Below are 58,260 nucleotides of genomic sequence, written 5' to 3'. Positions count from 1 at the left end.
GGAGTCCCAAATTGGATTGGCGGACAGAGATTTACATGCCAAAGGTCAAAGTGATGATACAGTTAGACGCCATGAAGTTGCGACACAAGAGGCGCGGTAATTGAAAAGCCCGAAAATTTATGACAAAGCATGGGCATGCCACAAATCACAATTTTGTGTGTCTTCAAGTGTACACGCACACTGCTCTATTGAATCATGGCGGTAACCATCTGCACCAGCATACATCACCAACTTTATGTCGTAAATATTAAAAAAAAACCAACAAAACAAAACAAAAAATGAGCGACAAAACTTAGTATCCCCGGGGATTCATGTCTTCATCTTCTATATCAAGATGTCTTCAAGAGTTCACACAATTGAATTAAAGCTGAATGCATTAGTTGAACCATGGATAGTAAAGGAAAACAAATAAATAGTTGTTTAACGAAACCAAAAATAACTAAGCTTACAGCGGGTGAACACATTGTCTGAATTGCCCGGCGAACGCGACTCATCGGAAATTCCCGGCCACGCTTTAGGGACTGGTCAGTTTTTTCGGCCGGGGGGGGCGGTGAATTCATGAGGGGGGGGGTCACCCTGTTTTCTATTTTGGCGATAGGGGGGTCACCATGTTTTTGAAATGCCCAATATGGGGGGGGGGGGGTTCAGTGTGTTTTGAATTTCGACATGGCTCATACTTGCGAAAAATACATTGTGCCAGCCACAAATTTCATCATTCAGTTGTATTTTTCGGTGCGCCCTTTGGGCGCGTAACTTTCATAATAATAAGACATATTTTTTAGAGCCCCGTCCTGGTGCAAAACTTTAATATATCAGACATACCGGTATATGTATCTGAGATACCTTTATGTTTAAAATTAAAAAGGTATCTGTTCAAACCATGGAAAGTGACGGAAAACAGTTGTCTAGCGACCAACTGAAAATGAAATGTAACTCTAAACGTATGACTTGTCAGCGACTCTGACGCCAGTCACTGGAAAGTCCGGGATCCAGCTTTGCGTACAATGGCGGTCACGTGACAGCATTGAAACGTATTTGTCAACACTGCAGTGTATAAATAGGCCAGAGGAAACGGATTTTATTCTACTTCCGCGTTCAGTCGAAGGCAAAGCGCGGACGTTGATTGATCACTCCAGTTCGCTCAGGCTCCACTACCCTGAGTAACGACCCAAATATTGCCTTCTCGCTACCCCTAAAGCAACACAGTCGTGCTGAATTCACTTCCACGGGATGGACGCCGGCAGGATGAGAGCCGTGATGGGCGTGTTGGTCACTCTGCTCACGACGATAGCGATCAGCAGCAGAGTGAACGCTGTGTGGACCAGCCCTAATCCAGGATTCAAGGCAAGAATCACACAAGCCGGATTCAAATTCCGTAAGTGTGCTACTTATACAGGTTTTAGACTATGAGCCTCCCAGATGATTGTAGGAAATGAGCATGAGCGGCCGTTCGGTCAAACACACGAACAGTCCATATTCTATTCATTTTATGCAGCTTTCTGATCAGCGAAGGTCAGTCGTTTTTACCTCGGACACATATACACGTACAGTTGTCGCACAGACGGTCTCGATTCTACCACAGTCTCTTCGTCTATGCGCCCCATAGACGTGTGTACATATGCCTCTTCTTCTCGGGCATATGTACACACGTCTATGTGGCGCATAGACGCAGAGCGGAATAGACCACAGGTGACTGTGCTTCTACTGTCTAGTATGCACAGTTGTAGCAAACGTCGTCGTTCACACGTATTGTCTACAACTCTTCCATCTGTTTGCAAGCAAGGTCCTCTGTACACATACATGTCTCACTTTGTCTATATAGGCCCTATGTAATGGTGCCAAAGCATATAATTTGGTTGTTTTGCAGTCAATGATGTCGGGGTTAAGCTCCTCACTGAAGATATCCAAGGACAGACTATACCGGACATCAGCGGCACAGCCAAGATATCTATAGGCAAGGTTGACTACACTGTGTCAAGGTTAGCTATGTACTTTCGTATACCAGAGGAAAGAAGTGGTTATCACCTTGAGCATAGTCTTGGTGTAGAGCTAGCTTAATCAACTCCTCCGTGGAAAGTTAAGGTAGTCTGCGCCTCGAATGTGAAAGCCTTTGCTCAAACTTTGCTGAATGAAACTTTCAACCAGTACCATTCTCTTACCAAATCAACAATAAAAATCCGGGGAGGGGGTCACCGTGTAAAGTTTGGAACTAGCGAAACAAATTACCCAACATTTTGCGATATTTGAAATTCAAAATGGCCGCCATTCCTGTGTTAACTCTATGGGGGAAAATTAAATTTTGGATTTTCGAAAAACTAAGAAGGTGAAAGTTTTTTTTCTCAAAAGCTTTTAAATGTGCCCCCACAAGTGGTTGATCAGAAAAGAACTGTAGAAATTTGAGAGTCCGACTATCTGTCCCCGAGGCGCGTTCTACCTTAATACATCTCCCAAAACCATAGCTTATATACTGTTTGTTGTTCTCTTACGAAATGTCAAAATCTTTCGAGGGTTGATATAGTATGTTTGTTCTGTTTGTTCTGTCAGTCGGTAAAATCAACACCATCGTTGTTGGTAAAGTAGTCGGCAATCTTGTATTGGAGACTGCAACCTTCATCATTAGCGCAAAAAATTATAACCCGATCAAAGTAGGCGAGTTCATCATGTTTCTGAACTCGGGGGTTTTCGTAACGGAGTATACAAAGCTGCGTATCCTTTAATTTCGCCTTGTCGTGAAACGATACGTCCAGTACTGTGCCATCTATATCGTTGCCATTTTCATCATTGTCTATTGTCCATTATTTTCAGTAGATCTCATGATTTGCTGTCGGCCTAACAAGCATAGTCCCTTCCTCAGAACATACTCGTACAATGACGGCCATTATTTTACTCACTTGTCCCCAACTCATTCTAAGATTCAAGAGCATCCAACTTTCGACCACGTGACTCTCGAAAGCATTGTATGGCCTCTTCAACAGCAAATTTGTTACCAGGTCACACTGCTGTACACGCATTTACATGTAGAATGTACGTATGTACTATGCAGCTGTGGCATAAGAGATAAGGGGACTTTCAAATACGTAACAGCGTTTCTGCAGAGGTTATTCGGTGAAATGCGGAAGTCGATTTTTAGAGTACACAAGTTTTTCGCAACTTCCTTATTTCGAAAGTCGAACTCTGCGAAAGTCGACCAAAGATACTAAGGTAGAATGCGCCTTGGGGACAGATCGGACTCTTAAGATTTACAATTCTTTTCTGATCTACCACTTGTTGGGGTTCATTTTAAAGCTCTTGGAGTGAGAAACATTTGCACAGTCTTAGTTTTCCGAAAATTGAAAATTTGTTTTCCCAATAGAATTGACACAGTGGCGGCGGCCATATTGAATTTCAAATATCGGTTAATGTCAGGTAATCCGTTTCTACAGTACCAACTTAAAAATTTGCACAGTGACCCCTGATTTTCATACTCGATTTGCTAAGAGAATTCTTGAAAGTTTCATTGAGGAAAGTCTTTGTAAACATTTTAAGTATTTGACTTTCGAGGTGCATACTATCTCTAAAATATCGGACTTCTTTCCTCAAAATTTCCATAACTGTAACTTGTTCTGGTACACAGTACAGGTGCATGATGGTTATGTGTCATTGTACACCACAATGTTTGTAACCATTGTCACGATAACACAGTAATTTCTTTTCATAATCCTCTATTTGCTGAAAATGACAACATAAAGATCTGTTCATTAATGTTTTTAGTAGTTTACGTTAAAATGGGTGCCCGTGTACACTGTCTAAATGATATTATTACCTTGCCGCGATGCACGATTGCTCGGCACCTACATGTATTGAGGTTGTCCTTTTTTTGGGGGGGGGGGTTTAGATTTTGAACATAGCATTACGACGTGCACGTGGTATGGCTCGTCATGAATACACATTTAGCACAAGTTGTCCATATGAAGTGAATACAATCAATTTCTTCTCAGATGCATTTTGGACAAAAAGAAATTTATAGCACAATCATACACAGTCGTAGCTATTTGATGCATAATTTACTTGATTTATTTGTTTTACATGAAGACTTCGACTATACGGAGCCCTGTTGAGAAAAAAAACCACTTAAATCATAGACAACATACTTGATAAATAAGAACTCGATAAACTACTTCCCCTTCTTTCATGAATTCACACGAACTATGTCTTGCCTATCGACAGCATGAGGATAACTGGATTCAATGTACCGAGGACTTCCTTAGCAACAGATCCTGGTGTTGGGCTTCAGTTTGTCGCCAGTGGTGGCAGTATTTCCCTGCATGGCGACTGGAGATACAAATACAAGAAGGGCTTGTAAGTGTGTCTTAGTATTGACATTGGCTACACGGAAAAGAAGTCACGCATCGTAGTGTGTAGTCGTCGGAATAATGCATAGTTCTCCTTTTGTGCATTACATGGCCGACATCGTATGTGTTGGTTGTGGTATCTCTTGCGTGTATCAACTAATAACACGTTCACGGTGTTCACAATCCTGAGGTGCGTCCTAGTCGATCTATAACAGCAACATTTTGGAAGACATTTTGAAGGAATCCCAGCAGACACAACCGAATTGACAAAACCGAATGCGAGAATTAGAGCCACGGTCAATTTCGGGGCTCTTCACTCTCGATGCAAGCAGAATCATTTGAAAGTTGTCTAAAGTTTCGTGTGATTCGTTTTCAGCATCAAAATAAGCGACCACGGAAGCTTCGACGCATCTGCTAGCAATCTGAATTTGAACTTGGCCGTGAAGCTGGGTGAGTATTTTACGAATGGTAGGCGTGGGAGAGAGCGACATAAAATGTTACAACAGGAAGTCACCAGTATAATAAATATGAACAGTGGACAGAAAAAACAGTGGACTCTTTTTGGTCGTAGAAAGTTCGTTTGTCGTTAACCACTAAGCTTAATGACGCGTGTGTTGGCATCTACAGTTAAAACGCGAGTCAAAACTCCACAATTATAATCTGAAAGCGAAAGGGAAAATATTATTAACACCAGCAAGTGTTTTAAGAGATCGAAATACAGAAGTAATACTTGAAAAAAATATGTTCTTTCGTGTCCGTACAGGAAAAGACAGTAAAGGACGTCCAACAATAGCACCGGCTAAATGTTACGGTGATATTGGTTCGTTGAAAATCACATTGCACGGAGGCGCTAGGTGAGTATATGATGATGATGATGATGATGATGATGATGATGATGATGATGACGATGATGATGATGATGATGATGATCATCATCATCATCATCATCATCATCGCCATATGAGAACATTTATCCTATCATTTTCGAAACAGCGCCCATCGAAACTGTCCCGTTTTCGATTTTAAGCACGTGCGCAAAGTCACCTCATTTTCGTCAGGGACTGCGATCAAGCAAAGTGGTTTGTTGTGGCAAAGTCTCGGGTGACACTGTCACAAGCTACTCAGTATTTGTTGATTCACTTGTGAATCGTTATCACAAAACGGCCAATAACTTCTTCCACAGTGCCTTCCCTACCCTTGCGCCGTACTGAAACGTCTCTCTGAGGATTTGAGCCACAAAACTATTGAAGTTGGCCACAAACTGTACACTGAGCACGCCGCCAACGGGGTTCCTTTCGTGTTTTTCCTCCACAAACCGTAAGCGTAATTCAATGGTGCTTCCTGATCTTAACGTTTGTCCATATTTGCAAAGCATTTTCTCGATGAAGATACGTTCTTAGTTTATGTTCATGAGGCTGTGATCTTTCAAAATGCTGACGGTTCAAACTTTGCTTGCGTCGATGGGACACACATATTTCTATGATTTCTCTTCCGAGAAAGGAGTATGAAGGTTTGATCAGTGACAGAAACATCAACAAATTCTTCATTCTCGTTCTTACAGTTGGTTGTACAATTTATTCTCAAGCTCGATCGAAAACGCACTGCGAGACAGTTTGAACGGCAAGGTAAGAAAAGAAGAAACTAAAGACAAAATAACACATCAAGTCTATTGCTCATTGTATGATATTTGTATGAAATTTCTTCAATAAAACTTTCAATCATTCGCTTACCAAATCAAGTATGAAAATCAGGGGTCATAGTGCAAATTTTGGTACTACCTAATATTTACTAATTTTTGAAATTCAAAACGGCCGCCACCCCGTGTTAATTCTGTGGGGAAAAGGAAATTTTCCGATTTTCGAAAGACTAAGACGATGAAAAGTTTTCTTACTCCAAGAGCTTTAATACGAGCCCAAGTGGTAAGTGGTAGATCAGAAAAGATTTGTAAAAATGTGGGTCTCATATCTGTCCCCGAGGCGCATTCTACGACCTTAAACAGTAATGCACATTTTGAATCGGTGGAGTTTTACCTTTAGACTACGATCGCTTCCCTTTGATTGGATAAACTTTCAGTATGGAAAATAATGTGGAGATACCGAGGAAGGAAACACACAGATATTGCTCATATATGAACGGTAAACTCATACAACATTCCAATGTTAAGTGTGCGGCGAATGAGTTTCAAGTCATGACCGTGATAGCCCTGTAAATTGTGAACGTATATCGCCAAAACAAGACAAAAATAATTCTGAAACATTAAACGTTCATTGTGACCCTGGCTTTCAGTAAGGTTGATGAATAAATTGATAAATTGCATCTAATTATTCGTGCAGCAGAGTGGCGCAGCGGAAGCGTGCTGGGCCCATAACCCAGAGGTCCATGGATCGAAACCGTGCTCTGCTATTTGGTTTCATTTTTGGCTTCACGATCTCAGGTCCAAGCAACGAAATCGGGCTAGATTTTCGCGATGTGGAATCAAGCAAGCCATTTACCAAGCAGACGACACCCTAAATTCGGCTTGATGAAACAAAGAATCGTATTTCCCTGTTGTCGTCCATTACTAGACTTTTTAAGTAAACAAATAACTGTTTAAGTTTTACAAATGATGTAAATGCTCCGATATTTTTTTTACAAACTTCACTTGTTTCTTTTTTTTCACGTTTTAGATTTGTGACATGGTGAACCAAGAAATTAACACACGTGCAGCTCAAGCGTTGGCCTCCATGAAAAGTAAGAAATTAAGGCCATATTTGGTGGTCTATAAACGTCGACTTCTGCTTCATGATGACAAAACATTAACCTTATATTCCGTGGTTCAGGCAAAATGCACGCCAGGTCAATTTTGGCACACCCTCGAAATCATACAGTTCTTTCTTGTTCACCAGCTTGAGTGGACTCTTTCCAAGATCTGCCGAGAAAATGGAGTTTCCCGCCTGTTGTTCTTACCGAAGCAGAAAATTATGTTTTCAGAATACAGTACTAACAAACGTAACAAATACTGAAATATTTTTGATTCTCTAACATAGGACTCAGAAGAGTTACGTGCTATTTTCATTCTCAGCCATGAAGGGAGATATTTTAAAGTATTTTGGCAAAGTTAATGAGAAAAATGAAGTTCCTAACCCTTTCATTACCGTAGTTGGACCAAGGGAGATTTGAATGCATGAAATCAATTTCAAGTCTTACAAGACATTTCGTGATCGTCTAATACATATGCTTTCCTATCAAAAACCAGATGATACAATTCAAACGGTTTTTTTTCCTTTATCTGTTCAGTCATCACACCGGTTGGACCATACACAGAGCTGGATTACTCACTGGTAGCCGACCCCCTCTTCGATAAGATATACATGGAAACTTCACACAAGGTATTCCAAAAGTGACACGTGTTCGTTCACAACTCAAAGTCGCCATCCTTAGCATATATGTGTGCTGATTTGCTCATCGTTTCAAACTCAGTCCCTCTGTTTTTCAAAACAACGGGCGCTGTAACTGTTTATATTTAGTGTACCAGTATTTTCCTCTCGCCAAGTGCCATATGTGAAAGTTTTAATACTCTATACTTATCGAGGTTTCTGAAATTCAAATGGTTCCCCGCATTTTGTTTAAGATCTGGGAAAATAATCGGCATGTAAATTTCGTGATTGCGAGGAATTCGCTTTTCTCGTGTTAAATACCGCTGTGGTTTAACCGGGCTCAATCGTGCGATTTCAGCTTCAAATAAATCTTAAATAATTTGGCAGGTTAATACTTGAAAACATTAGGACAAAGTCTTCGAACACATGAAAGTGCATATCCCAACATTTTAATATACTTCATTTAATTTGTCCGCACCAGGGAGAGTTTTATCCAACCGGCAAACACGACAGAGAGGCGCCGTATAAAGTGCCCGCAATCCCAGTTCAAACTCAACCAGTAAGATGGTTTACATGTGGGTTACCGATTACGTCGTCAACACGGCGGGTTACGTCTTCCAGGAAATAGGAAAACTGACATACAACATAACAGACGATATGGTAAGTTTTTAACTGATTTACCATTAAGGAATTTGGTGATCGACCTCAGGACATGCATACACCCACCTCGAGACATTGTTAGAATATCAGCCGATCGATCAATTTAAACTTTGTGAATAACACAGGTGTTACAATGTTTGTTTCATTTGTTTGCCACTGTTCATTGCAGGTGAAGTTAGGGCCTACTGTATGATCTACCAATCTATAGTAGAAGATCAAATCTTAAATATTGATGCACGCGAGATCCAATTCTTCCAAACCATAGTCCGGTATCCATCTCCTCAGCATGTTTACATGAACTGTTTAATCATAGACATTAGAGGCGATACTGCTGCCTGTGATTAACCCTTTCACCACCATGGTTTGTCCCAAATCCATTGTTTTCTATGGTAAAGTTGGACCTGTATACAGGGAACTGCATGGGTGAAAGGGTTTAAACTGAACAGGCGAGGAGGCAATGTAGAAGAGTTTATGGACAATACCAGACACACAATACTGAAAGCACAGTGTCTTAGAGTGCGGAGATGTTCAACAGCTATATACTGACTCATTCTCGCAAACTCCATTGTGCGTGGCTCCAGTATCACTGTTGAATGAATATTCCATAGGCCTAACAATTGCGAAAGGTTTAACAGCATTACAATACTCTTTCCTTTGTTCAGGTCCCAGCTGAAAGCCAGTTTCGTCTGAACACGAGTAGTATCGGCGGTCTCATTCCACAGGTATGATGTAAAATAATCATTTCTATTTTTCTCAGAGTTCTGTCATTTTTGTGGCATGCTTGGTTTGAAAGGTGCCACAACATCATGTTTGCATTATTGCATGCATTGACTTTCTAGGGAGTTATGGGAATGTAACCTCCACAGTGATCCATGAAAACTATATGGACCATAAATGATTCACTGTCCCCAGCCAGTTAAAGTTTACCAAACATAAAAGATGTTTTTCTGTCGCTATCCTCCAGTGGGATGAACGTTCACACTCAAATCCATTGCCTGTCCCTTCTTGGACGGTGTTGCTTAGAAACTAATTGAAATGATGAAGTGATCACGATTTCATTTTCGAGAGATTGCCAGCGATAAGTCAGAATTGTATTGACATGGTATCCTTCGTCTATTTGCGCGTTCGACTTTTGGATTCACCTGACTGGATGGTTGGTTTGTCCAAAGTACACAAAGAATACCATTATATGATTTAAGAAGATAAAGTGTTCAGATTATTTGTAAAGTTTCTAAGTCTTAAAATTTAATTTCACATAAATGTAACGCTTGATAATTTTCATTTCTTTTCAAAGTTTTGACAAGACTTTAGTTTTTTGCCAATATTGACGGAGTAGGACAATTTACCTACCTGAATCATTGTTCATTAGATTGTAATACGACTCATAGTTCAGTTCTCAATAAGCATCGGCAATATCCAAATGTACATTTTATGCAATTTTGGCACAATAGCTAAAGAAGATGTACCCCAACATGTTGATGGAACTGATTATAAACAGCACCAAGGCGCCAAACGTAACCGTTGGCAAGGACGCGGTAGATGGCATGCTGTTGGGTGACGTCATCGCTTACGTCGTCCTACCCAACGCTACACGCCAATATGTATTCACACTGGGTGTGGTGAGTACCACATTTACTTATGTTGATATATGTATATATATATATATATATATATATATATATATATATATATATATATATATATATATATATATATATATATCTCTCTCTCTCTCTCTCTCTCTCTATGTGTGTGTGTGTTTGTGTGTGTGTGTGTGTGTGTGTGTGTGTATAATATTGTTATTGTTACAGTATTATCCAATTATCCAAGATAATGTAAGAATGTAGAAAAGAAGAACAAATTAGTCTGTATGGATGGATGGATGGATGGATGGATGGATGATCACTGTACAATATGATTTGTACGACTTGTCTTTCAAGTTTTGATGCTGCATTTGATGGCTTGTTACTCCTCGTAAAGTATTTCCTAGCCATGGATTGTTATAGCAAAGACTTCAAATTTCATCAACCTTACTTAATCGGTTTATCTTCATTCCATCAACAAGGTCGCCAAGGGCTCGGGAACTGTCGGCTTTGCTGACCCGAACATTACTGGCAAGGTTACATCCATGAGGTGAGTTGGCTGATGTAACGGCAGCTTTTAGTCGTCTTGGCAACGTCACCGAGACCTTCCCCTCTCTCTATCTCACACCTCCACAAAATATGGCGGATATTAAGCTGTACTTAAGACGATGAAAATAATATATGATGTCGTTATCTGATTGTTTTAACTTATACTTTCATTCCTGAGATTTTGTGTTGTCTCAATTTACGACAAATTGTGGAGTCCAGTTTGAGATAGCTTCATTTAGGGAAACATGTTATTGTCTGTATTCGCAGGCGTCCAGTGCCTTTATAATTGTACAAGTTCTTCCCGCTACAAGTCGAGACGACACAGAGTTCGCTTGACTTGCATTTTTGGCCACTGTGGGAAGAAAGCGATAAATTTAGCATAGTCTTCTTGGCTCTTTCGAAAAGTAAACTAAACGGCCTCTTTTACATTCTTTTTTCAGCGCTGACTTGACACTGACGAAAACTGCCATTGGTCCGTTTAGTGTAAGTTATAGTTTTAGAGGAAATATTATTTTAAAGTCGTTTACCTTCAAGTATTTTTCTATTGAACAATTCGCACCACTGGCGTTGTCAAATACGGAATGCTGTACAATTTGAAAATCAGGCAGGAACCATAATGCCTCCATCAAAGAAGGCATTCTTTACCCGCGTGCAGTTGTGAACAGTGCCTATCCTGACCAACAATTCGATCACCACTCGCTCACCACTGGGCCTGTCTTACTCTTTCATTTTGTGGTTTCAATTTCAGCTTATCCTCATACAGCCAGCAGTGGATATCTTCATCGACGCTGGAGTGATACCATATCTCAATGGTAGGACTGACATACTTACTCTCTCTCTCTCTCTCTCTCTCTCTCTCTCTCTCTCTCTCTCTCTCTCTCTCTCTCTCTCTCTCTCTCTCTCTCTCTCTCTCCCAAGTAAATATATTGCATCGAAGCATTTAAATGATTTTATCATTTAATTTTCTAATGTTATACCCAAATTCAGTTAGAAAAATGAAGTCAAAATGCCAAAATAACAATTTTGGACTTCCAATGTTTTTCTTTCAGACAAAGGAAAGAAGGGTTTCCCATTACCCTCGATAGAGGGCGTCGAGTTCATCAATCCCGAGATCGTCTTGAAGAAGGTCAGTAGTTACTATACACTGATTTTTCCATGTATAACTTTGTACATCTGCTGGATTGGCTTGTAAAAGTTCAATCGACGAAGGGCCATACACAATTATGTCCATATTTTTTCGCACGGCGTCACTCGCAGACAAAATATTTCCGCATCACATATTCTTATCGCAACAATTAATTTATGTAATTGCGTTTGTTTTCTTCCAGAACGTGATCCAAGTAGGCACAGATTTGAAGTATGTGCCGTAGAAGGGGGAAAGAAAAAAACAAGATCTTTTGAAGCTTGAATTAGAGCAATTCGAGTTTGTCATTTACAATTGCTATCACGAGCACGGGTTTTGAGTCATGGCACCAAAACCTCCCACCAGTCCGCGCACACACAAAACACAACATAGCGTAGTGGATAGGCGATTATTATGGTGTAAGATGAAAGGTGGTATATTTCTTATTTCACAGCACCTATTTTGCTAATGATGATAGGCTTGTTACTTAGGTTGACAGCTTTCACAAGTAAACAGAGCTCGCCCTCTAGAGCTAGAATCGATACACAGAGCACCCGTGTTTTTTACATTGACTAGTTACAGATGTAATGGTTCCTAATGAAATACATCAGGACTGTATCGTCTAGTTAAATCTTTTTGATAAACACTCCGAAAAAAATGAGTCGTCAACAGGTATAAGTGCTTTTTGATACTTTCAGATTAGTGAGTAGTCTGCAACGGTATAGCGTTTGCTCGGATTTTGCTTCCTGGAGGTAGAAAAGTTAAACAACGTTAACGCTTTTGGATGTTCATTGATTCGTAAATTTTATCCAGTACAATTTTTCAGTCGAAATGGGCAATAGTTTATGAATGAACACGTTTGCGTGTGAAAAATGCAAACCAGTCAGGAGTTCACAAGTCCTTGACCAATTTTTTTTGAGTGACACGATTGTTTGATTTGGATTATTGTAAAGCCTATGACGGTATATGTGTGTAAATTTTAGACTAGAGCTTAGACATTTTATATTTCTTAGGGAGGTATATTGCTTGCGGGTCAATAATAAAATGTTTTATTATTGAATGAAGGGTTTCTGTCGTCTTGTGATATTATACTGTGTGCTTGGTGGAGTTATTCTTGAAGTCATGTATCCCAGGTATAATAGTTGCGCGTATCCGTCTGTTGTCTTTGGTACTCCATGATAAACTGCATGTCTCGCCAGCTCACACACCGTGCACATGTATGATGTAGAAAATGGGCGACACCAGTACTAGTACAGATATTTTTGATCGCCCTGAAATTACAAAAACCAATGATTACACATTCCGGGGTTTCTATGAGGATCGCAAAAGTCCCACTCTTTAAGTTATTCATCTGTAACAAATTAATTCAGTCGATCATAAGCTGTGTCTGACAACATACTGGATATCAGCTTTTCAACAAGCCAGGGTGGGGGAGAGGGGCGTAAAGAGAAATATTTTATGCAAAGAAATATACTTATAACTCACTAAATTTATCGCATATTTTGATGTGTATAACGTTTCGACTTAACTTTAAATTATTTGATGGGACGCATCAAGTTTAGCGTTATAAAATCGACCAACCCACCTAAAAGCCGATCAACAGTAAGGTAGTCAATTTTGTATGTTGTTGTCGATGATTCTGCTATAATACGTGTAAAAATACTTATCACATATACAAGCAAAGTTTGTCATCTGTTGACAAAAATACTGGATTTATCCCCTGGCTGTTCTACGTCACGACAACCCACGTTTATATCATCAAGTTTGATGAGTTTTAACTTTTTTGCCCTCCAATGTAAACACTCTTAAACGACATGGTGACCCGTATTTCTCCCAAGATCAAACTTGTGTCTGACGCAAAAATTTCGTAAAATCGGTCAAAATACATCAAATCGGCATATATCACTCATGTCAGAGAAAGGCTTTTAATTACCAACCGATTACATTATGGAGAGAGAGAGAGAGAGAGAGAGAGAGAGAGAGAGAGAGAGAGAGAGAGAGAGAGAGAGAGAGAGAGAGAGAGAGAGAGAGAGAGAGAGAGAGAAGGGGCAGACAGGCAGACATACGCTCATTAGTAACTCAGACAACCAGAGATAGATGCAAAACACAGGATGAGAAAGAGATTATAAGATAAATTGAAAATGAAAGAGTATAACAATATCGTTCAAAGGGTAATACAAATAATCCTTACTGTTGGTGAAGAGATTGCTGCTACAATAGAGTTACACATTGTATGAAACCTTACCACCTAATTATCATAAAGGTGCATTGCAATGACTGGAGGATCTTGGCGGCGGGCTCGCTAGTCGTGTCTGTGCGTGTGTAAACATTTGAAGCCACCAACCCAGTGATTTCGTGTAAATTACACAGTTACGGTGACGTTAGCACATGCCGAAGGGATTCTTCAATATCGCTGACAGACTTTTAATTGAAGTCTGTACCATAAATATGGGAGCTTAGAACATCCCCGGGGTAAATGGAGCCAGGGGAGTTGAGGTAATTAAACTCATCTGAAAACGTGGAGTCGTTCAGGTCACCACAAAATCAAATCTATAGTTTTTACATAGTTTCGAAGCCAACGACAACCAAGAGGCGTTGGTCTGTATTTGCAATATAATACAATTTACAAGAGCATGTCTGCTTTAGGGATAGGCCATGATGGACATTACATCGAAGCACATGGCAGGCTATCACTCGAACACGTACATGTTACACAAAGTCACTCTCTTAATAATTAGAAACACTGAATTAACAAGAGCCATTTCAAGAAACAGAATGTGAAAGTACTGAACCATAAACATGTGTCAGGATCCTCATAATGGTGCGGCCTACACAAATACACTACCTATGCATTATACAATCCAATAGCAAAATGGCACTTCTCTAATTAAGAAGCAAAAGTTCTACGTTTTTCCCAAGGATGATTATTATGTCATACAAGAAAATACCTTGTGGTGAGGTTCATATTTTTGTCGCTCAAACCCGTTTCCGATGGTTATTACATGTTCCATGTACGTGTATAGGCTCTGCTGTCGACTTTTTAATGAGGCAAACTATAATTCAGTGTCCGACGGGAAAAGAATGGGACTTTAGCTGTTATGTAAAACTCAACTGTTTCCATTTTTCATCATTCCGCAGTTATTGATAGTAACATCAAAACTTGTTAGTTGCTGCTTATCACTGTTCTCCATGTTTGCCAGTTGTCGAGCAAATTTTATTTTCTATTGACCCAGAAACAAATGAAGTTTGTAGACTCAAAAGTGAGTATCAGGGTAAAAATCACTAAAATGGCACTTTCAGTGCAGCGGCAAAGAATGTCTCGAAGTTTCTCCAGATTTCATAGAAAAATTTTAATATTTTTGACAGGAAAAATATTCACAACTTGAAATGAATTTCTGATTTACTTTCGACATTCTCGATTTGAGCATGCTCTGTTCATTTGTACTGAATTTTATGCAAGGCGTCGTTAGAGCTCGTTGATTGGTTTAGAGGTGATTACAATAATATTGCGAAAGGGTAATGATTGACAACCAGGGACGATTGCAGCTAATGAACAGTAGAGTGGTTGTGATATAACAAAGCTGAGGTTGCCAAGGCTTGTTGATGAGTGAAGCAAAAGAGCTGTTTTGATTGGATAACTTTATAAGTGGCAGATATAAAAATTAATTCGGGTCTGACCTTTTGAAGACTTTGCCAGCATTGAGAAAGTATTGAATCATCCTTCTTTAATAATACGAATAGTATGTTCTGAGCAATTACCTTGGAAACGGCAACAAAAGTACAATGGTTTTCCCCAGTTAGTTTGCATTCCATCGCCTAGGAGTTGGTACCGTGCACTAGTTCATTTGCATAGAGTTGTCCGCTTATACCGTTTGGTCGTAATATTGATAACGTGGTGGCCTTTGAAATCATGCCGTGAAAACTGTAAAGATCTACAGAACAATAGCTACTTTTCGAGCCTCGTCCAGGCCATCATATAAGCAGCCGTTCCAATAATTTGCATACAGTAGTCTGCGCAATTCATTTTCAGGTAGAATGCTGCTTGGCGACAGATATTCGGACTCTGAATTTTCCCAATACCACTTGTTAAGGCTCATTTTAAAGCTCTTGGAATAAGTGAAATGTAAATGTAAGAGAAATTGCTCTTTTTCGAGCTTCGTCGCCGCACACATATAAGCAACCGTTCCATTGATCTCTATACAGAAGTCTGCGCAATTCATTTTAACGTAATGCGCCTTAGGGGCAGATACATGTATTTGGACTCTCAAATTTTCAAATGCCTTTCTGATCTACATTTGTGAAGGCTCATTTTGAAGGTCTTGGAAAAAATTTCCACTGTCTTATTTCTTCATGAAAATCAAACATTCTATTTTCCCCCGTAGAGTGAACACACAGATGACGGTCATTTTGAATTTCAAATACTGTATCGGTTAATATAATTTGTTTCTCTGGTACCAACATTTGAACTTTGACCCCTGATTTTTATTCGAGATTTTGGAAGAGAATGATTGAAAGTTTGTTTGAGGAAAGTTTGAGCAAGAGTTTTGTCTTTCATTGCCTTTATAGTGATATTGATGACACGATCCATTTTGAAAATCACGTCATGATGTTTAAAGGATCTGTAAAGCGATTGGTCCGTAAGAATACTTCGCTGTGGGGGTAATAGTATGGGCCAGTAAGAATGTGGCTACCAAGAGTCGATATCAGTGGAATTTTAGCATTAAACCCCCCATCAATTGTATCTTATGTAGAAATGCTTACCAAAGTGTGACCACAGAAAGTTTTTCAAACAGCGACAAAAATAGTAGATTTTAAAAACTAACACGATTGGAACTAATTTGGGATAATTGGATTTTCATATTTTTCAAATTTCTCAAACGTGTTAGGTGCCATATAGCTGAATGTTGCAATATTGCAAATTACTCATAAAAGCAAGCGTGTAATATAAAAAGAAAAGCAGATGAGATTACGTTTGTAGATTAAATCGACATTAATTCACCATCCAATTATCCCAAATTAGTTCCAATCGTGTTCAACTAAATAATTTTCAACTTGCAAGTCATATATGACCGCCGCCAGCAAGTGAGTACAGAGAAACACAGTGTGAACAATCGACCGAATCCAATGACAAGGATTGCCGGAACCAGAATTGTATCTCGCCCTAACTCTAAGGTGTAGTTTATCAGTTTATTTTGCACGGTACAGGTTTTCAAATCTACGTATACATGTCATTACAAAAGTATTTACCAATCTCCAAGATTTCGTTCATGATGTAAATCAACTGATATCGAACGGATTCCATTGTTTTCATGATTAATTTGTAATATTGCAACATTCAGCTATATGGCACCTAACACGTTTGAGAAATTTGAAAAATATGAAATCCATTATTCTCTGTTCTCTTCCCTCATCAAGGCAAAACCACCGTTTATACCTAGATTAACCCACCTATCCAAAGGTTAAAAACCTCGAAAACGACATATTTAGATATGTGTAAATTCGTCTACCAATGAGAGAATAATCTCTGTATATTCATAATGACTACTTTTTGTATATTACTTCCCTTTCCTGTTGGTGTCTTTCTCTTGTGATTGATATGGCTTTCATTTCAATTATCTGTATCGTCTGGCATTTTAGCCAGTGACCTAGAAATACAATACATGCTTCTGATAACACTGCATGGTCAACCATCCGATTTTCATCTAGTCAACTTCGTTCAAAGTTCTACTCCATGTAGCAATAGATACACACCTATGCCCATCGTTCCCACTCCTGTACCACTGCTCTCACCTTGTATGGTGTCATCCATTAAACACGTCAGCCACCAAGCAAGGCTAGTTTTGGAAAGAAAACATCGGGACTTTGCCGGTTCGACAGAGACTGTTAACGTCTCCTTCTCTCTTTGTTATGCTCTACTGAACATTAAATGGAGTTCTGCGCAATGTAAAGTTATTCGAATGATTGATCGATTGATTGATCGATCGATTGAGTGAGTCATTGATTTGGGGAATTAATGTTTGATTGATTGACAAAATACGCCAGGACTGAAGAATACTGGACCCATGCTAGACCATTGTACAATTAAACAATATCTTAAGGATACTAGTGTATGTATGTATGTATGTATGTATGTATGTATGTATGTATGTATGTATGTATGCATATATATATATGCGTCCTATAACAAGAACAGTAGTTTTTTCGATCATGTAGGGCGTAATAGCCTTAATCTGGCGAGAAAACGCCTTTTACACTCTAAGCGATATTACAGCGAAACTCTTTAATAGGGATGGGTGCAAAATTTGAAGCGAGACCTCAGAAAAGAATTATGGTTTTTTTTTTATCGGGCGATAGTGACACAAAGTATGTAAATAAAAACAAAGTAAATGCAAAAGCTGGCAATTTGCAGGGGCTTGGATGGTTATGTCTGATTGGCAGATAGGCATTATTTACATGTTTGAAATTACGGCTATTCTCTACCTGATTGGCTGTTCAGAAATAATTCAATAAGAACAACGAGTGTCAGCTATCCTTTTGGCTAAAATCTTCTTGATCCTACAAATTAGCCCAGCTAAAGACTGTTGAAAAGTGGTTCGGGGGTGGAAAGCATTTTTTACGTCAAGTGTTATGTACAACACTAACTATAGTGTAGACCGCTATTGTTGTTGATTTCATCCGGAACATTCAAAGTTCTTGACACATTACTGTACAAACTGTTGAAAAGCAGAGGTGGGCGAATCAAACTGTTGAAAAGCAGATGTGGGCGAACTGCTTATCTCGTATAAGTGACCGCTATCTCTTCCTGAGAAAAATCTTTAATTTTACAATCCCAAGGTGTTCAGGGGGCGTGTTTTGTTGATCACTCGCAGGGTGATCACTGAACAGGAGGTACAGCGACGATTTCACGTACAATCAATATCATAATCGCCATGACTCAATCTAGCCCCATGGTTTACAGAAAAAGGAAATAATTATTCTGAAGGATACGAAATTTGCAACCTCAACTAGAACCGAGTCGGCTCAAAACACATAAGGGAAGACAAGTCACAAACTCACTCGACAAATAACGTCAGCAATTCTGGTCATATACAGAATAGGTAAAAACAACCTTAGGCGTTCATCAAGCCTAAGTCACTTCGGCTCAGTGTTGTTTGTGTGCGCTTGGTCGGCATGCCAGGAACTTGTAATTACACTGGCCTTTCGTTTTTTTCCGACATGAGTCGGTGAAATAAGTTGATCCCTCGATTCATTAAGCTATGGTTACCTTAAGAGGAGATCAATTTTGAGAAATTCCAGACTGCAGTTGTTGATCGGCGATATTGTTTCTGGTATTTCGTAGGAGAAAAAAATGTTTTCTGATATCGATATGTCTTAATGACCATCATTGTGCGAATTCCAGACGTTCCGACCTTTATGAAACTGCCCATCCTCAATAAGGTGCCGTCAATCGAGTTGACACGAATCACAAAAAGTGCAGGGATAGCGATCATATTTGTGATCTTACACAACCAAATAGTTTAGCTTCATACAAAATAGACACTTCAGATTTTTATTTTCTTCCACTTGAAGAACTAAACCCCAATAAAGTATATACATGTATTTCCTAAAGGCTCCGATATAGGGAAATCAAAATCGCGCACAGTACACAATCATTATTTGCACGATAGTCACGTGACAAGCGTTTTGCTGAACGTTTCAAAATCTGTTTTTCCTCCCTTTAGCGAACACGCTGCAAGATTTCCGGTTGAAATTTGTGCATTAACAAGCCTTAGCAATACCCTTTAACTCCGTGTCTGGGATTTTCGTTATGTGTCTTTGTTTTTTTGTTATGTAATATTAAAGGTGTTAGGCTAAGGTGCTTTTCAGGGAATTGTAATTGTCTCGCCATATAATTTGAATGGAGACTCGGAGAAAAATTCACAGACACAGATTTGATTGCTAAGGTTTGTCTATGCATAAATTTCAACCAGAAATCTTGGAGCGTGTTCGCTAAAGGGAGGAAAAAACCGATTTTAGAAGGTTCAGCAAAACGCTTGTCACGTGGCTATTATGCAAATAATGACTGTGTACTGTGCCCGGCCTGATTGCCCAATATCAGGGCTTTCAGAAAATACACACTGAAGTCAGGTGTGGGACTTCTATAACTGAGAAAAAATAAAAATCTAGAAGAGTCTGTGTTGTATGGAGCTACCTAATTCTTTTTTTGTAAAAACACACACACACCTACCCCCCCCCACTTTTGGAGAAAAATCATAGGATTGTACCGTTTGCTACGTTTCAGATATGAACCAGTCTTTTTACACTTTACACTCTTTCCTCCGGCAGACGTTTTACTCTCCCTAGGATCTTGTCTCTCAAATTTTGTGGATCTAATAAGATAATGCTTATTCGTACAAACACACGATAAATCCATAATCTGTTTCGTTTTGGTTCGAAGTAGAAGAAATCAACGAAGATCCTGTATAACTCAATGAAGACTTAAGTTTACAGAATGACCTGTGCGGAGGTTTATATCAATTACAAACTTATTAAGTTCAATAAAGAGGTGTGACAGTGCATGTAGCGTATTGCCAGAAAAAATATACAACATTTACTGTAAAACTCATTGTTCTTCGCACTTCGTCTGCGTGTATTAGCGGGTAGTCTATACACAGCGTACATTGACAGACAAGTCAGACGGGGGAAAGGGTGAATTTATTCTGCAGAAACTGTCAAGTCCCGTCTTCGATGGATCAAACTTTCGTTTCGCAAAACCATTCACGATGCATGTAGATATAAATTTTGTGCTAGACATTATCAATTTATGATGGATAATACGAGGATCTGGATATGAAATGTATATAAACCTCCTCAGCGTATAAACCGTCGATGATGCCACAGTATTTATTAGAGGTGTTGTCGGTTTTCAGTGCTACATTAAACTCTCAAAAGTAAGTGTTAGATTCAGAACGCACAACAAGAACTAAAGTCGTGGTCCGCTGCCTTCCAGAGGGCGGACATGATCCGTAATAGTGACTTGCCACATCTTTCCGTTGAATGACACGGCCTCTCTCAAACCCAGAGCTATTTAGGTATTATGTTGGCTTCCTATAGCAGTACGGTGAGTACCCTCCTTGACTGCTGAATGCCACGTGCACTGTATCGCCCTCGGAGCATCACGCACCACACACTCACAATAAATAACACCACGCATTGGACTGAAACTTTACAGAAATAAAGAAATCTTTCTTGCATCTGGTTTATTTTTACCCATAAGGAAGGACTTAAGCGGTAAGAAGGAAAGTGGAGGAAAATAGGTAAAATAATTGCGTTATTTTCTCAAAGAAGTGAGCTGTTATGGTGCGAAAACTTATACTGAAATGTTCTGTATTGCCCATAAAATGAGAGTTGAGGAGCAAGGTTTCAAAATGAATTCCCCTCGTCACTCAATACTACAGCGTACCCATTATATCGGCACCGGGAGAAGCAAAGAGAAAAAACATGGCGATCTACGTCTACTTTTTTTATAAGCGGTTGTCATAGCGATGAAAGACAGCGGAGGCAAGTCACGTGACACACGGCGAGATTCTGCCGTGAACGTGCATCATAACTACATCTAAAAAAATCAGTTTGACTCCAAGAAAAGTTGTTAGGTTCAGTTCTCTCTTAGAAGGAAAACAGGTTTTGCTCTTTCGATGCGTTTTTGGTTGTTTTTTTGTGATACAAGGGAGTATAAAAGAAAAGTGTGGTGTCTTCATGGCGTCTTGCTGTTTCCTCGATGTCACAGCGAAGGTGGAAGTAGAACCGTCGAGGTCCGCGAAACCGTGGCTGCTTCGTGTACATCGGACGCCGTTAGATGGTTGTTTTAGTCGCAATACTTGTCATTCTTGCGGCTGAGGAAGAATGAAATAAAAATTATGTCAGTATAGGACTCCCAATAATATGCAATTGTTGGACAAGCATTTGGTCACGACACCCAGGAACGTAATGCTTCTGCATTAACAAGCTCAAACAATCTGAAATTGTGATCTCCTTATGATGACCTCCACAAATTTCACGTTTTCAACTGAGTTATGTGTTTAAATAAGCAGACTTTACGTTATTGAATGTCGACAGCTCACCCGTCTCATCGAATGAGAAAGCAGCTCAGTGGATTGAGAAAATAGAAGGAAATTACACAGTACGCAGTATGCGGTGATTGAAATGTACATAGTCGATGGAACCGGGAGTGTGTACGTCGTATGGCGTGTAATCCATGCCAAAATTAACACCTTACATTTGAGCCAACCTACATGCAACTCTCACGAAGGTACATGCAACTCTCACGAAACTGCATGCGATTCACAAAGCTACACGCAACTCTCGCGAACGTGCATGCAACTCACGAGGCTACATGCAACTCACGAAGCTACATGCAACTCACGAACTTGCATTTTGAGCCAACTACATGCAACTCTCACGAAGCTGCATGCGACTCACCAAGCTACATGCAACTCTCACGAACGTGCATGCAACTCACCAAGCTACATGCAACTCTAACGAACGTGCATGCAACTCACGAACTTGCATGCAACTCACGAAGCTACATGCAACTCGCGAACCTGCATGCAACTCGCTCGAACCTCATGCAACTCTCTTGAAATGCATTCGCTTTGCGCTGCGACTTATTTGAATCGGACTCCCTAGATTACCTTTGAAGCTCAACTCATTTTGCTTGAAGCTCGTTTTTGAGCTGAACGCATTCGTGTCGGGGGACAGTCCGTGTGAAGGGGGGACTTTGTTGGGGTAAACCAATTTTAAATAGGGTCTGCTGCATGCTGCCTTCGATTTAATAAAGGCACTTCTGGGTTGAGAAAACCATACGTGAATTGGAGTACACTATGTCGGTTAACGTGTGTGAATGAGGTTCTATCGTATTTTATTTGACTCTCATTTTACTTCAAGTAGACTGTGCCACAATGTGGTTTACAATAAACCAACCCATCATTAAAGTGACTAACTTTGCTCCGACAACACGGAAGCTTATGAGACGTCACAACGCGTCATACCAACGTCATATGACGTATTCAGATGTGTTCTGCCAGTGAGCCAGGGGATCTGAAAAAAATGACCCGACATATAGTATATGCAGTGCAACAAGTGACTTGAGTTGCCCGTCGCATTGCCTCGTTTGTACGATGTCATCGTGTCACTCGATTACCATGGACGAAAACAACAATTGTCTGCGCAGCGTAAAAATCTCCGTGCTGTGTGAATTTATCTCTGCGCTCATGGAAATTCTCCGCGCTGTGTAAAAATCTCGGTGCTCTTAAAAAATCTCCGCTGTGTAAAATAAATCGTGGCGGTGTGTAAAAATCTCGGCGCTGTTGAAAACTCTCCGCACTGTGTAAAAATCTCCGCGCTGTTTGAAAATCTTGGTGCCTTTTAAAATTTCTCTCTACTGTTTAAAATTTCTCCGCAGGCTGTTTTAAATCTCCCTGCTGGGAGACAATTCTCCGCACCGTTTCAAATTTCTCTCTACTGTTTGTTCTCTGCGCTATTCACTTCCGTGACTATTCAATAAGGAAAATGGGGGCAACTTCACACAGCGTATGCGTACAGCTGGCGATGTTTTACGGGTCGAGTATTAGCCTGCTAAATACGTAGTCCTTACAATCGCCTTGTCAGACGTAGACAAAACAAATTGAAATCATAAAAGTCGACAGGAAATGGCCCAAGGATATATCCTTTACAATCGAATTAATGTAAGAGAACAATTTACAAAAACACTGAACATTTGCAATGTGCAGATTGCCGTAAAGGATGGTTACCTATGTACACTATGATGAGTGATTCCTGGAGATTCCAACATCACCGACAGCTTCAGATTTTATAATTACTTTCTGGGAGGTCGTTCACAATTATTTGTCCAGCGGAGGCTTTTCATAATTTTGTTTACCGCCTGTTTTTTTATTCAAGGGTTCTATCAGAAGGGATAAATGATGAAATTCGCTAAACTTAGGTTTCCCTTTTATGGGGGCTTTTGGCACATACCTTTATCATGTACGTATGGCAATTATAGGTAGTGGCAGCCCTAAAAAAACCTATTGAGGCGGATCTGAAAAAAAAATACCATGCTGTGGGCTCCTTTCAAAAATGGTTCACCCCAACCAAGCCCCCCCCCCAAAAAAAAACATGGATTATCCCCCGACACGAATGCGGTCAGCTCAAAAAGCAAGACGAATGCAGAGTCATCAAATGAGTTGAGCTTCAAAGGTAATCTAGGGAGTCTGATTCAAACGAGTCGCGGCGCAAAGCGAATGCATTTCACCAGTTGCATTGAGTTTCGTGAGAGTTGCATGCAGGTTCGCGAGTTGCATGTAGCTTCGTGAGTTGCATGCAAGTTCGTGAGTTGCATGCACGTTCGTTAGAGTTGCATGTAGCTTGGTGAGTTGCATGCACGTTCGTGAGAGTTGCATGTAGCTTGGTGAGTCGCATGCAGCTTCGTGAGAGTTGCATGTAGGTTGGCTCAAAATGCAAGTTCGTGAGTTGCATGTAGCTTCGTGAGTTGCATGTAGCCTCGTGAGTTGCATGCACGTTCGCGAGAGTTGCGTGTAGCTTTGTGAATCGCATGCAGTTTCGTGAGAGTTGCATGTACCTTCGTGAGAGTTGCATGTAGGTTGGCTCAAAATGTAAGGTGTTAATTTTGGCATGGATTACACGCCATATACGTCGATTTGCTAAGCGGAACCGACGCGTAAGGCAAGTACTGGTGTGTTCATGAGAAGGCGGCACTTGGAACATTTTATTACATACTCCTAAGCTTCAAAAATTTCATTGAGTCTGGACATCGACACATTCGTTACTGGGTATTTTACATCGCTTAATCATCATAATATTTGCAAAACAAGAAGGACTCGTTTGTTGAGCAGTGTGTAAATCCAAACGGCTCTCAGCTACGGCCATCCAATGATTTTGTAAAGCTCTCTTGATTGCGATAGGTACAAAAAATGATTTGGTGACAATTTTGTTGAAATTCGTGTGAACTCATCCTATTTGTACGAGAGGAAAACAAAAGGACGGATATTAACACTTTAGGTTACAATATTACTGCGAAATTCTTTCAAGTGGCCACTACAGAGGGCGTTTTAATGTCTATTTATTCACCCTTCATGTACTTCTGTAGGAATAAGTCGAAGGAGTGAGTCAGGTTGTGTTATTTGAGAAGGCTCGGATTAGTATGGAACTACCTGTTGAGTGTAGAGTCTCCGGTTTGAGCGAGAAAGAAGTTTATACTGACTCATAGTTGTGGATGTCATTTCTTGAATACTCCCGAGTTACAAATGTCTCATTATGAACTGAATTAAAAAGCCCTTGACATCAACACCGGGGGGTGTCGGGATTAATGATTGAAAATAATAGGCTACCATTTATGAAATTGCACACGGAGGAAGTTCGAGGAAGTTGATCAGCCCTGGGGATCAACTATCATTCCTATGTGACTCTAGACAGAGAAATCAGCGTCTGCCCATCTGATCTGTGGCGTCGACTACTGCGAGACTGGCACGGTAAAATACAGGTGCCGTATTATAGTCTCAATTCGGATGGCAGGGGGCAGAGCGATCGGCGTTTTAAACGAGGCAATTTTTGAACGATTGCTTGATCAGGTATTTACCGTAAAATTGGCTCGTAGCTTGTGATGGATACTGAACTTAAAGAGGAATTTAAACTCCAGAGTGCTAGATATTGGATTGAAGTGGCGTGCATCGACAAATATTTCTTTTGCGTTTTGCGTCATAACAGAACTTGCACAGTCGCGATTTGTAATGATTATTTTTATCTCAAAACCAAATGATAAAGAACCACGTATCGGTTGGCTGCAATATCACGTCTATCTTTTGGCGCACTTACTCGGTCAAAGAGCAGGTAAAAACATACCACATTTACCTTCGGAGGTTCCATTGTTTGGGGAGGGGGATCAGCTGTGTGGCTAATAGGTAGGTCAAACCCAGTTCTCTCCATGGAGTTGAATACGAGATAGTTGACTACGCACAGAACAGGAAACAAATGCTTTCAAAGGAGTTGGTTAATTTGGCTCATTTGTGTAATTTACCCCGTGTGAGGTATGAACAAAATTGACACAATTTACCCTCATTACAGATGCTCTCTATGCTATCGTTGATTTGGAAAGAGTGTACGAGCTTCTTCGTCTGTCAATCTCATAATGAAAAACATTGCTAACAGTGACAACGGTATGATAATAGCAGTGACCGCTATGATAGTGACGGTGGAGGAGTTTGTGACGACAACTACGATGATGATTTATACACAATTTTTGGATATCAAGGCGTACGACGGGGCTGCTCCGTAACTGTTAAACGACCACTTTGAACTATAGATTTAAAACTTGAAAGTCGCAAAATAATGTCAAAGTTGATCAAAATGAATAAAGGAGAAAATAACTTGCAAATAGAAAGCGCCACGCCGCAGGTAGAACTTCGTATTTACCATTTTGATAAATTCCATTGAATATGTTTTCCAGTTTCGTATTCCGTTTCCTGCAATGGTCACCGTTCAATTTAAATTCCATCAATATTGAATCGGTCCATACGTACATGTATGTAAAAGAAACACAAGTTTCCGAATCGTTGTATAAGAATGTATATATGGAACTTGAAGGAATTATATTTAACTTTTAATGAGCAGGAAAATCTTTCAAGTGACCGATACTCATGCACGAGCAGGAAATTCAAAATATAAATAGTTGAACAACACCCAGGCCATGAAACAGTCGAAACATTGTTGCGTAAAAATCCCAATTATCCGTTAAATTTATTTTGATTTTGACGTTCTATCTTGACCTAATTGTTCGGAGTTTTTAGGTTGTGTAAGATATTCTTGTGCATTTTTTATCTGTCTTAATGGCATCGACATCACCCAGTGTAAATCTTTAAATTCCATAACGTTTGTACTGCAAGAGTTCATTTAATTATCAAACTGATTGGGAAATGTCGATGCTCCAAAAAGTAGGAGATCTGCCGAGCATAATAATGTGCTCAATATGATGTCTGGTCGATGGATACTACAAAAGAGCAACATGCATTGCCAGTCTGCGAACTGTTCTCCCCGAAGACTGTCCGAACCAAAAAAGTAAAGTAAAAAATTATTGCTGACTTAAAGCCGTGGGTGTTCTGAAAGAGAAACGTAAAGCACAGTTCTGCGTCATGTTGTGAATGGTCCGATGTGTAATGATGGTATTTAAAGAGGTATAAACATTTTACCCTTTTATATCGTCTCCTTACATCAAAGGGCTACAATTCTTTTTTACGACGTCTTGCAGCTTGTAAATACCACTAAGCGGCGTTGTTGTAATTTGCCAGCGGGGATTGGCTTTTACTGTCGCTGAAGTGTAACCAATTCACTCGAATGTTTGTTTTTCGACATTAGCAACTGCCGGTCCTCCATCAACGTCAACTGTGTAGAGTTGGCCGTCCTTATCGCGAGTACCTGTGAGCACGTAATGTAGAACCAGGCACGTTGTCCGTCACCGGATCCTCCAGACGTCAGACGGTGAGCGAGTATTTAGTGTCGAAGTTACGCCGCAGTTCGAAATATCATTGAACAGATATCAGTGACTTTGGAAGACTAACGCTTCTACTATGGTGTGCACGAAACAATGTCGACCTCTTTGTATTAGATGGACAGGATGAAAACGTACGCGCCCTATAGATTTCACGCACTGATATTCATTCCACATAATTTACGTTAATCATGATGTATCCGGCAATATCCCACTTTCTACTTCTAAAAAGCGAGCAATTCTTCATATTAAGTTAATAAGCGCATTAAAACAGGAAGTTTTAAACTTTTTAATCACCCTTTCCCTAAGAAACTTTCATCCATTCGCCTCTATAATCAAAATTAAAATCAGTTGTCATTGTGCAAAGTTTTTGATTTAAGGTAGTATGCGCCTCGAAAGTGAACGACTTAAACTTTTGCTCAAAATTTCCTATATGAAACTTTCAACCATTCTCTTTCAAAATCAAGAATAAAAATCGGGGGTCACCGTGCAAATTTTAGTACGAGAGAAACAAATAACCCAAGATTTAGTGATATTTGAAATTCAAAATGGCCGCCATCCTGTGTTAACTCTATGGAGAAAAATAAAATTATCGAATTTCGAAAAACTAAGCCAGTGAAAAGTTTTCTCGCACCAAGAGCTTTAAAATGAACCCTCACAAGTGGTATATCAGAAAAGAATGGTAAAAGTTTGAGAGTCCGAATATCTGTCCCCAAGGCGCGTTCTACCTTAAGAAGCAAAGTACCCTACATTTACAGTCACTCTAAATTTAAAACGCCCTGCCTCAATTCTATGGGAAAAATAAAGTTTTCGATTTCCACAAAAAAAGGATTATTTTTTTTACTCTATCGACTTTAAAATGAAGAAACAGATCGCAAGGGTATCGTACAAATTCGAATGTTTGGAAAGCTTCCCCGAGAAACGTCTTTTATCAAATTAATGGCGGTTTGAAAATATGCAATATAGCTGTCTAAAGCATCATCATCCTCGGAACCTACTGAATAATATAGGGAATAATTCTCAATTTGTGACACGGGTATATTTCTCGTTTCCGAAAAAAATGGACTTTCGTCAAACTTGCTCGACATTCTGAAGAAAATTTATTGCAATTGCAGTACATCCACCGCCCACCTGTAAGAGAAAATTTACTTTAGCTTACAGCGTTTTACAAGTACATTCCTGTTGGATTATTCATTCCCTTCTAAGAAACAGGTCTTATTGCATTAAACGAAGAGGTGAATTCGAAAAGCTGCAACATTGGAGGAGTTTGTCCCAATGCATTTAATACACAGCGGCCTTGGTCTGCCTGTTAATTGGATAGATTTTCATCTGGAAAAGCGAACTAGGGTCGCGGTCTTTTCATGGCAATTTGATCGACGCGGGCAATTCCATTTGATTAATAGAGTATTCTGAAATCCTGGCGATCCTCTCATATTGTTTTGTAAAGGGCATTTGAATACTTCGCTGGGGAGTCCTATTGTGCTGGTAAATTGATCACTGGGCTTCTCACGTTAGAGTCTGCAATATCCAACTCAGCGTTAGTATGAGACCAAATCAATTCATAGCGCTGTTTTGTTTTGTAAATTCGCCCGCGCTAACAGTCAGCCAAACGAAAGCTGAATGAATCGTGTTTACTCTGATTAAAGGTAAAAACATGTGAATGTGACATACATATGGACAATACTGCACGCACAATGTGGACGATCTTTATCAACGTGTGATAAAGTGACGTAGATATCTTCGATCATTAGACAAAATACATGCGTTTATGATACGATTGGAAGTTAGAGCATATATCATCGTAATGATTTCCTTCGAGGTCCGCGAACCCTTCAGGTTTAATTTTGGTAACATCGGCTGTATTGTTCCTTTGTCATTTGTGTGTCGTTTGCAATCACACACTTTGAAAACAGACGAAATGGCTAATTGTCTATCCATTTGTGCAAATGGATAAACACAAATTTATGCACGAAGATGCAAAGATACAGAAGTGCTATGTATGTATGTATGTATGTATGTATGTATGTATGTATGCATGTATGCATGTATGTATGTATGTATGTATGTATGTATGTATGTATGTATGTATGTATGTATGTATGTATGTATGTATGTATGTATGTATGTATGTATGTATGTATGTATGTATGTATGTATGTATGTATGTATGTATGTATGTATGTATGTATGTATGTATGTATGTATGTATGTATGTATGTACGCACGCACGCATGGTAGGTAGGTAGGTAGGTAGGTGGGTAGGTAGGTAACAGAAGGGCAGATAAGTGTAGGTAGGTCTTCCTGTACCAATATCAGGACAATGTGGCATTAGTTAAACCTTATTTGAAAGTTAGTTAAATCATTAAACCACTGAATTTGTACAGGAGCTATCTATTACAAACCCTTACGCAAGGCTGTGCAAATTTGTTGTCAGTAACTGTAATCAAGTAAAGTCACGGCAGCAGTCGTTTTTGCTGTTTCCGTATATTTATAAGACTTCTGTACGACTCCGAGACCTGTTTGGCGTTTTTGCAAAGCTCCTTCTATAACATTTTACATAAATAATCGGGCAATCTTTCCAGTTCAACAGTGAATGAATATATATATATATATTAAGGTGTTTCCCGTAAGTTCTGGTTTCATTGTGAATATCCGTGATGTGAAAAGTCATATATGTACCAAAGTTTACTTGCATCGGAGAGCGCGCGTGCCTATCGTAGTTGCACAGCGGTGCAAATATCAAAACATTATGCTATAAACTAATGTTTATGAGCACTAACCGGAACTATTTCTGTTTGTAAACAACTAGTGTCATCAAATACTCGCTCGGGGACGGCAGCAGAATACACCGTGTTGTGCAAATACTCCGGGTACGGCGTGCTTGCACTCTCACGCTCTGCGGTTCTGTTGTGGTATGCACCCAAGGGCATCGAGCTGAGATGGAGCAAACGATTGCTCCATGAATTGACCAGGCGAGTGAGTGAGTGAATGAATAAATGAACGAGTTCGTGAGTTCTTGAGTGAGTCAGTCATTCACATTCAGCCACTCAGTCATTAAGTATAAAAGTATTTTGTAAGTCATAAATAATCTACTAAGTAAGTAAATAAGTAAGTAAGTAAGTAAGTAAGTAAGTAAGTAAGTAAGTAAGTAAGTAAGTAAGTAAGTAAGTAAGTAAGTAAGTAAGTCAGTAAGTCAGTCAGTACGTCAGTCAGTCCGTCAGTCAGTAACTAAGAATGCAAGTATATACAAGTGAGTCAGCAAGGAAACGAGACAGCAGCAAACAGGTGTTCTAATGACAACATAAGAGGTGGACTGTGAGTGGCGTGCGTGATTGTTGAGAAGCAAGTCACTTGATGACTAACACAGTTAGAGACTTGAATCTTGTTCATTGTGAAAACCATCGTATCTCCATCATCGATAGCACCATCCGATATAAGCAAGTGAAATGTAGAACGGTGAAAGAATGTGTGGGTAAGACAGCAAGCAGATTCTGTCAATTAGCATCCGACTCCCCACTGATCGTCTTTGCTTTGACTACCTGTGGCATAGTCAGTCACCTATAACAGTGTTGCTCTTCTCAGGCAACCAGATATTGGCGATCGGCAAATGAGAGGTGGTATCTTTCAGTTAATGATCTCACGACATGGTTATCATGTCATGCGATTGAAGTCAGCAAGCACCCGTTGAGCGTGAAGCGGATTATACGGGATTTCTGTCCAGTATTTCTGGAACGTTGAAATATGCGTGCATCCCATGTCTGCTTGTTTACTGTGATGCTCCGAAAACACGGAGAGTGTTTTCCTTGTCGTTTTAAGAATACGTCTGTTGTCAGTCGTAACTGCAAAGTATAGGAATACTTTTCAACGTTATGATCTACATTGTGTGGGGATGTAGTCTTTTCAACTGGAGTCAAGCTGTCAAAGAAAAGTATACCACAGGATGTACTGTCATTTTACACAATTGGTCATATGGTCACTGTCAATAGCAGACGGTCCGTGTTTCACAAGATAGTTTAGATTCTGTTTTTGGTCACTTCACCTCAATAAGAGCGTTGTCACGTTACCAAAGATGCAAGCTTCTATTATTAAAATGTCATTTATTGTTTATATTCAAATTATCAAATTTTAGCATTTGATTTAAATGATACGAGACTTGTCGAAATGTTCATTTTGTTGTATTTATATTGTTTTGTAAAATGTCCAAATTTTCAGGACAAAACATTATAAAGCCAAGGTCTCAAACGTCAATAATGTACTAGGATATATCAATGTTCCACTCTGAGCTTATATATGCCAGATATTTCGAAGGGACTAAACCCTTCTTCTTCATTGGGTCCACTACAGTCACTGATCTCGAACTGCCACTGTCAAGTTCAGAATTCTTTACATCCTTGCATCACAAAAGAGTAATTATAACAATTATGCAATAGTTTTTGGTGCATGTCCAAGTGCCAGGGTACCCTCTGGTGGAGTGGCAGCCTACTGTTTACTGTTGATTCCGTTGTTTATTGTGTCCAGTTTCTTAATCGAAAATGATTCTCTTAATTGCCTGTAAATTTTGTTGTTTTTGTGCTGTTTTTCTATACCAGTCACTGTCATAAGAAAGACCAGCATCGCAGTGGTTCGTTCATTCTGGTTTCCGGAACAGACCGAAAGTCAAAGGCGTTCTCAAGGAAGAACAAGACTATCTCAGTCTACGGAGAAATACTGTAACTGAGTGGGACATATAAAATGGTCGCAGGCTTCCATCGTACAACAAACAAGTCAGTTGCTCACGATCTAACCATTTTTCAGTCAGCTGTGGTGTCAACCTTAACATGCAAATGGTATGAAGTGTAGCTTTAGATAAAAGAGAACATTATAGTATGTGATGAAAAATAACCCCAGCCGACAATGTATATATATATATATATATACACACACATATATATATATATATATATATATATATATATATATATATATATATATATATATATATATATACACGAGAAAAGGATATCACGACTGATTACGAAGATCTGTCCTTCACAGTAAGGATTCAGATATTCTACATTTTTATCCAGTATTCCATTTCATAGTCATGCGCAATATAGCCGAAGGAAATCGGAAGTGGACCATTGGAAACCGTTGTACTCTACAGGGTTGCTGTTGATGCAGAGCGTGAAGCGCGACATGATATATTTTGTTTCAATATCCGTTGGATCAACATGAGACGGTAAATGCAGAGCATACATTGTTTGACATAATTTGAAAAGTCAGCAAAACAAACATAAATAACAAAACAGCAGTGCAAACATGTTTGATGTTTTGCGACGAGGAGTTCCCTTTAGTACAACGGTGATGGGGCGTATTTGTACACTTGCAGCCATGAGCTGCGTGTACTGTAAATGAGGCATCAGGCGACCTTATAAACTGTTTTTGTATAAACGATACCCGTATGGTAAAAGTGGAGGAAAGTGACTATTCTTGGATTTTAGGGATATAGCTCAGAAATCCATATCGCACGTGCACACGAGCGCTGCATCAACCGTAATATTCAATTTTGAAATTGATTTCTCTTTCATTTCAAACTAATCAGTCAAAAACCAAGTAGAGGTAGATATATCTTAATATATGTAGCTTTTATGTTTAATATCATAATCACAAGGTAATCATCCATCCCCTGGATTAACAGGAAATACTTATGTAGCGATGCAAATTAGAGAGTTAGAGAGAACAATCTCCTTAAAGATCTACGAGTCTCATGCTTGCGTGTGAAAATAGTGTACTTGTAAGACCTTTACAAGGATTTACGGCAAACTCATGTTTGAATAAAACCGAAAAATGACGGATGAAGAAGATTAGTTTTGCCAATCGACACCCCCATAACGCTTCACCGTACTATGTCTTCGTAAATGGCCAGGGGAAATGTATTAGAGTAATGATGTTGTTTGGGCATGTGACCGTTCAGTGAAACCTCAAGTCTTTCATTGTGATAGCTTTCATTTACTTTCTACTTGTCCCAATCATCTGTTGTTTAACCCTTTGAGTGCAGTAATTTTTCCTCACCAAAATTTAGTGCAACATTTTGCCAATTTTTATGAATTTTTCTGTATTTGTTTCGATAATTTTGGAGCATGTAGACATCACGTTTCAATGGCTACTGTTTTTTATCAAAATTTTGGCAAAAATCTGAAAATATTTGACTGGGCTATATTTTGTAAAGGCGACAAATATTGACTTTGGCGCTCAAAGGGTTAAGGCTGTACAGAAACTATTGAATGCAACCGATGCCTTTTAATGGATGTAAGGTAAATTAGCTAGAAGGTAACTTGTATCATCCCTTATTTCATTTTCGTTGTTTATGCTGCGATGCTCATGCACCTTAATGAATTTCAGACATTCTATTATTCTTCTTGATTGACATGTCACCGTCATAAGCAAACATTAAATTGTTTGCACTTAATTAATAACACTTATAGGGCTTCAGTATCTTAGCAAAGCTCGTTAGTAACCGATGATCTTAACAACAGTATTAATATCACACGAAATAAACTCTCTCTTGAGTTGGTTAAAGACCTTCATCCGAACGTTTTTATCACATGATATCATCGATTAACAACACATACGTCTATAACAGATGTCAGAGAGAGAGAGAGAGAGAGAGAGAGAGAGAGAGAGAGAGAGAGAGAGAGAGAGAGAGAGAGAGAGAGAGGGGGGGAGAAAGATATATAGAGAGAACACAGAATGTCCCTCACCTTTCGCACTTGTAAATGCCACCAGTTTGAATTTTACGACAGAGAATTTCTTCGTCTCCGAATATGTGGATCGTCATTTCTCTCGGCGACTCACAGAGAGATTCTTGTTGCGTTGTTTCTGTACCTAGATGGAAAAAGTAAACTATTTGCGTTAGTTTTCCTGCTATTGTGAGATCATTTTAAATTTAACTTGCAAGAAATGACGTAGGAAACAGAGGAACCTGAGGAAGATCCAAAGACGTATCCCAACTAACGGTAATACCCTTTATTTATGTGGGAGGCACCCAGATAAGCATTGGATTGTTTTGTTTCGTTTTTGTTTGGGGGGAGGGGTAAGTGTAAGGCCGTTGTTTCTTCAGTTGTGCCTATTATTATTATGAGTTTACAAGTCGATTATCATCAACCTGGAAAATTAATAAAATCAAAATGAGATATATTTTAATTACGTAGCATGGAGGTCTAATCCCTTGCCTTTGAATAGTGGATACTGATCGTGTTAAACTGGAAAATTAATTAAAATGACAATGAGTTGTGTATTAATTTCATAACATGGAATCTGATCAATTACCTTTTCTTAAGTGTGAGCTAAAAGATTCGGAAAACTAGGGCGGTATACGCACTTTACCGTGTCTATTTTGTTTCACGAGAATCAAATGATGATTTTCAGTTCGAATGATCAGTGAAAGCCAAGTGCCCATCCGCTTATTGTGGTCTTGACATTCTATGACGTGACGTCATCCTCACGTTGGCTGCAACCAGGCGCGTCATCTGATGATCATTGTTACTAAGAATACATCTTTGAAGATGTTTTAAAGGGGAAATACCATGACAATGAACGTCTCTTATGAACATGTCGACTTTTAACGAGATTAAAAAAACACAAGTCTAATGAAGCGGCAAGAGATACAAATCAAAGTATCATTGCATTAGTTTTGTTGAAAGTCTGTGAGATATGAAGCAACAATTATTCCAACGTTTTACTCTGTCTAACTTTTTTTCATGTCCGTGGCCTATATACAGCATCTATCTACCAAGCTTTTGAATTTCAGTTATTTCGATGATACCTGTTACTTTTTGTGGTGTTTATACTTTAAAGTTAGTACTTGTGGTACAACTTTGAAAGTCCAGAGGAAAAGATTTGTGTCACCAATTCCAGGCATTAATACGAGAAAAAGCCCGGATGTCTGCATTGTTCTATTGCTTTGCTATTTCAGTAAGGGAAGCACAATGACAATGATATGCTTTCGAAAAACGTCGTACCTGACGCGCTGTATGTTGTTTTATCATCGAAAAGACGACATGACAATTCAGTTTGAAATAGCAAGCTGTCAAATGTATTAAAGCGTATCTAGCCTTTGATAAGACATACACATATTATGACAATAGTGACAAAGATCTTATAAAGAATAACGCCGTGGCTGCCGTCATTGAAATATATAGTATGACACGGAGTGACTTTGATTCTCAACAGCCATCTGCTGAAATGCATTTTGAATATCCTCTTCAATTCTAGCACCGGCCTTTGATTTCCCGCGAATGGATTGCTGAACTGCGCAAGGAACAGCCCTTTTACGGTAGTGAAAATCATCTTCCTGCTTTTTTGAAAGCGAAAGGTCATCATCTGATTCTGGAAGAAGCACTGCATGGCAATCCTGCATTTCCTCGCTGCCAGCGAGCTGCCCAATCTGTATCTATTATCTTTGTTTTAAGTGCTCAAAGGATGGCTTACTTTCAACTTGTATCTGTTATGGCAAATTCCAATGCTATTACGTGAAACAAAGCAGGGCTTATCGTAACAATGTATCTGTAAAGCCGATATCAATATCCCTGTCATAATAACTTTGACAAGAAATTGTCACGCGATAAAACAAATCTAACAATTTCCCGCGGAAACATTATCGTCCTTATCAGTCTTTTGCCATTTAACTGCCAGGGCAAATTAGTGTTTTCTGATCACAATTCTATCTTCTTGCCAATATATAACTTTGGACAAAAAAGGGAAAAAAGCTACCTGATAGCCATAAATATCAGAAGCGTTATTTTTGACAAGAAATACTTACGTTTTCCCCATCTTAGAAATGTGTTGGAACCTTCTGTTCTGCCGGATGACGAGAGCAAAAGCACCACGATGACTACACAAAAACTGACAATTTTAGCTTCCATCTTCTTTTCTGAAAAAAGACCAAAAACCCACCAATAAAATGTCAAATATTCAGATAACATGTTCCCTTCCTTGTCTTTTGTATTTATTCTCTATTCTATATGATGATCAATTGAGATGCCATACCGATTCGCACAAGACCATGATCATGCAAATCCATATTAATGCGTAATTATAATTTACAATTACGCATTATGCTTAGGATTATCTTTTTACTAATCTATCACAAGGTAGATCATATAAATGGTATTTTTCTTTCAATATAGGCGCCTCTTGCTGATTAAAATGATCGGTGCATTTGTTGTGAAGATGGTACAATGGCGTAAAACCATTTATGGTTGTTGCATAGACCGAGAAAGCTGATCTTGAATGATTTTGAAAAAAATCGGATATTACTAATTACAATTCATATGTCATCTTTTGTCTAGTTTCTTCAACATTCGTATTACTGCGCTCATGCGCAGCCCCCAAACTCGGTCTCAACAGCACAATGTATCATGATGAATCACACAGGGGCATCTCAATCTAAATCTTTGATGGAAACAGAGGCATTCAGAGCACTGCTTTAGGATATATGCAGATTTAATGGGTTTGTAAAATCACATACAAGGCAACCTCACTTCATTACCCCTTTCAAACACAAGTCACGGTCAAAGTTATTGCGGCACGGGGCACTCGATTCCCGCGTTTAATTAATTTTCCTCAGTTTCAAATTACAGGCATATTTACCCTAAATATACATTCATTGGTAAGTTCACAAAAGTCTGTCAAACCAACACCGAGGACAACTTCATTAAAATTCACAGTTGAAAGAAAACCAGGAGAAACCATAAAACTCCATTTTTGAATATTAATTTCCTTTCAAATGTCAGCTCGGAGGAATCCTTCGGGGAAATTGAAAGTCACTATTATGGCTGCAAATAAGCGATTTTAATTTTCGACAAGACAAGATTAAATGTGAGAGAGATGGAGTTACCAAAATAACATTTTCGAAATGGCGAGGTTTGCCGCTGTTCAGAAAACATCTTGCATCGCTTGTTACATATTCGACGTCAATGCAAGTCGAGTAAACAGCTCCTTCTGTCTTTCGTAGGTTCAGATACTTCCAAGTTCAAAAATATGGCCACCGAACGACAGTTCATGTATCTAGCGTTAGTTTGCTATTTTGGAGAGCGAGCTGAAATATTTTAAAAGCTATGACCTTCACAGCTCTAATTTTTTCTCTTAGTGTGGTGAAACCAACGAATTCTTTTATACCAGCGCTAAAGCTTCCTGTCTGCGATCGATGTCCTACGCTACGCGAGAATTTACGAGAATTTACGAGATTTTAGTTGTAGGAAGGGCACAACTTCGCCAAAAGGGGAAAAGACTCCTATCATCTGCGGTGTTGGAAACCACAACAAAATTCACAAATGTCGGTTATTTGCTGTGCCGATACCTAATGATCATATGCAGCTTGCCACGTCTCACACGAATGGAAACACTGCGTGTAAAACAAATACTAGCCGAAAGTTTCCGCCTCGGGAGACAAAGACATTTCCTCCACCCTACACACTCCACCTTATCTGACGTGGAAGAGAAATATTGTGCTACGTCTTACTTGGCGTCTAATGATCATTTATATTACTTAGGACGGTCGTAATGCCTTTAGATAGACTTATGTTAGAGATAAACCTCTCATACTACAGAGGAAAAACTTTCAAATTGTGATAAAAAATGTTATCACAACCATGCTGCATCATACCCCGGTTTCTCATAAGGTGGTATGAATCTACAAATGAGTGTAAATATAAAGTTGAGAGTTCATTTTTTTTTCGTTCCAGCGCTCCCCGCCAAGTACTTCCATTGATTAACTCGATCTTCTTTCGGTGAAAAATCATGTAAGGCAGTATCGCCTCAGGGATGTACATTCGGACTCTCGACGTTTTACAATACATGTAATATTCTGATCCTCCACTTGTGTGGCCTTAATTTGAAGCTCTTTGAGTGAATACAAATGTTCCGCACTCTTATTTTGCGAAAATTTAAAGATCCATTAGCTGTAACTTTGGTCATTTTTTATTTTGTTTGTTTCTGTGTATCATCTGCAGTTTCTGGTTTAGATCCCTGAACCACGGAGAAATTCCTAATATTTAGCTCATAAATATACCCTATATGAGTATAATCTACACTGTTATTGTTTAAATTTTGTATTCAGCTTTGGACTAGAATACATCTATCAACAATAACAATGGTCGTTTCACATATACACGCTGTGTTGGCAAGAAGGACACCGGGCATTGGTCATGATGATCGGATTATAGTAAAATTCTGTAGTTGATACATTGAAACCGAGCAGTTAAAAAATTAGTCAACAGTTACAGCTGATGTCCCTTTAAACTTTTATTTCTCCATCGAGTTGACACAGATATTGTGGCCACTTTGGATGTCAAATATCAGCAAATTTGAGGCAATTTGTTTCTGTGTTACCGAAATTGTCAAGTGGCTCCTGGTAGCAAGATATGAAGACTGCTTTCGTAAAGAGGATAATGCTACCCACCCAGGTCACTTTATCTGTTGACATACAGAGAACAATCACTCTTAATGGGACTCCCGTGATTGATTGTTCCAAGGGTCCTCAGTCGGTCAATTTAGACAGAACACGTGTTAGATGTAAGGAGACAAAAATCCCGCGAAGAGCGGATTTGACGCTTTTGAAATGTATCAGAAGGAGTCATTGAAAAACAACCAGAAGTTAGTTTGCAACCGATTGCGTTTCACCACAGGATAGGGTCGTTACTTTTCATCACGTTCAGATAACACTCCCACTGCTTCGGAAATATATAACGTAATCACGTGGCATTCGTCAGAGCACTGCTTTGTTATTACTCCAAGTAAATAACCCAATCTGCAGAAAGGACTTTCCCACTTTGTGTACAAAGCATTTTTCCGACTCTCCCGCCTGCGTGCCACGGTTGATTCAGTGTAAAAATGCTATGCCACACATTTCGATTTTTGGTCACACGTCGGTTAACTCCTCGGACAGAAGGCTCCATTGGAAGCATAGGAAATGCTCTCGTGCATTCCGTGGTTTTTGCAACTGCTTTCCGTCACTCCTCTTCTACAAAACCAACATTTAAAGTCGCAATTTATGGGCATGCTTAGATATAATTGTCTAGCTCATCATCACCCTATCTCATTTACAGCTAGACTGTTCACAGAAGTGACCATCGCAAATGTTAGATACAAGACGGCGCCGCCAGATTTAACAGCGACGCTTTCTTATATTATGGCCTCCTGCACAAGTATTTACTTGCAACGGCCGAAACACGCCATTTCCCGCCAAGTTTTCATTTAAAAATCGCAAACGTGTAAAAGCTACACCATCATTAGCGTGGAAGGTGTTTTCGACGAGTTCTCTTTTTAGCGCCATTTAGGGAACTCAACATTTAAACAATATCTTTCATGCAATATCCAAGATGGAAACACACATTTAGCGACACAGTTGTGGTGACAGGCAAGCCCATGCAGAGTCAGACTTAGAGGTTGTAAGATTGAACTGTTTTAATGCAAACTGTTTCAAGTACGCGCAACTGTGCCTGCCTGGCTCAGCTCGATTGATGAATTAAATTTCGCTCCACTGGCGATGCTAACATCAAAGAACAAATAGGGCTACTAGGCTTTCCAAGTGTTGCCGATGAAATACGGTTTGTCTTCCATGCGTTCACGCATGTATGATGTCTACATATTCATTGTTCTATCGCATTATGAACTGGGGGCTAGGGCCCATATCTATGAATGGGTGTCATTTGTAACTTGTAGTTAGTCTATCGGTGGTTAAGTTCTGCGTTATTTGCTGGTAACGATAACATGTCTAATAAGTTTGCTTGCATAACACCAGCGCCATGCTATTGTATGTTTGATGTCACCGAATAAAATATTTCATGACCGCGGGATAGCGAGAATGTTCCTAATCTATTTTGTATTTCTGTCACGTGATCCCAACCTATGGTTGCCAGATCGCTACTTCGAGACGTTCCTTAGAAAAGATCCAGCTGCGAAACTACCTACTGCAAAAGTTATCATTTTCTCACGACTTTGAAATAAGCTTTGGTTTTCGAGCACTCGACAGATTATATAGGCGGCTGGTATTCTGATGGGGATGTCAAATGTACGTTCTAGGAAAATCCGATGTTACTCCGAAGGGCGTCTCATTATGAAATGTGAACGAGAACTCACATGACATTATCACGTAAACCAAACAAACGCTCTTAACCTTGTAAATTGACACCCACCGAGGACCTAAGCCCACTTCTCCATATTAGGAATTGTGGCTTTTGATCTGACGATCAAGAGTTTTGCGGACAATTGTTTATCTCTCTAATTAGAGAGCTGTATCGCTTTCATAACGGCAAGATAGGACTGTATTGACTTCTGGTCTTTTTCGCCAAGTCTCGGCAGCACATTTTAATCTTTCACATACCGGGGGGGGGGGGGGGACGCAACATAATTAGCTCATTGAATATTAAATGGAAGTTACTGTCTGGTGAAAATTATCTTTTGTATATCTGCCGAGATCAACGATGTGAAATCCCACCATACCCAGATAAAGTTAAAAGGGAAAAGAAAGTTTTGTTTTTTTTTGTAGAAGTCTCATACCAAAGTGGTTGAGGAACACAAAATGTCATGGGCCAGTTTTTCCTTGGCCTATTTTATGACATTACTGGTAGATAAACCGTGATTATGGCAAGGACATGAAATAAGATTCGCGGCTTTATCTGGTACACGTGAGAACAGACCAAACGGAACGCAGACATCACGCCACTAGCTGAAAGACGAACTAACTTCAGCGGTGCATATGATTGCATCTCAAACGTTGCTAGCCTGTCCCCGCAGGGTAACGTTGAAACCACTCAGTGTGCCAACATTACTTTCCTCTTACATATCCGGCATGTTCGGAGACAACTAGGCAGATCGTTTTACTCCAGAACCATGGCTGTAAAAGAACCAGCTTGCTGACTCAGAACGAGACAGAAAGGATCCCACAAAAGAACCGGTAATTGAAGGTGTGCTAGGCATTTTATATCGACTCCACCCGCAGGGTTCCCGATCGTTCAACTTTTGAAATATGGAGCTTTAAAAGGACCATTCCAGAGCTCCCGGCTCCAGTTCAACCCTTTTAATGTGAATCAAACGATAGGTGTCACGGCGGTTGTCGAATCCCAAATCTGACAATCATTACAACTGGTCTGTTCACTCAACAAGTCCCCGTTCAGAGGTATAGCTACCAGTTTCACCGACATTTACAGTTCTCAGAGGGGCTTGCGTTAACGTGCTCTACCTAAAAAGTAGCGCTTGCGTTGCAGACTCTTGATATAGACCTATTAGCCACAAACGCATAGTGCCCCTGCGGGTTTATGTCATTTCTCTTTTAGCAGATATCTAGAATATTAAAACGTCAAAAGCGAACTTTTAACTCCCAGTAATGATAACAGAATTTCATCAATTTCACCGAATGAGTCGACCGCTATTGCATACATTACGGGTAAAAATCACCTTCTCCAGACGACGTTGTTTGTTTTAGAGCATTTTGACAGACTTCCCGCCAGCAGTCAAAACAGGCTGGGTTCTTAAACTCATAAAAGAGCAAGATCTTTGACGAACGTCACTGCCCAATCCCATGTACTAGATCTCGAGATCCATGTTGTTAATCTGTTAAGTGATTCTGTGCATCTCAGATATTAATAGTTTGCCCTCATTATATAAACCACATGCGTCGGCTAACCTTCAACGTTTCTTGGCAATCGCGTTCTAATTCTTCGAAGTGTTTTTGATTTATGTACCTGGAAGACGGTATGCAGGCGATTTAAATTGCTCGAGTCCATGTCTGTTTCCGTGAGAGTGATAGGTAGCTACTCTTCTTCACCACCTCTGTCTCAAGAGCTCATCACTCAATCTTGAGATCGTCGATGAAACCATGAATTAAAGAAACGTTGAACTTGAACAACAGTCATTCTTTTCAAGTGATTTGTGTACATCAGCAGTCTATTCGCCCCCATTGACATCTAACCCTATTTGCTTTATTTGGAAGGACATCAGCTGTCACTTTTGAAAAATAATGTCATTTTAGTTCTAGAAAACGTGGAACGCGCTCACTTACTGCGTCTCTGAGTGGACGTATGTTGAGATACATGGTATTAGACCCGCATAAACATAATATGTTGTATGCAGAATGCAATAGGTGTCATTATTGGCAGAAGAATTCTAGTCGGACTAAGATCTGACTCAATGACATTGGACATCACCACTCAAATACAGGATGTATCAAAAAGTTTAAAAGCAGGCATTCTGACGTAATTTTTGGAGTAGGACAAGAAACGTGTTCGCAGTCAGAACAAAAATACTAGAAAGTACATAAAGATGGGACAACTAATGACAATTTGAAATTACAGTGTTTCAGAAACTAACTTTTTCTGAGAGTAAAGTAGAGTGTTGTTTCTCGTATTATTTAAGGTAGTATGCGCCTCGAAAGTGAAAGACTTAAACTTTGGCTCAAACTTACCTTAATGACACTTTCAACCATTCTCTCACAAAATCAAGAATACAAATCAGGGGTCATCGTGCAAATTTTTGACTAGCGGAACAAATTACCCACACATTTTGCGATATTTGAAATTCAAAATGGCCGCCATCCCTGTACCAACTCTATGGAGAAAAATACAATTTTCGAATTTCGAAAAACTAAGGCGATGAAAGGTTTTCTTATACCAAGAGCTTTAAATTGAACCCCCACAAGTGATATATCAGAAAAGAGTTGTAAAAGTTTATAGGCCGAATATCTGTCCCCAAGGCGCGATCTACCTTCAATGGGTCTTGAACGTTCATTGTGAAAGGAAAGCCAGAATGGTTGTCATATTTTTTAAGTGTTTGGTGTGAATATTTTCTGCTATTAGGAACCTCTGCTTTATTATAAGCTACAGTAAACTTTCGCTATCAAGCAGGTGACGTTTATGCTTGGACCGAACTGCATATAAAGGCTCTTCAAATACACGATATCCGTACTCCATGAAAAAGTCTTGAAAATAAAAAAGATTTTAAAAAAAATTGAAAGCGCGAGATATATAGATAACGGGGGTTCCTTCGAGAAATTTTGTCCTTGGGACCGTCTTCACTGTTGTCCTACTTGGCTTTAAGCAGACATGGTGAGCATGTACATTTCAAATGTTCAAGGCCCTAAAATGAAGAAGTCACACGTGATAAATCACGTGACAAGCCACGCGTAGCTAGCAACAACAACACGTGTTAGACCGAAGTTATCATTCCGGAAAAAATTCTTGTGTGTGTGTGTTTGTGTGGTGGGGGTGGGGGTAACTATGAAGCAACCTGACATTGGCCTCACGGAACAGCTTACTCGACGAGGATGACAATGGCAGTCACAAAAATCACTGAACTACATACTTAGCACCACAGCTTTGGTAAAATATTTCTCCTTGAATCGAAAGTATAATTTTCCATTCCATCGGAGACTTTCAAGTGCTCAACGTGTTATCAATCATCGGTGACGACATCATGACGCAAACGCTGTAAAAATAGCATCGTTTTCCAACATTAACCATGGCCACTGGGGAAATAGTCACCCAGCTTTATCTCAACCGCATATAGATATTACAGTTTTCCAGTGTCCGTCATAGTTTTCATCAAAGGTTAGCACCGGTAACTTATGACATTATGATCACTTTTGATTCTTTTCACGTACACCAGTATTCTCAGTGACTTGTGACGCAACTCGGTTATAAATATGTATCCACTTATGGTACAGTTCGCATTTGGGACAGAAGTTCACGACTCCCAACTTTTTACAGTACGCACTTTTCTGGTCCACAGCTTGCCTGGGTTCACTTTCAAGGTGTTGGAATAAAGGAAGTTTCCACCGCCTTATTTTTGTGAAAATTTAATTTTTCCCAAAATGGCATGTAGTCAACAGAGGGTTGGCGGCCATTTTGAACTTCAAATATCGGCAACTTTTTGGAAGTTTATTTCTCTAGGACCGCGTCATAAGTTTATGTTTTGAAAGAGAGTGGTTCAATGTTTCCTTAGGAAAGATTGAACTAGTGGTGAAGTCTCTCAAGCAGAATGCGTCTCGCGAAAGTTTTTTGAAAAACTCAAAATCTTACAAAACTTGTGTGGATAAGTTTTGAAATCTGTGGAGGAAATAGCGTTTTCGTCGCCTTGCTTTCGGAAAATTGAAAAAAATGTTCTCCCTTAAATTTGAGAGGCCGATCGGCCACTCTTTGTACTCCAAAAGTCGATAACATCAATTAAGGTAATGTGTTTTCTCTAATCCGGTTTCTACAGTGACGCCCGATTTCTATACTCGATTTTAGAAGAGGATGGAGAGAATTCCTATGTTAACTCCACGAGAAAAAGAAACTTTTCGATTTTCACAAAAACAAACCGGCGAAACTTTAATTACTTCATTAGCTTCAAAATGAGACAGCCCCGCCCCACAAAAGGCAAAAAAGTATAGTAAAACTTTTAAAGTCCGAATGTCTGTCCCTCAGGTGCATTCTACGTTAATAACAATTAGCGAAGGGTCAGGTTTAGCAAATGTACTTGTCTTGATACAAGAAGCCCCCGGGCCGGATGATGGCTCTGAGTATTTCATCTAATCTAGATGAGAGTTAGAAATTGCCGGGTAATACAAAACTTAACACGTCAAGTGAACGCCATGCCAAAAGTTGTAATTTGTAAATCGTTTATATGTCTGAGTGGCGTTGTTCAATGATACTGCAGCCCTGTTTATCCTTGGGCATTTGATTGGTTCTTTTACCTTCAGCCGAGGAGAATTCAATCATAGTGTCACAAATCAGCGCGTGCGATTAACTCGGTAGAGGCACAATTTTCTGGAGTCTCAAGTGGCGCTATTAGACTTCCGACGGAGGAAGTTGAGATTTTAAGTTGATTTCTGTTTGCACTTGATATTTTTTTTTTGCATGATATGTAATGTTTGGTCTCAATGATCAAGTTACTGTGTTATTCATAATGTTCGTCGATTACTATCTTCATTGCTTACTATGCTTAACAAAATCGTTCTTTACGCTCTTTATGTTAGCACTGTCTGATTTTTTCCTTATCGGTTTAGCTGTTCATTGTATTGATCCTCAATGCCTTTTGTCCTCTCGTAAAACTCTGAATTTCGACCAACAAGGACGAGATTTCAGCAAGCGTAGACATGTCAAATTTTCTCAGACAATACCCGTCATGACAATTGGTCATCGAGATTGCAGGTCTACAAGGCAACATGTAATGGTTGCTAGCGTAATGAAGGCCTTAATAACTCTTATACGATTGGTATTAAAATTCATTGACGGCTAATAGGCCACCGGGTCGGCCATTAGAAGACTAATAAACCATGGCGCTGCAATGATGCCCTGTGGTGGATAATGACGCGTCCCCGCGCAACCATTTGAAGCCCTCCAAGCTCACAATGTACATCATCATCTTTCAGCCACAAACAGATACGAAAAACGCAATGTACTGTATTAGAGTTTTTCAACATATTCGAACATACAGAAATATGCTTCTTTTTCTATTTCAAAAATAAATTCCCGTCATGATCACATTGTAACTATACTTTTATTGTGCTCTAAGTCAATATGGTTTAATTTGCATTCTAAAATGTTCTGCCATTTTGTTGAATTTTGAAACAGCGAGTGGTTAGGAAACTTATTTTTGAACCTTAAAAATTTTGCAATTCTTTTGTTCTTGTGGTGTATAGTTGATTTCGGTACATCCTCTTGTCTGTTCAGAAAATTAACTTGTAAGATGTGAATTTTCGTAAAATATATAAACTCAATAAAAAGCTGTGAATAGCTGCCATTTGGAAATTTAAATATCAGCCCACATAGGGTTATTTCCTTCTCTGTTTTTTTTTCTGTGATTTTAGTCTTTATTGAAAGAGAATGAGTTCCTTGAGCTATTTATATGAGCCGGCAAAAGTGCGTTATCTTCATTTTCGATGCGTATGCGTCTACGCTTATCGCTACGTCTATCCTGCAGCTTCCGTGTCGTGGAGCAAAGTCAGATAACAAACAAACAACTGTTGAAATAAATGTTTTTCCTCTGCGGCGTCACTTTTTCTATACAATATAATACGTAACTGAAATCAACCTAAAAATCCCTCGGTAAAACACAAGAAAAATATCTGCCATGTTTGATGTTTTATGAGACGAAAGGTCAATTTTGACAGTTGTTAAGGTAGTATGCACCTCGAAAGTGAAAGACTTTAACTTTTGCTCAAATTTTGCTCAGTGAATCCTTCAGCCATTCTCTTACGGAATCAATCATAAAAATCAGGGGTCACAGTGCAAAGTTTGGAAATAGCAAATTACGTAACATTTACCGATATTTGGAATTCAAAATGCCCGGCATCCCTTGGTCATGTAGGCTATTCGGGGAAAAATACAATTTTCGTTTTTCAGAAAACTTAGATGGTGCAAATGTTTCTTATTCCAAGGGCTTCAAAATGAGCCCCCACAAGTGGTAGATCAGGAAAGAATTGTAAAAAACTTGAGAGTCCAAATATCTGTCCCCGAGGCGCATTCTACCTTAACCATGACTCCAGGGGATGGAGGGAAGAGCACGGAGCTCCACAGCTCGGTCAGTGGACCTACAATGTTGGTTTTCTGACACACTCAGTCACACACCGACACATTGTCATTGGAGGAGGCAGGTGTGTGCAATTACAGTATGGTGGCTTACAATATCGTGCTTATCTTCATTCATATACGCCTGATTAACCACCGACGTAGCAGTGCTTTTGCCGTGGAAGGAAGTATTCGCAACAATTGTGGTCAGCAAACTAAAACTTATGTATTCGTTGTCACGCATTCCTCGAGTTTAGTCAGTGGCAAACGCACGGACTAATTAATGGATGGGTTTAGAAATAATCAAAGTAAATTGCAAGCAAAGATTACACAGCACGGAGCGTTCCCTGATCGACGACATTACAGATTACAGTCAAGTGTATTTCATTAGGGGGCATCTGTATATGTTGGGACAAACAAATTCAAACAAATGGAGTAACGTTAAACAAAATCATAGATACCCACAACCCTCATGCACTCACGAAGAACATTTGAATGCCTTCATGGGCTTACCGTCCTCACAAAGACAAATGTATTTGATTCTCACGAAACCACTGGCCCATGTATCTCATTAGCTAACGTAAATCTCCTCCACAAAGTACGAGATTAATTGGGAAATAATTAATAGGGAATATTACATGGAAGTAAAATTCTATCAATTCATTCGGTGCAAGATAATGGCGCTGAGAACGGGCGAATGGAAATTGTTCCTTGTGGGCGGGTTGAGAAGCCGTTCATCCTACCGAACATTTCCCGCTCTACTTTCGAGGCTCGGAAGCGACAAGAGGCGACTGTATGATGGTGAATGTGTCAAGTTCCAAAACGACAGACAGCAATCTCTTATCAGTGACACTCAAAAGGCCGATTACAGATTATGAATAACTGATCGGGAACATCAGTCGTTCTGAAATTAAATTTTGCCCTCGTGCGAGTTTTTTGATACCAGGCGATGATGTTAAAGATTGTATTAGGCGATATAATTTGATAAGAATACAAAGAAAAGGAAAATTTCAAGTCAAGGAAAAGGTATTATACGCGTACGAGTAGGTGCTATTAACAAAATCACCGAGGAAGGTCTTTCACGTGTAACCCATGGAAACCAACCTTTAAGATAACTTTCCCTATTCTTAAACAGAAACTATTCACAGAAATAACGTGATCGAATCATGCTGGCCAGGGTGCCAGAAGTGATTTAAATAATGGCGATCGTATCAAATAATATATTTAAAAAGAAGTTGCATGTATGTAACAATCTTAAATATGAATAAAATATGACTTCAGACAACTTATTTGAAAACTGCTAGGCAAATGTGGTGTGCGTGGTTGTAAGGAAAAGCCGTACTGCTGTCAGTTGACCACCCTCTGGCCACTGTCATACAGCAGGGTGTTTGAGTCGCAACAGCTCCGGCAGGGGACTGCAAAGATTATTCCTAGCTGCTGCCGATGGGAAGATGACGCTCTAAATAAAGATGATCATGGACCAGGCGACTTATTCCCCCAAAATGTCGAAACTGAATTTCAAATCAGTGCAAAACATCCACTAGTATTCATAATGATCGTGTCATTTTTAAAATGGTTTGCATTGCCTTCGATAAGCTACTATTTCAGTTTTGCAGTTATGATTTAGCACAAACAATATTCTGAAAATCAAAAAGGCAACGGGTTTTTGCTTTTGCGAAGTAACTGCAGTGAAAGTAGACTGCCAGCGAGTGTTGTCTTACCTAGATTGTCGCTACGACTGGTCGAAGTGGTGGTTGGTTACTCGCGGTGCACGGCGTTGGCTTGGTGTACTGTCGGTGCTTCTGACTGCTCATGGACTGAAACAAGTACTGCCGGGCGTTTCAATTTAAACTCAAGCCGAGGGCGTGCTCTGTGTAGTTTGGCTAGAAGGTACTTTCTGTATAATCCGGGAGACCCGTCTTGGAAGAATGGGCGGACACATTTGTCAAGAGGACGCCCACTCACGGTCCTGACAGCGCGTGACGTGGAGTGCCCATTAGGAGAAACCCCTGCGCATTCGTTTTGTGTCGTGCTGATCTTAGCACGTGTGCGCCGAGTTCTTGTGGAAAGGAAGTGGGTTTTGTTCTAGTAAATCGACGGTGCGTTATTACGGTGTTGTGTGCCAACGCCTCGGCCACGAATGTGGCGGCAAACATCCTCCAGTGAATTGTGGGCGTGGAATTGAAAGTGTGAGGACCGTCAGCACGGCAAAACTGTTGGAAAACACGCCTCCATGAGCCAACTTTTACATGATCCGACTCGGAAGTCAAAACCGCGACGAGAACGACTTAAACTACAAGAGAAATCCACCACCGGTAAAAGGTTTCGACGAAAGCGCTCTCTGGTGCATTGATACGATTAACGTAGCGTGACTTTTCAAAAATGGCGATGACAACAGAACACCAGTTTTAGGTTCTATCATTTCATAAAGGAGTTAGATGACGTGAGCTTATCTTAATGGCTTAAGCGACATATCATAATATACCACAAGGGCGGGGCATGGATATTCAGATCTTGAAAAGTGGGGCTCCAACTTATACTCTTAAATCTCTACATTGACAGCAAATAAACAGAAGTTGCTTTACCTACGAATAATCGAGTCAATATCAGAAAGTAAAAGCAATATTTGTATAAATCGTTATGACAGTTCCTCCCAAAATTAATGTTGTTTCACTCCATAATTAAACAATTGTACCAATACATTGAAAGCAGTGTGCTGGGTTCTCAGGAAATCTTTAAAGTGACTGCATCAAGATAGTCTGTAGTGATTGGTGTATCGTCATGATTGTTATTTAACTCTTGAAAAGACGCGTCTCGTTTATCACAAGGGGCGAGAACGGCGTGGAGAGCAATTGTATTTCGTCTAAAGTCGTGCATTACACGATCACTTGAAACAAAAACTATGAAAATGATCGCAAAATGGAGATTGATAACACATATTGAATATTTTTTTGGAAGAGCTGATGAAATCTTCCCCTCTTTCCATTGATAGAGTAGAAGATGTGACATTGTAAGGCAAAGTCGACCACATCGAGGCTTTCAGGATCTGCCATCGTGAAATGGTCTCATTTCCCAAGAGAATTACCGGACACAGATGCTGTTCATTTCAACAGTAAAGTCAACTTTATTTTGATGCCATCGTTAAGATTTCATTGATTCAAAGAAGTGATGGATATCTCTGGAAAAATGTATAAATGTGTCACAAAATGTTCATTTTTACTTCAATGTGGTGTTCTTTAACCCCCCTTCTCTCTCTCTCTCTCTCTCTCTCTCTCTCTCTCTCTCTCTCTCTCTCTCTCTCTCTCTCTCTCTCTCTAACACGAATCACTTCAAGTACAAAGTAATAATATCTATTACTTTAGTTTCAGACAGACAGAAATACAGACAGACAGACAGACACCTTTTTCTGTCTGTCTTTCTGAAGATTGCAGGATGCATGAAAAAATTATTACTTTGTAGTTGAAGTAATTGTGTTATTAACTATAACGCTCTATTTTCAACACACACACACACAACACACACACACACACACACACATATATATATATAATATTATATATATATATATATATATAATATATATATATATATATATATATATATATATATATCTATAAGCTTATATATATATATATATATTTGGTCATGGTGAAATATTAGATACATACATACATACATACATACATACATACATACATACATACATACATACATACATACATACATACATACATACATACATACATACATACATACATACATACATACATACATACATACATACATACATACATACATACATACATACATACATACATACATACACACACAGACAGACAGACAGACAGACAGACAGACAGAGACAGACAGACAGACAGACAGACAGACAGACAGACAGACATATGTATATATACATATGTATGTATGTATGTATGTATGTATGTATGTATGTATGTATGTATGTATGTATGTATGTATGTATCTAATATTTCACCATGACCAAATATATAAATATTTATATAAATACGTGTATTTCTGATCTACATATTGTTCTATATTCCGTTCACGAAATTAAACAGCCTGGCTTTCCATACTTCATGTCGTGACGTAATAAATTCGTTATTGCACTTTCGACGGCCGCGTTGCCAAAAGTTCTCTATTGTTGTCACGTAAGTTTCGTCGCGCGTTCACTCTCTTTCGATTTAATGTCAATTTAACGTTCTGGCGTTTTACCACAACAGGCTCAGCTGCATAAGGAGAAGGCTTGGCGATTCTCTGTACCAAGTCGTTGAAATATTTTCATTGCGTCCTTGACTGTATACACTCTCTGTGCTGCCCAAGGCTGGGGGCTGTGGATTTGACATTATTTGGTGAATCTAACAGTCGTTTACATCTGAGAAGAAATCCCCATGTGGGCAGGATGCAGTTAGTGTGACAAAGCCATTTCACGATCAGGCATTGATATAACCTCGGTTTGGGGGTGTAACCTTTGCATGAACCATCCGACTGTACTATCAATAGTTCACGGTCAGGGCCTATACGTTTACCTATAACCAACCGGGATGAACGAGGTATGGACTGAGGAAATTGGTAACTTTCTATCTTTAATCATCAAGAATAAAACTCGGGGGTCAGCGCGAAAGTAATTTTGATAAGATAAACCAGGGTCCAAAGCACCAAATTAGACTCAACATTTACCGACACTTTAAATTCAAAATGGCCGCCATCCCAGTGTTAATGCTCTGAGCAAACATTAATATTTTCCAGTTTCCACAAGAATAAACCGGTGAAAAGTTTGGCTACTTCATGAGCGTCAAAATAAGCCCCCATCAAGAGGTAGACAAAAATCTATTGTACAAGTTTGAGGGTCCGAATATCTGTTCCCGAGGAGGATTCTGGCTTGAGGGAAGTGTCGCAATATTTTTAAAATATTTGAAGTAATTTGTTTTTATCTGAGAGGTTGTTCCGTCCACCTTAACATGTTGAACTGTCACTCATCAAAGCTCTACTCTACACACTTACAATTAACATATAAATATGCTGATGACATAATTTCTGGTATGTACCATAAATTATGTCATCGCGGCATTTACTGTCATATCTACAAGTATGGAAGCAGCCAACATCAGACGACAGATAATTTAGCATATTTCAGTGAACAGGGAAGAAAAAGAGGATGTTTACTCCGATGAAACAAAAGTAAACAGGAAAGATTGTAGCTTTGTCCCCTGAACGACTCCACGAGTATGCAAATAAGTCATTAATATGCACCGTTATGGTCAACGATACTGACACCACTGGTACGTCTGAATTTACATGTGCCAACTCTATTTTAAACAATTAGTTGTACAAGTAACGACACGTATTATTATGCAAGTGGTCCAAGTGGAAAGAAACCGGTTCTCTTAGCCTTGGATAGTATTTGTAAAGTTTAGGGAGCCGTCATTATTTACGGCCGGTGGGTCGGAGGAATCTTGGGGAGGAGGGGGTCACTCAAAACATTGAAAGCTACAAGGGAGGGTTTCTCAAAATGTGGAGAGAAAGAAGAGGAGTTACTAAACATTTGTTGCAAAGTGAATTGAAACACCTCTCTGAGTGCACCATTTCATACATCTATTTTTCAAATTTTTCGATGCGAGAGGGGGACACCACCTTCTCGTGCTCTCTCCCTTGGGGTGTTCAAACAGTTTTACTTAATAAAAATACAAAGTGAAAACACCTCTTACATTGCGCCAGCCTGCACCATTGCACACATATCAATTTCTCAAAATTTGCCACGCAAGAGAGGGAACAACCCCCTCTGACACTTCCCCTCAGCCTCCAGCGTATTGTCCTCCCTATACTTTCAATTTCTGCCCTGTCAGATATCCCAGTGAAAACCCTGTCATGATACAAATCCAAAGTAAACAATACCATATGGATAGACTGGTTAAGGCGTGAGCTTTTATATCTACATTTTGTTGAGACTTTGAATTTCATTTTGTTGGTTTCACCTTTTTCAACCGTCGTGAGATAACCGATCATGATAATGTAGCAGGGCACATCAGGATTTGAAAGGTCTTTACTAGTGCTGTATTTTTGTAAATTTTACAAATACATGTATTGATACTTAACTTTTCTAAGTTAGGGGGGGGGGTTCAGTCAAAATTTCTGTGTTAGAGAGGAGGGTTACTCAAATTCATCATGGTCGACGGGTGGGGGGGGGGCATGTTGTTTAAATTACACGCATTGCCGGATGCTGATACAGTGATGAAAGCAAGGGTTATCACTGAGCAGACTGACAAAATTTTTCTTCAGAAAGCTTCAGGCAACGTGACCTGATAATATCCGAATCGTACTGTGTTTGATGGTCAATAAATGGCCTGACACTGCACCTGGTCAATAGTGACCCACAACAAAACTAAACAAAACAAAGCAAAAGAAGGAAAGAAATAAACCATGCTCGCGTTGTAGGTCTAGTGACCTTCATACAGCCACGATGTTTGTACACTCGCTATCATTATATCTTTAACTTTGGATACAGCCTATGAGATGCACACAAAAGGATGTTTCTGTGCTTTTGGCTCGATCATTACCAGCGCTAAATTCGACAGGAAGTTACAAGAGGCGATTTCTTCTCACGTAAGCTCTCCTTGACATATATAATACTTGTTGAGCTCCCGTTTACGCGTCGAATGGCGCAGAGATACCTTCCTGTTATGGGCGGTAACCTCTATCATAATGAACAAAATCACACTTACCGAGCAGAATTGAGAAATTTTTCATATTTTGGTTTGTCTCGGTAATAGTCTTGAACATTAATTGACACATTGTTTATGGCATTTGCCTGACTGTAAATGGGTTGTCCACTCATGGACTTGGACTGGAACACAAGTCCCAAAAAGTAAACGTGAACAACACATGACGTGATTTGGTCCTGAAACAAAAGAGCATCCTAGGTCTATCTCGAACCTAATACAAGCATTTATTGTATATATTATATCTTATCTTTATCTCAGTCACACTAGTTCCTTTTTGAATTAAACAATGATACGAAAAAACACGAAATATAATACAAATGTGGATAAATATCACCGGAATACTTGACATCTGAGAGGCGAAATAACACTATCTCGTGGGAACGAAGAACGTGGGCGTAGAGGCAGTTATCGGTCTGTTATGTAAGACAAAATTATGAATAAATGGACAATGACGTAATGATTTCACAAAATATCATGTTTCAACACTTGATTGTATCCTACTTGTGCAGAGGAGGTATCTCCCGGGGATGGTGCATCGACACCGGAGAATCAACGCCTGTGGACCCGTTCATATGGTGCAAAAATATCGGTCTTGCAATTTTAAAACGGACATAAATACTAAATGCTTGTTAATCTTGCCCAGCAGCCTGTGTAAAGTTTCGTAAATCAACACAGAAATTACTACTGAAGAACAAGATAGCATCGTTTGAAAGATTCTCTGCACATCTCTCAATCTTCAACCATTAAGGAATAGGTTCAGTGAACGATTATACATGACAAGGATGAAATATTGCCGTCAAGATGTGGGGACAGTGATTATGAAAGTCAAAATCATCCTTTCATGGCAAACAGTATCGGGGATTATGGTTTGATTCGCTTCCCTGCATCACAAATTTTGAAAAGCTAGAAAAAGTATGTGTAAATAATGCATGGATATATAGGTTATCAAAGTCAAGCCGAAGCACGAATATTTTAAACGAATAAACCTTCATAATTAATATGATGACCCGCTGGTTTTAATATACATTTTAACAGAGTATCGGTTTTTTCAGGCATAATTTTTATGCCCAGGTTCATGATATGACATATAATCTATTAAGCACGCCTGTTTGCTAAAACGGTTTATGTGAATAGCTGAGAAAATTTTTGTGGCAATTAATTCCTTCTGATAATAGCTTTTAATGATGAACAAAGAAACTATGAAAGTTTTGAAGACTTCTTCAATTATATCTTATTTATCCAAGTATCGCAGTAGTCCTTTCCTTCAATCCGAGGTTAAGTATTACATTCAAATGAGTAGATTAAACTGGTAAGTCTTCCCAGTTTACAACGGATGTACACATGCGCATTAGAGGTAACAGCAATTTCAATCGAGGCATGGATGTGTTTTTTCCTCTGCTAATTATAGTGACCTGCGTGGCAGTTCGAATTCAGCAATAGGTATAGGGTTTTTGCGATATCAGAATGTATGGCATCGAAACTCACATAACCTGAAAGTGTTGCCGAAATCTAATATGGCGTACAACATACGGCAAAACCATTCAAAACTGCACTATACAATGATTGTGTGACATGTTTGCGAGCAGTAGCGAATATGTCAAACATTTTTAGTGCTTGCATTCATAAATATGCAATACTTCCCCTTTGTGATTGTGTTGGTAGTCTAGCCTTGTTCCATTTATGTACAGCTATAGATACCTGCTAAGAATGTTCGTCCTTCAGTGTGCTTTTAATAAATTTGTTTATCAGATACTATCTTGGACGCATGTATTTTGAATTTGTGTCGATGTTGTTTTCGTATTCACGAAACCTTTTGTTAATGGGCCATGCGCTTTTATGAGCTTAACATTCATTACAACAGCCTCTGTATATCTTGACAAAATTGCTTTAATAAAGATTATACTAGAAATTACCTTTAACGCCAGCTTGTTATCAAATTGAAAGTTCTTGGTGAAAACGTAGAAATGTTCTCCGGTATGTGTCTACATGTATGTGATTATGTGTCAACAAAAATATAACGTTATATCCGAACAAATACTGAGAGGATGAGAACTAGTCACTCACATAATACATATGTTTCAAAATCCTAACACTATGTTGTAATTAGCATCCAGAAACGGAAAGCTGTCAGCCAGGAAATTCGTGAAAAAATGAGAATTATATAAATCTACGTTTTAAATAGAAATCTGGGACTGGACTGGGCAGAGATTGAAGATAAAGGGCAGTGATTTCGGAGGGTAGGTCACAAGTTTTTGCCCAGACATTTCAAAAAATGACAGTTCCCGGAATGAACAATTTTTAAAAGACGTTTTCCCTACATATGGCGTAACATATAACTCAAGTTCTATGCATAAAAATGCTTTGAAAGCATGTATGTATGTATGTATGTATGTATGTATGTATGTATGTATGTATGTATGTATGTATGTATGTATGTATGTATGTATGTATGTATGTATGTATGTATGTATGTATGTATGTATGTATGTATGTATGTATGTATGTATGTATGTATGTATGTATGTATGTATGTATGTATGTATCCGTGTATGTATCTATAATTTACATACTTGAAAACAGTTTTTTAATTAAAAATTAAGAATGAGTAAATTATGGATAAAACGAAGTTTAAGTTTGGAAAGTTGGAAATGTAGGCAAACGGCATGGGTCATGAAGCTCCACCAGCTTCAACCATTAAGATATTTTGCAAGTTTTTCGTTATGTTCATAAGATGCAGTTTCTGATTCCACTCCCATATCGTCCTGTCAAAATATGACACCAAAACTATGTCTAAGAATCATACCCATTTGAGTTAAAACATTAACAGGTCGGTGAGGCAAGCTGTGTTTGCAACATTACAAGTTGGACCATCCACCCTGAACCCCCGATAGTAAGTAATGGTGGTAGCCTCTACGTGTGCAATGACCAGTGTTATTTGCTAGCAGCTGAATTTCTGTCTGGACTCAAACTCATCTATCGACAATCACGCTACACATTTCATACAATGTGTAGTGGTTGCAAGACCAATGCTTTTCATTTCAGTTTACTTCCAGGATCTGAATAATAATAATGCACTTGTCTCACTGAACAAATGATTAAGAAATAACAGCGAAAAATGAGGCTATTTTTCCTGTAACTAGAAGCATCAACGTATCATCTTAAATATCACGTTAACTATAATTGAGTTTTTGAATTCCACGTGTCCGATGAATCTGCAATATCTTAGTCAATCGAAGAAGACAGAAGCGAACAGCATGGCCGATGTTTTTTGTTGGGTGTAAGTTATGAGCATAATTTTTAATTTCTGTCACTTCAGCTGTGTTGCCTGTTACATTGTCACGTGATCGAAGTAACAATTATGGACTGAAAGGTACAGAGATTACAGACAATAAGCTTAGGAGAGAAATGAAGGATATGTTCGTATGTCTATAAGAGTAATTTCCTGACAGACACTTATTCTCAGTCTCAGGAAAGCACGGCTAATATTTGCTTTCTCAAAGTTTGATTGAAAATCTCCGTCTCTTGGTGACTAAGCAAATTGACGACCAGACGGAAGATTCACGTCCATCTATCTTTCCGACTGCGGATGACAGTTACGCCACGCTAATGGGCTCTGTTAATGTTATACGCAAGGCCCAGTGGACCCGGTGCTCACATTATGGAGGGCTCGCCACCGCCGGCTACGACTTTATGAACGCTTTACCCTTCTGGTTGTTAGGAGCTATGACTGTGACTTGGCGTCATTCGAGCAAACACAACCTTAGGAATAACACGGTCGTATAAAGTATTGCCTATGCTGCGAATACCACAAGACTGGGCAACAAGACAGTCATATTTCAATCACTGATAAAAAAACACAGAAAAACTGTACGTATCTAACATTTATATTCCGTTTTTACGTCCAAAACCTACTGTCTATCTCGTGACAATCTTCAATGATGTGGCGTGATTTCTTCCGTCTTCTCATCGCAGAGCGTCTGCGAAAAGTTATGGTTTGTTCACTATCCGACAAGTGGCTATTTCGTTTACAAATTTCATCTTTCAATTCAAATAAATGTTGCTTGCTTAGGATTGTCATCGTTTGCATAAAGTCGGAGCTGGTAGGATACATCAAATACAATCACAGCTTCTACTTGAACTCCACATTCAACAGAGTGTAAACCGTAATTATAACTTCAGTAACGTTCGTCGTTATCGCCGCCGAATAAGTGAAATTGAAAGGTATTAATATGTATCTTACCGAACCAAAAATTGGCAAGATACCTTCAATTCTAAAAACACCCACTTCATACAATTAACGATACTTTCAGTTAAAGTTTGTGTGCAGGTTACAAAAGACTGATACCAGTACTAGACCGTAAAACTTGCTCCATGCCAGCTTCTACGTTTGAACTGTTTTTTGTAACGTCGAGCACAAATTCAACGCGATGATTTGGTTGACTTCTGTCGCATTGTCCACCAGCTCTCAAGCTGAGATTCACGTCTGTAACATGATGTAATCCGTCTTTTCCAAGCACGGAGCATTCACGTGCCTTAACTTTGCTTAGCTGAGTGCCATTTATCGGAAAGAGTAGCTTAAATAGCCCAATGATCATGCCATCTTTTTCTAGAATTTACCTTCATTGACTGGAAAAGATTTTTTTTGGCTGAGAACGGAAGGCAACCTCTTTTCACGTATATTAAAACAAGCCCAATTGCAGTTTAACGTCAACTGAAACTATTTGTGGCCATGAGCTGTCAAATTTTTTTACCTCTTTCTGTATTTACATGTGTGGCCCTACATTCAAATAATAATAGACTTACAGCATAATGCAGCCTCTGTTAACGTTTGCCCTATATCTACGCTCATCAAAG

The 58,260-nt window shown here is 39.3% G+C and overlaps 1 protein-coding gene and 1 long non-coding RNA gene across 4 annotated transcripts; one reads left to right on the top strand and one right to left on the bottom strand.

Moving 5' to 3' along the window:
- Positions 1 to 1,034: 1,034 nt before the first annotated feature.
- On the top strand, positions 1,035 to 12,664 carry LOC139117259 (bactericidal permeability-increasing protein-like). 3 transcript variants are annotated; one of them, XM_070680206.1, is made up of 16 exons: positions 1,070 to 1,375; positions 1,868 to 1,979; positions 4,207 to 4,338; positions 4,708 to 4,781; positions 5,095 to 5,185; positions 5,893 to 5,956; positions 6,998 to 7,061; positions 7,608 to 7,699; positions 8,169 to 8,347; positions 9,010 to 9,069; positions 9,799 to 9,966; positions 10,413 to 10,480; positions 10,920 to 10,962; positions 11,228 to 11,291; positions 11,529 to 11,605; positions 11,808 to 12,664. In XM_070680206.1, the coding sequence occupies exons 9-16, from the start codon at positions 8,252 to 8,254 to the stop codon at positions 11,847 to 11,849; spliced, it is 618 nt and encodes a 205-aa protein (XP_070536307.1). In that variant the 5' UTR covers positions 1,070 to 1,375; positions 1,868 to 1,979; positions 4,207 to 4,338; positions 4,708 to 4,781; positions 5,095 to 5,185; positions 5,893 to 5,956; positions 6,998 to 7,061; positions 7,608 to 7,699; positions 8,169 to 8,251; the 3' UTR covers positions 11,850 to 12,664. The 3 variants fall into 3 exon arrangements, 2 of the variants coding, with proteins under 2 accessions (XP_070536307.1, XP_070536306.1); XR_011548487.1 differs by lacking the exons at positions 11,529 to 11,605; positions 11,808 to 12,664 and having other exon boundaries at positions 1,035 to 1,375; XM_070680205.1 differs by lacking the exons at positions 9,799 to 9,966; positions 10,413 to 10,480; positions 10,920 to 10,962; ... (1 more) ...; positions 11,529 to 11,605; positions 11,808 to 12,664 and having other exon boundaries at positions 1,087 to 1,375; positions 9,010 to 9,072.
- An 8,136-nt stretch (positions 12,665 to 20,800) lies between these two features.
- Positions 20,801 to 48,523, bottom strand: LOC139117842 (uncharacterized). Its single transcript, XR_011548599.1, has 4 exons — positions 48,388 to 48,523; positions 35,941 to 36,051; positions 33,881 to 34,004; positions 20,801 to 21,474 (listed from the first exon to the last, which is right to left on the bottom strand). It is a non-coding gene; the product is annotated as an uncharacterized lncRNA (long non-coding RNA).
- Positions 48,524 to 58,260: the final 9,737 nt, after the last annotated feature.

This window comes from Ptychodera flava, chromosome 18 (assembly GCF_041260155.1).
Source record: "Ptychodera flava strain L36383 chromosome 18, AS_Pfla_20210202, whole genome shotgun sequence".
Lineage (NCBI taxonomy): Eukaryota > Metazoa > Hemichordata > Enteropneusta > Ptychoderidae > Ptychodera > Ptychodera flava.
Note: the sequence above shows the minus strand (reverse complement) of the source record. Positions and strands in the feature narration are given on the sequence as shown.

Excerpts from the sequence above, each read along its gene's own strand:
- LOC139117259 (XM_070680205.1), top strand. The coding sequence starts at position 1,231 with ATGGACGCCGGCAGGATGAGAGCCGTGATGGGCGTGTTGGTCACTCTG. Across the intron at positions 4,339-4,707 it reads TACAAATACAAGAAGGGCTT|CATCAAAATAAGCGACCACG; the intron begins GTAAGTGTGTCT and ends ATTCGTTTTCAG. Across the intron at positions 5,957-6,997 it reads GAGACAGTTTGAACGGCAAG|ATTTGTGACATGGTGAACCA; the intron begins GTAAGAAAAGAA and ends TTCACGTTTTAG.